Consider the following 71,189-nt stretch of genomic DNA (forward strand, 5'->3'; position numbering starts at 1 on the left):
GGATATCCTGTTCACACAACACAGTGCATGCAAAATATTGCATTCAAGGCATGCAACTTTGAATCTATATTGTGAAAACAGCACTGTGGGGGACAGCAGACAGGTAACCACATCTCAAAACTGTTGAGCGGAGTTCATAGTAATCACTGGGTCTGGCAACCAAGGAGCCAGAACAACTGCACATAGGAACAGTCTCTTTGCCTTTTGTATTGGAACCACTTACAAAGTGAAATACACAACGTGACATTGCAGCTGAGTAACTTCTTGATAAAGATAAAAGTGATAACACTATAAAAGCAGGGACCCCAAGCTCATGTCATTTTTTTGGCATTTCTCTGCATTTGTAAAGCTAAAAAAAACTGAACTTTCACAACTTTCAGCATTTTTACTTGGCAAACTATTCAACCCCCAGGTTTCCTAAATGAGCCTTTTTTTTTACCTTTTTTTAATACAACCAGCAGGACCTGCACCTCACAAACTGCTTTTACATCCTTAGCAGCAGCAAAACATTTTAAAACTATGAAATGCACCTAAGGAGCTACATCAGCATAACAGAAACTAGTCTTACCACCTGTTTCACAGGTGCGGAGGCAACAAGAAAAGCACAAGGTTTCCAGATCAATTAAACGGACAATTTAATTTTTAAAATTCTTCTTGGAGTAAAAACAAAATTGCACATATTGCACTGCAGCCAATTGGTGGCTGGTGTGACAGATCTGATTGGTTGCCTCATATGACATCTTTCCTCCTGCCTTCTGTCTAATTGGCTACAAGACTACAGCCTCCTTCTGATTGGATGTCCTGTAGATTCTGAGGCAGTCCAATGGGTTACTGCATCCTGTCTAAATTTGGACAGCACTACCCTTTCCCCTGCCGGCGCAGTTAAATTTTTTCCAATATGTCGCTTAGAATGATTATGGTATGATATGTTCTTGAAAATATTGACTCCTGTCTGCATCAGAGATTGTAGCAATTGACACCTCTGTTGCCTAGTAGGTTGCTGAAGTGAGAACAGAAAGGAGGAGAAAAAAACCAATTCTTCTACTAGGGTGGTAACAGTTGGTCATTTCATAGTTTCAAAACCATATAAATGTTTTCATTCTTTATGTAGTGGCTGATTTTTTTGTGTTATAAAGAATAACATCTGATGCGCACTCTTTCCTTCATGAGGTGTGCCATTGTCCAAGAACCTGTGACAATAATGGATTATCTGAGCATAAACAGTAACAGCAACATCAGAAAAGAATAAAGGAAACTATTGCTCAGACCAGGAGTTTTCAACCTTTCAAGCCTGAAAGGATCCATTGTCAAGACATCTGTCCCAGTAAGGATCCCCAAATTAAACATGAAACCCATCGTAGAAACATTTTCCATTTATATCCTCTTACAAATGCAGCTGTGCTGGGGATCAGCACCTCCACTGTGTGGGAGTGTCCATTTCTCACAGAGCTAAACTGGTTGAGAAAGGGATGTTTGATTTTGGGGACCCCATCGGGGGGTACCCAGCCCCCACTTTGAAAACCCATGGTCTAGACAAATGAAAAAGGGAAGCCCAATGTGTTCCAGAGAAACTTTGGGAGTAAAAGGCTGAAATCTCACTTCAGTGACCTCCACCTGGCGCACAGTTGGCTTTCCTCTCATTCCAGTTTTGATTCTGGAGCTCTCTTGTTTCAGTCTGGCCTGACAGACTCGAATGCTGTAAAAACAGGAATACTACACTTTTCCTAATGCTTGATTCTTTTACAAGGAGGTTTCTTGACCCCTGTTTTCTTTTCAAGAAACAGCACCTTTTGGTTTTTTATGAGCTTTGGTTGACCACAATCTCACGTTGACGGGAAAGCAGCAGGGAGAACACTGGTGGCTGGAGGCCTGAGGAATATCCTCCAAGCACTTAAAATCTCACCGAATATACCTAATAATAACACAGAGCACAAACAGGATTTACTGAAGGTGAGAGTTCAGCCTTCCCTTTCATTTCTTTCCTGCAAGAATATTTGGACAAATAAAGCTTCCTGACTGGTGGAGGACTTCTGTGTCTTTGGTAGCAAATTAAAAAAAAACATTTCTGAGGAAAGAAAGAAAAAGAGATAAAATGGAAGACTCATAGGGACAGGATTGAGCTGCATCCCCTCCAAAGGTCTTGCTTTTGCTTTTGGAAGTGTTTCAGCTTTGGGAAGACAAAAGCTGACACACACTTTGTCAGCCAGTTGGGTTCAGTTTTCTGCAGGTTTCCCAGCCAGGTGAATCCTGCTGTTTGTAGTGCTTTTTTTCATTGGTGTATAGAGCTAAAAACAGTTATTCTCTAAGTGGGTTATGGATGTGACATATTGCCGTTGAGAGACTTTCATTTTTTCAAATGAAAGTTTAATTTGGGCCTTCTTGCATATGGAATTTAGAGTGATCAAAACGTCTATTAACACTCATTCTGAAATCAAAGAAAGATGTTGTCTAGGACTTTGATCAAGTACATAAATAGCTTAGAAGACCTTTCGCAGTCCTACTGAAGGAGATACAGTATTAGCCCATGCCTGTCTTCTCTCTTGGAAAGTGATATACAGAGTCACCACATCATGTTAAAAAAAAGTCTAAAATAACCGGCGATTACCGCCGGTTAAATTCCGATTGAGAAATTCTCATTCTGCAGTCTTAGATGCATAGATTGTCAACAGGATTGCACAATCCCAGCAAGAGCTTTTTCTGAAACAAAAAAAAAAGGACGTTCTTTTTTTTTGTAGGCAAGAGTTCTGGACGGAAGAACGACAAAAATACAACTTCCCTGTATCCTACTATCGAGAACAAAAGATGAGATCCTGCATTCTGCGGAGGTTCTAGCGTTGCAATAACGAATCGCAGCACCCAACACTAAAACGGAAAAGAATGCGTTAACTGCTGATTGAGCGCCAGATTTTGTTTTGTCACGGCATCTTTTGTATAGTTTACCCGTGTGCTTGCCATTATTTAGTGTTACACTTTTTCCTGGTGAAAAAGCCCATGCATCAGAGCTCACCCAAGCTGCAGACTGCGTACTGGCTTGAGAGACAGAAATAAGATCAGCTATACTGGATTTGGAAATATATTAACTTTTCATTATTTCTTCTTTATTCTTAACATAACTTAGTTCAAAGAAGTCCGGACTCTGTATATCGCTTGCGTATGCAGGCCACAGAAGGAAGGATGATTTGCACTGTTTGTTTTATTCTGTGTGTGTGTGTTTTTTTTGTGGATTTGACGTCTCAGCCAGGGACTAGTCCAGTGGCCTTTGCGGTTCTTCGCGTCTCTGCCCGGTTTTAAATTGCACACTGGCTAAAACTTTGTTGGTGTTCTCCCCATAGCGCAACAATGCAACCTCATGGGCTGAAGTAGAATCCAATCATTCACTCATGATCTGGGAGGAAACCAGAGCACCCAGAGAAAACCCACATAAACACAGGGAGAACATGCAAACTCCACGCAGACAGCACCCCAGGTCTGGAATCAAACCCAGGGCCCCAGCACTGTGAGGCAGCAATGCTGACCACTGTGCTGCCTTCAAGTGGATAATATCTTCTGCTTTTTCCCCAATACCTAATGAAACAATACCTTCTTTAAAAGAAGCGCCTCATGCAAGGTTAAGCAGTGAGTTTTTAAGCCTGGATAGAAGTATTATTTTTTTCCAGTTACTGAAATAATTACGAACCATTTTCAGAGGTTGGTAAAGGAAGGAACTGTAGTTTGGACACATGGATTGTCTCCTAGCTGGAGCCAGATAGTGTGTTCTGGATCTGGTACATACACTGCAAATCACCCTGACCTGGAAAGTGGCCCTTCTGACGATACTTTTCCAACAACAGTCATCGCATAAAAACAAACTGTAACAATGCACACAAACAAAATAAAAAATATGCAGCTTGCATTGACTGCGTACAAACTCACAGACTCAAATCTAAACACAAAAATATCCTATGAATCTAAAAAAGTAAAAGCTATTATCCTAAAAATGTTTCTTTCCCTACAAAAGATCTAAACTATTTAAAAGAAACTTACCTAAAAAAAATCCTTTTTCAACAACAACAACAACAACACAATAGAACAAAATCTAAAAAAAAAATTCAAGTGAATTGAAAGCCAAGAAAGGAAAAAAAATCATTTCTTTCTAAAAAAAAAGGTCACTGAAAAAGGCGAATAAAAACACTCAAAAAGGAAAACAGCAGCATCGTGAAAGCAAGACCTAGAGAGACCCACTGCTACTCCCATTCTAAATCAAAGCACTGGAGGGCACGAAGCCCTTGAAGCAATTTAAAAAATCTGCTAATATTTTTTCATTATTCCTACTAGGAAACAACGCTCTTTTGTCTACCCCCCCCCCCTCCCCCCCAGCCGGTTTCCATCCACGCAAGTGAAAATTCACATTAGCGATCTTGAAGTCTAACTTGAACAAACTGCTTGAAATCACTTCTCAGGAATCTGGTCCCCCTGGACTATCGGTGAGGGTCGCCTCGTGCACGTACATGCACTCAGCTTGCTTTGATTTGACTGAAAATAAGAAGCGTAACCCTCGACTGAACTTTTTTCAGAAATCATTTGCCATTTTTAAGTTGGCACGGGATGCAGCTTCTCGTTGCAAAGCTGGTTTATTGTTTAGTAATGAAAGCCCAGCCTGGCCGTAGCGGCTGTGTCCTAAGCCTCTCCTCCAGCAGCCGGTGTGACCTGACTAGGAGAGAATGTGGGACTGCGGACTTGCGCTCCCCCGACACCCTCTGGCAGCTCCACTCTCTCTTGCACGCCACCGGACGGGAGAACTAGTACCGATTAGAGGAGCCCTGCGGCTTCGCTGATGTGACTGCCAGACTGCCACAAGATGTTTTTTTAAACCCAGAAAGCCCTGGCCAACAAATCCTGGGCCTGGGATTTCTAGTCCTGTTTGCCTAGCAATATCGGGGTTACAGAGTGCTCAGTATGCTCTCCAGGTGGGTGTCTACAGGCATCTGCGGGTTTAACTCAGTGCCTTTCAAAGTGCTGTTTTTGTACTGCGAGACCCTGTTCACAAAAGAACAGATTTCTTGCACTGAAGAATTAATTATGCCTATTAGCAGATGCGTATGCATTTTCTGTCTCGTACTTTTGTTTAAAGATCCGGGTTTGCTAGTTTCTATTTTGCAGTTGTCAAATGCTCCAAAGTCCTGTTTTGTGTTGGCTATTACAACACCTCTAATTGTAGAAACTAGTCAGGTCTAATAACTAGGCCTGACTTACTATTTTTCTAGACCGGGGCTCCCCAGTCCTGGTCCTGGGGACTCCCACAACTGCTGTTTTTTTGTGCAGCTTAAATCCTTAATTGAATCCACAAGCTGCTCAATGAAACCTTGTTTCATGTTTTTCTGTACTCCCAAGGCTGAGGATTTCATGTCACTTATGCAACCTCTGACGTGTTTAGGAACTGAAAACGAAAGAGTTCAGAGTAACCCCCCATTACCATCAGGAGCGTTAAGGGTTCAATTATTTAAACGGGTGTTCAGCTGAAGCTGAAACCAGCAGGTGGGGGTCCGTGCCACCGTGATTGGGCATCTCTGTAAAGGAACATATTGACATCTGCCTGGCTGGCGGCAGCACAGGGGCGAGCACTTGAATTCCTGAATTAAGTTCTGGAAGAAGTCACTTCTGTTGGAGAGTTGGAGAGCTGACGCACATCAGGCCTGTTGTTCCCGTATAAATACTTTGTTAAATAGACTAAACACTGTTAAATAATTTGTAATTCTTTGATGTTTGAATTTCTAATGTTAAACTATATAAAAAAAACTATCCCCAAAATATAAATACTTTAAATACATTTGATTGTCTTTTGCTTTTTAGAAAGGTGTGCCTTGACACCTTTGGGGGAATTTGGTTTTGTAACTGAAGGAAGTTACAAATGCATGACTGGTGTTTAGTCTTAGTTAAGAGACTTAAATTGTCATTTTAGATTAACAACCCTATTATACTCTAACACATCTGTATTAGCTTTCAGCAGATACTATATTTTCCGATTTCTCTGATGTATCATTAAATATTGGTTGCTGACTCCTTTGTTTTGCCATTGGGAACAGATTATTAAGAAGTAATTTTAAGCTGCTTACTTATTTTAGGTTCTTTTTTATGCACAATAAAAAAAATATTAAATCTACAACATCGTAAAATCTGACAAATGCATCGATCATGAGTTCAGAATCTGTACAAAACCATCTTAACTGCAGCTAGTGAAACGTAAAAAAAAAACAATTAAAAAAAATAAGATTGCATATTTTACAAAAGAAAACCCAACAGAAAAACTTTTGAAAAAGACACGTTGTGTTTTAACTTTGCTTCTCCTTGCTCGTTCTGGATCTCCAGAATGTTTTTTTAAAAATAAGAATTTGTTATATTACGTGCACAAAAATAATGCTTTACATCTGTTCTCTTTTTTCCTTATGGTTTTGATTTTTTCTATTTTTTTTTTCCTTTTAGCAAAATAGATATCTCCTTTGCAAGAAATCCTCTGCCTCCTTTGGTAGCTTGACTCTGAAGAAAAGTCTGTGACGAAATAAAATAGTTTTCTTTTTAAAAGAAACCTGTTCCTTTTTATCTTCTGTCTGGAATCTGGTGGTGAGTGTCCGTAGAATCCTTTTGTGGAGCTGGATCCCAGCCTTCCAGAGGAGCTGCACCTTGTCTGGTCTTAAATACGCCGACTTGTCGAATGAAGACCTGAGGGGAGAGAGAGAAAACAGGACACACCTGTAAGAAGCAACACAGGGGATCGTGTTTGTTGGCTCAAGCACCAAGTTTTCTCAAAACACAGATCATCCAGGTGTCCCAAGTCCAAGCCTGGGTCACAAATCTGAGGAGCAGGCCATGTGGCCCATCCAGCCTGTTAGGCATTTAGCGGGTCTTGAAAGAAACCAGGATATCGGTTTTAACAGCATGGCTGGGTAGCTTGTTCTACAATCCCACAGCCCTTTCTGTAAAGCCTTTTCTCCTTTCCTGATGGGAGGATCTCATCCAGCTGTTTCTTGAAAGAAGCCTGGGTATCGGCTTTGACAATATGGCCAAATAGCTTGTTCCACTCTCCCACCACTCTTTGCGTAGACAAGTGCCTATCTCCCTTGTTTCGTTTGCTAGCAACCTGTTGATCACTTGAGAGAAAGGTGATGTTTTAGTTCTAGTTCATATTAAATGCTGTTAAACTTTTTTTTTTTGCTTCAGTAGTACCCATCGTACAGGGCCTTGGCACTCCAGAAAGCTGGAATGGCTCAGACTGCTATGCAATGGGAGTGATGTTTGATATTGAAGGAATGCACACCTGAGCCAACAAAGGTACAGCATGAAGACTAATGACATTCCTGAGCTCTATGATGCATGGTGTGGAAGCCTGTCCATGTGGTTCATGAAAGAGGGGCCAAAATACATTTAATGTTGTTAAAATCCAGCAGTTTGGTTCTGTTCGGGAAGGACAGTGGCATGTTAGTGTTTCTACCTTGTAGTTCTTGGGTTGTGGGTTCAGTTTCAGAATGGGGTACCCTCTGTGTCCGTTTTGCATGTTCCTTCTGGGTTTTGTGGGTTTTCCCTGGGCGCTCTAGTGTCCCTCTGCTTTGCAAGCATATAGGACCAGGTAAAGGTGTTCCACAGCCGAAACGACATAGTGTTACCTTTCCTTACCTTTCAGCAGCTGTTCTTTTGAAGCCTGCGCATGCTGACGCAGCTCCCCGTTCGAACCTTTGCAAATATATGTTGGCTAGGTTTATCAGTGGCTCCAAACTGCCTCTGTGCTTGTGTGAATGTGCTCCGCGATTGATTAGTGTCCGATGTATGGCGCAATCCTGCTTCGTGCTCTACGCTTCTGGGTTCGGATTAATGATTTCAACACTGTTTGGGGGGATGGCCGTTTCCACAATGTAATCAGGATGTTCAGTGCAGTGGTGTAATATGCACAGTGTGGGGCTTTTATTGTGAGCTTACAGTAGTCGTGACAGGAACTCGGGCACAAAAGTTTTTATCTTTACAATCTTGGGATACTTCGGCACGGCTAACTGTTTTGTTTGCCTCCGGCTCTATAAAACGATATGGATGGATTAATGCGATCCGCAGGGAGGGCAACTCCCAGGATTTGTGGAGTCTTTGCTTTACTGAATCAGGCTGCTCCACCCCGCACCTGGCACAACACCTCGTTGGATCGGCCATGAAAACACATGCAGCGCTGGTGCCAGAGCTACGCACCTCTGCTTCACTTGCTGTGCTGGTAGGAGTAGGTTGTGTGTTCTGAGGGCGTTTCTATGGCAACCTGTTGCTGCTGACTGCTATTTTCCTGCAAAGACAGGGATTGAAAACAAATTATCCTGGCAGTGCAACCACATCTTGCACATGAGATGCAAAACACCATATCATCCTGGACTGTAAGGGTTCTGTGCTTCTATTAGGAATACTGTATTCTATTAAACCTGTGAGTGGTTTACAGGTTATGTACAGCAAACCATGTGGTGTCATGTGTGCTGTCAGTCAGCGTGTTACATTACCAGTCTTCAGTGTTAAAGGCATGAACCTTACTGGTTTACGAGTATCGCACTTACGTGCTAATTAACACTGAGAAACAATCGTACTGCACAGCATTTTGACTCCTGTCAGGTTAAGATATGCTTGACTTAAGCTATTCGGCTACGTTTAGACTTCCACAATCACGCTGCCAAGATTTGCACAGACAGGCACATGGAACAAAGCTAAAATTAAATGTTGGTTAACTTTATAATTTATAGAACAACCCCAGGAGTTTCTAAAGCCCCAGATGGGGCAAACAGTGTGCAGTGGGAATTTTGGTTAACTGTTGAAAGCACCTCTCTAGGTAAAAGGTAAAACTGCCTTTTTTGTTAGCGTTGTGGGTGGGAAGACTTGTTCGCTGAAAGCGAATGGACCAGTCCGCTGGATCTCACCTCTACAGAGACGCTGGAAGCAGGCACAGGGGTGTACTGTGGGATGTAGGTTCCTTGCATAGTTGCGTTAGCAGGCATGTACTGTGAGATAAAAGGAGATGGTGTTAGTGTGGATCCTGCTGCAGGCTTGTCTTTTCTCTCGCCTGGCCGCGGTCCCGATCAGAGCCGAGTCAGCGGAAGGATAATCGTCTTGTCGATGCGGGATTAGTATTTGTTATGATACTGTCCCCCCCCCCCAGCAGCAGTACTTGTTTACTGTAAAGGAGCAACACAGTGTTTGATATTCCACTCCCTCCATCCATTTTCTAACTGCTTTATCCAATTCAGGGTCACGGGGGACACACACACTCGCCGATATCCCTGTTATTTCCCTCAGAAGTCGTGAAAAATCTGTCATAGAAAGCTCAGGCTCTTAGCAGTTTGCTTTGTGTTCAGTTATCCAGAGAGCCAGCAATTACGGTCTGCTGAAATGCAGAGAGAGAGAAATGGGTAAAGGATCAGCAGGTTTGCTGATGGGGGCAGTATCTCTTGGAGCAGGAAGTGTAAATGACCTCTTTTCCCAAAGGTCACGTGAGCTGTGCGTTGCTGTCCAGGGACTCACCGTGCCAGCGTTGCCAAGGGAGAGGTGGCTGAGCTGCTGGGTGATGGGCCCCATCATGGATGTGGGCTGGATGGACATGGTGTGGTCCATGGTGGGGGTCAGGACCGTCCCCTGAGTAGACAAACGCAGAGCAAGCATGAAACAGCCCTGTGCACACAGGCTAACATTCCTGAAGCACTACGCAGAGCAAGCCTGCAGCAGGGTGCAGAGTTGCAGTCTTTTTCTCAGAATGGACAATGATAGTTGTTACACTCCATGCATTGTAGAACAGCCAACTATGAGTTTTTCTTTTCTTGGCTCACGGATACAAACCCACTTCTACACATGGAGGAGGTTGAGGAAGTGCAGGCAGAGTCCTCTGCCTCGCCCACCTTCCAGCCGCTCGTCTTCTAATTAATAATTAATTGCTTACACCTATTTAGTGCTGTTCTGGACACTCCACTCAAAGCGCTTTATAGGTAATGGAGACTCCCCTCCACTACCACAAATGTGCAGCATCCACCTCTTCTACATCCCCACCATGTCTTCTAACACATCACAGGCAGCACTGCCCCATATTGGAGGGTCAGTGCTGATTGGAGGAGAGGTGTGTCCCTCACAGGCATTCCCGAGGGTCAGTGCTGAATTGTGGAGATTCATGTCCCTCACAGGTGGTACCGCCTCTCAGCAGAGGATAAGCTATGATTGGGAGAGAGGCACATCTCTCTTAGGCAGTACTACCAAATTCCAGAGGGTCAATGCTGATTGGAGGAGAGGTGTGTCCTTCGCTGACAGCTCTACGTGACTGCAGTTGCACTGGGGGCTACAGGGGGCACTGTGAGCTTAGAGAGCCCTGGCTGGCTAACCCAAATTTTATGTGTGCTCCTCTGCTTGTGAAATTCCACCCATAGTCAGCTAGTAACATGTCCTCTGCTGGCAGGATGCATAAGCTGCACCTGTGTCTGTGTAGTGTTCTGATACTTACGGCAGGCTGCATGAGGTACGACTGGTGGTGCATCCAGGAGGGACTGTGTACCTGGAGAAGAGAGATATTAACCAATACGGTAGAGGACAGTACAGTGCAACATGCTGCAGTGCATTTCCACTACAACACCAGGGTATTGCAATACAGTACATTTAGTACCTGGCATTGATGTAGGACTTTTCCTCCTAGAGGAACACGTGGGAGGACTATTTCTGTACCACGTTATAAAGACGATACAATGAGGATTACTGCACATGGCGTGTGACCTCAGTGTCACTTATAAAGATCTCGAATGTTACCCTCCCCCCCTTTACAAGGGCATAGGAATAAGCGCAGCAGAGAGGAAGCTGGTGCTCGGTGGCATGCAGTGTGTCGGCCGGAGGCACTGACCTGGTAGGACGACACGGGGGAATGGATGTACGGCGAGATGGATGCCTGAGCGATCATGCGGTTCGGGGCGATGCTGTACGGGGACGAGTAGAACCTGCGGACAGGCGGGGAAGGAAGCCGAGTTGGCAATCGCTGTGGTTTCTCTGCCACTGCGGTCAGCGGCACCATCAGTCCACGTTAAATCCCATCCGGGAGTCTGGGCTGTCGCTCGCCAGTGTGCAGCAGTTATTACTGATTTTCTTTAAAACTCATTCCACATGAACAACCACTGTTTTTCTCCATCTTCCTACACATTGAATCACGGCGACTGTGACTGACAGACCTGACCTTTCCACCTATAGATTTGTTAAAAAAACGTTTGGTCCGGGTTAATAAGCCCAGCCTTTCTGTCGTTTCACCAAGACGTGCTCATGACATTCTGAGTCAGTACGAGGCCACAGTGGGAGGACCGTGGAAGCTGGAGTTCTCTGACTCACCCGTTCTGTAAGGCTGTTGTAGGGTCATACGTTAGCGTCATTCCTCCCTGCAGGTAGAAAAAGACACGCGTGAGCCCCTCCATGCAAGGGTGGACAGGACGGCCCCTGAGGCCTTTTCCCCTTCCCGAAGCAGCTAGCATGCCTCAGACTCTTCCTCGCATGGTAACAGATCGTTTCGACAAGAGATACATGGGCAAGGGGCACCGAGACCAGCTCTGCGCTGGCCTGCCCCCTGCCAGGGGTTAGATCACGGCCGCCCGCGAGGCGGAGATTGCCCCTCAGGCAGCGAGCGGCGAGCTCCGAGCGCTCGGCCCTGCGGGAACACGCGCTCGTTACGCCGTCTCACCGTTTCCCCATCCCTGGGCCACGGCCGTCCGTTCGGCAGGTACTTCCCCTGGTTCTGCCTCTTTTTCTGCCCCCCGTCCGCAAACTTGCACAGCAGGGGTTCGGTGGGCACTGTGAAGGAGCAGGCAGGGAGAGGCTCAGTGGGGAACGGGGCTCATGTGGCCATCGCTTAGCATAAATCGCAGTTTCCTCAAGAAGCTGTCTGAAGGTGGATCGTAAAGAGGCAAGTATATCTGGGTTCGGTGGGATTTGATTTTTTATTTCTTCTGGGTACAAAGGGCCCCAACAAAAAGCTCTCCCCTTTCAAAGGCTTTTGTATTCAAGTTGCCTTGACACCAATTGCTATCGCTCAGTCTGACCAGAGCGCTGGGAAGCTCCTCTGTGCCAAGCACTATCTGTTGATGAGCTCGCTGTTTAACTTGAGTGTGCACGCAGGTGTCTTTTTACTCTGGCAAAAAAAGGGAGGTTTTTGAATGCTCACATTTTCAGAAAATAATATAATATATGCATATTATATTTTGCTTTATAATGGCTGTCATACTAATTTCAACAGGTGAAAAACACCCTGAATTGTTGGACAATTTTAGTTAATAAGGATGGAGTTTTATTATGGTACTTTGTGCACAGCAAAATTATTATTGTTCTTATCTACAAAGCCTAAATATAGCTTTGGCATTGCCCAGGAAACTCTCCTGCCCTAGTCTTAGATCTGTGCACTAAAATTAATGAATACGGCCATATGCTTTGTAGGCATAAGTGGTGAATACTAATACTATGACAAAAAATGAAAGACTGCAAATTGGTAGGACAAGTTCTTAATTAGCTGATAGCCTTTAGAACTGAAGCAACTTGAACAAGTTTCACAAGCTGTTATAATTCGTTTAAAAGGTGGAATCAGAAAGTATTAAGGTGAAATCTGTCTTGCCTGGTACACCTGGAGGAGTTTTGATGTATTTTCCGTTGAAATGCTGAATGATGGCTTCACATTTCTCTGTTGACTCCATTCTGAAAAATAAGAATCGGATACGAATCCGTCAGGTTTGTGCAGCACGATAGTGTGCTACCAGCTTTTACCACAAGAGGGCGGAAGTTGCTTCCAATTCATAGTCTTCACCTGGAACTGCTCAGCAGTTGTTGGAATGATTTCCTAGTCATCAGTAGTTCAGTTTCTTTTTTACGTTTTTACAGAATAGAATACCTTGGTTATTTCTGATTTGTTTTCGAACGTTTTCCCATGGCTTTTAAACTATTTGGTTTTAAATTTGAATTCTCAAAAGTATGCATTGTAATCTACTGGAAACAAAATATGAAGGCAGAGGGAGGGGTTTTCAGTAAGCAAAACAGCAAGAGAAAACTACGTGCATTCCCTGAAACCAGATGCTTATCTTTTTTGTTGTGAAAAGGCACCCATGCAATTAAGTAAATCTGATAACTGTGGAGATCTCAGGGCTAAAGTACAACAAATGTGTACTGTGCCCAAATTGTGTAGAGAACTGAGGTCTGCATTTTGGATTGCGCCTCTTGTTTCCTCCCCTTGCTCCAGCAAACTGCAGCTCTTCCAGCAGAGCTGTTCCTGTGTCATGTGAGCGTGATGTACAGGGCTAGGCGTCAGGGAGCATGAGGAGAGAGGCAGCTGGATTTAGGGTATTAAAGCTACAGATGTCAAATTGGTCAATTTACACTGATTGGAGAGATCCCCTCACCCTGACACCACCTACAACAGATCTCCCCGGGTTCGTGAGGCATGCATCAATATCGGAGTCGGAGGTGTCTCTGTCTGATGAGCAAGCAGGAGGAGGAGAGGGCCGCGGGGGTGTACCTGGCGAAGCCCACACCGCGGCTGGTCCCGTTGGCGTCGCGGAGGATGCGCGTGGAGATCACCTGGCCGAAGGGCTTCAGCATGGCCTCCAGCTCCTGCTCATCCATGGACAGCGGCAGGTTGGAGATGTACAGGTTAGTGGGGTCCTGCTCCTGTTGCTGGGAGGGAAGAAGAATGCGATTCAGGAACGAAGCGCATTGCTGGTGGGGTGGGTGGGCAAATGTGCGAAGCTGCATTAACACGAGGACCTCCTGGCGAAAACAAATCAACCCTTGTCTGCTTGGTCTTGAGGGATCAGTTCTAGCTGACCCGATTCAAGAAGACCTCTGATTGACCTAGCTTTTTCCTTAATTAGACCCTTTCAACTACCAGGGGTTATTTTCTACCCGTTTTAAAGTTTTTTGTGACTTGAAATCTACCACATCTTTAATTAAGCAAATTAGGAGCTCAGCAAAGGGACCAGTGAAGTAAATAAGAGCGGAATGTGAACCCAGAAGACAGTGGGGTTGAGAGGATCTGGCCTAGGCAGCTGAGAGAGCCTGAGACACTGCTGAGAGGTTTGGGCAGCACTGGAGGGGAGCAGGGCAGCAGAGAGAGCCTGAGACACTGCTGAGAGGTGTGGGCAGTGCTGGAGGGGAGCAGGGTAGCTCGAAGAGCCTGAGACACTGCTGAGAGGTGTGGGCAGTGCTGGAGGGGAGCAGGGTAGCTCGAAGAGCCTGAGACACTGCTGAGAGGTGTGGGCAGCCCTGGAGGTGAGCAGGGCAGCTCGAGAGGCCTGAGACAGTGCTGAGAGGTGTGGGCAGCACTGGAGGGGAGCAGGGCAGCTCGAAGAGCCTGAGACACTACTGAGAGGTGTGGGCAGTGCTGGAGGTAAGCAGGGCAGCTCGAGAGGCCTGAGACACTGCTGAGAGGTGTGGGCAGCGCTGGAGGGGAGCAGGGCAGCTCGAAGAGCCTGAGACACTGCTGGGAGGTGTGAGCAGCGCTGGAGGTGAGCAGGGCAGCTCGAAGAGCCTGAAACACTACTGGGAGGTGTGAGCAGCGCTGGAGGTGAGCAGGGCAGCTCGAAGAGCCTGAGACACTACTGAGAGGTGTGGGCAGTGCTGGAGGTGAGCAGGGCAGCTCGAGAGGCCTGAGACACTACTGAGAGGTGTGGGCAGCGCTGGAGGGGAGCAGGGCAGGTCAAGAGGCCTGAGACACTGCTGAGAGGTGTGGGCAGCGCTGGAGGTGAGCAGGGCAGCTCGAGAGGCCTGAGACAGTGCTGAGAGGCGTGGGCAGCACTGGAGGGGAGCAGGGCAGCTCGAGAGGCCGGAGACACTGCTGAGAGGCATGGGCAGCCCTGGAGGTGAGCAGGGCAGCTAGAGAGGCCCGAGACACTGCTGAGAGGCGTGGGCAGCCCTGGAGCTAAGCAGGGCAGCTGAGAGCCTGAGACACTGCTGAGATGTGTAGGCAGCGCTGGAGGTGAGCAGGGCAGCTCAAAGAGCCTTCGCTTACATGGGGAGAGGCAGGAACGGATTTCAAACACCTTGCTCGAGTCTTTATAGATCTTGTAAGTCTTGTGAGCAGGAGAGCAAAATTCTGTCTCCGAAAGAGATGGTTCAGGTATCCAGACATTGAGGGGTTGTTTGGTTGTCTGGTACGTCTTTGTAACAGAGCAGAGACTTTTTTTAAAGACTTTTCTCCAATAAGGGTTTGGCAAGTATAAGGAGAAACTGACTCTGTGCTCAGAAAGATTCCATGAAGGTTGTTTTCTAAGAAATCAGAAAAAAATCCTTCTGGAGCAGCTGACCGAGAGAGGAGAAAGGCGCGTACATGCGCACACACTCACACACAGAGGAAAAAAAAGAACCTCTCATGCAAGCATGTGCCTATTCAGAACAGAAAAAATGGATCCTTGTGTAATTTCCTGGAAACAGACAGGAAACCAGGCGCTAAGCTGGATCGACAGTGGGAGAGAGAGGAGAGGAGAGAGAGCGAGAGCGGGAGGAAGTGAGTGCCGTGAGGAGCGGAGCAGAGCTGGAGAAGCACGGACTGGGGGAGTGGAAGGAGAGAGGGTGGGGGGGAGAGGCCAGGCACAAAGGGAGAGTGCAGCGCAGGAGGAGGAGGAGGTGGCTTTGGAGCTGGAGCGTCGGACGGGCCGAGAGAGAGGGAGAGAAGAGAGACTGCTGGAGGAGGGAGATGGGGGGGCGGGGGGGGGGGTGTCAGAGGAAATGAACAGAGGAGAGAGGGAGAAAGAGTTGGGGGGGGGGGGTGCAGGACGGAGCTGTCTGGCTGTACTTCAGTTGAACTCTTTCCCCAGGGGGGTCCCCTTCTTCCCTTTCCAGAACTTGGTTTCACAAGCACGCAGTGCGCAAGGAAGAAAAAGCCCATTGTACGCCTGGCAGAACATGGGTGTTGTGTGTCGCGGAGTCTGGGAAGAGACGCTTTCGGCTCCCAGATTCTCATTGTGTGTTGAGGAAGCACTGCGGGTATCTGACCCCTCAATTTTCGGCAGAAACCATGGAGCGCCTTGATTTGTCTTGTTTTTTTTTATGTCTAGAACGTAAGCATTGAATCCCCCCCTCCTTGTCGTAATCGAGTGCACTGTAGCCGGAGGGCACCCATGTGGAATGTGTAACTCGTTCTACCGAATACTCCTGTAATGACCGGAGACAGGTGCTTGATGTACTCCAGGTGTAACACATCTCCTTAAAATCTGGAGATTCCTTATGCTGCCAAGAAACACACTGAGTTCATCAAAACCTTGTGTTTGAAAAGCTAGAATTAAAAATTAACCAAAGTCACCCTTTCACTGCAGTGTTGACCCAACAGTGTCTGGGATTTCAGGAGGAACAAAAAATGCATTTCGAAATCGGTAACATTTTAATCTTTTACAAGTGAAGAACATGTTATTAACTGTCATACAAACAAGTCTAAAATAGAAAAAAAAGATTAGGGCTGGAACAAGCCGTCCTCTGTAAATATTCCAGGATTAAGGCTGTGGTCAGAATTAGGGATTTGTTCATAACAGGCGAATCTATTTATGTGCTTATCATCACATTTGTTGTACTATATTACTTTATCGATATATTCCATTTCTAAACCTTTTAAAAATATCATTTGCCATGTCTGGTTTTGGGTAACCTCAGCCCCTACGTCTAATGATCAGAAATAACTGCTAAAAGTGGACTCAATCCTTCAGATTCCTTCTAGGTCCTTTCAGGTGGATGTATTTTGGATCAAAGAAGAATGCTGATGTGGATTTTACTCCCTTGGAGGAAACAGTTCTGCAGTTACAAATGACAGTATCTAGAAATGCGTGGCGCTAGAGTGCGGCTGATTGGATAACCTGCAGTCCAACAGGCAGGGCGCTCTCCTGATGGAGGTTGGCACGCTTGCTGGTGGTTTCATCGGTAAGGGGAGCACAGGCCCCCGCTGTGATGGGGAGGGCATGAAGGGTTGTGATCTCTGTGTGTCCCACAACATGAGCAGCGCCCGCACCTCCAGCAGGGCAGACGCTCAGGGCACTGAGAGTGAGAAAGCAACACGTTTCCTTCACTGAAACACTCAGACTATCCCCTGAAGAGGGAGTCTGTGTGCTGTGCCATTGCAGCTACTGGGTTGTAGCCATATGTATTTTTTTATTTTCTCTTGTACTCACTGAAATGCAACACAGTTATGGACTCTTTTTCGGCAGTGTTTTCCTCGACATCATTTCATAGTATCTCTGCCTGTGGCTGTTTTTTTTTAATGCCTCAAAACCAGTTGGTGCTCTTAAACCTTGGCACCTTGTGTTTTAAAGAGAACAGTGCTGTTGTACCTCTGTGTGGCTCTTCCGTCACAGAACATGACCAGCTTTAGTCTGGACTCCGGGACAAGAAGGTGTTGACCCAGCAGGGGTTACGGAACGAGAGGGGTAAACGAGAGGTCAGGACAGAGAGAGAACGTCTTTGTCCAGCTACAGAAGGCAGAGTGGCTCCTTTTAGTCTATTTAGTAATTAACGCAGCAGTTTTTTTTAGTACTTTCTAATACTTTACATTTGCCAAATTCAAGCCTCTTCTACTTAATAAATGAAAGATTGGTTCATTAAGAATATAAGTCTAATACTTTTTTTCATACCTGGTGCCAGTTTGCAAAATCAGAACGTGCCTCACTCTCAGGAGTTTGAAACAGTGGCCCCTGGTGCTGTGGGCAAGTTCTGTGAGTTTAGTCTTGCCAGGAGGCAGACCTCAGCTGACCTTTGATCTGTGGGCAGTAGGAGGAAGAGGCGCAGCCGAACCCCTCGCTAACGGAGCGATGGGTGGGTGTAGGGGGACGGGTTCATTCTGCTGAGTCAGCCCCATGCTGCCTGAAAGTGCATGGTCACCGAGGAGCAGCGCGAGAGAGTTCCCTGGTCTCCTGTACAGCGGCCCAGTTTGGAGCGCCTGATTCCAAGCCAGGCAAAGGAGACCGCGGCCTCTCCTTAATTCTCTAATCCAGCCGTTTAATCGATCCGCCAGATGACAAAAGAAGCTGACTGAGGCGTGGCAAGGCTGTTAAAGAGGACGGGTCACATTTGGGGTTCGGCGTTAACGTGCTTCGGATTGACAGTCACTTTTGAATCCCGTGAATAACATAAAATTCGAAACTGGGGGAGGGGATCCCATCAGACCGAGGACTGCTTTCTCGCGGGCCGTGCCTCTCTGCACGTGTGCCCACGACAGAACCATTTCGGGGTATAAAAGGTTCGCCCTGCCCTTTGCCCGCAGCAGGAGGGCGTGCGGCCAGCTGGGCTCAGCCCTGCGTGCAGGAAGTGCCACACGGCACTCGTCAAGCCAGTCTGGCCAGGTGCTGTTTGTGCAGACGCCTGTGTGCTGAGGTGGGGCTCTAACCCGAGATGGGCTCCTTTCCGGAAGACATTGTTAAAGATTCTCTTCTCTTCTCCTGCAACTCCTGGAAAGCCAGGGGGAGGGGAAAAGTCTTGTCACTCTGAGCTTTGTTTTCAAATGTTTTTTATGATTGTTTCCAAATAGGTGAAAAACAAACCAGCACTGAAATGAGTCATTAAAATTAAAATAGGGTGGTGATGCATTAACTTTCTTAAGTCTTAATTCTTGATATGTGAACTGGCAGGGTTCCACCATGTTAAACAGGGGTTTTGATTTGTGACCCCACTTATCAAGCGACAATTCGTTGAATTTGAACGAGGAACAAACAAATTCAATGGTAATGTACTAAGCCGTTTATTTTTAAATGCATTGCATTTTGTGGATGTGCATTTAAGAAATTAAGAACATAAATGCTGTATTTGGGCCATAGATGTTGTGAGAGCTAATTCTGCTGTAGCTGCAACACAAGTAATCTGTAAAACTGAATAGAATGCTTTTAACATACCTTGGATGCTTAGATGTTCAGTGTAACATACCATGGCCCTTGAGTAATATCTCTGCAATAAGTGTAACTTTCTTTGCCTTTGTCCCAGCCCCAGTCCAGCCGTGAGGAGCTCGTTTTGGGTTGCCAACCCTGGTTGAATGTGTTTGGGAGGTGTTCTGGAGGCAGGAGATCTCATATTGGCTAAAAGTGGGGTTCTTTTACAAAACTTGGGAGGTAGTGAAATAATGTAGGAATGGGATGGAGGGAGGGGTTATTCCCACATGATGAAATGCTGCACTCCTGTCCTGGAGGTTGTGCTGTAATACTGAGAGACTCCCCAGTGGTCATGTTAACTTTAATCCATTACTGCACTGCTTATTCAAAAAGGTTATCTCCGTTATGCACCAGGGTAGACATGCACACTCTTAATGTGGGTACGCTTAAAGGAGTTCAAATGGAAAAGGCCCTTTGCCCATGGAAACGCATGCAGTGAAGCAGAAAAGTTTATTTTAACTCTAAACCCATGAACAGGGTGTAGGGTACATTACCATTATCACCCAGCAAGTGTTTCTAGTTTTTCTATTTGCATAAGAAATTAGTCACCCGATCCGTGTTAAAGAGTGTGACATGAAAATGCAAAAATGCTTTGCAATTTATCATTTTAAGCGCTTTGCATATCCCAGTGCACTGCTTTCCAGGTGTGACTGAAGCAGCCGAGCAAAGAATGAAATTCTTGAGCTCATGTTCTCAGGACGGTCTGAAGATGTGAAATGTCTTTCAGCTAACAACGCGGCAGCAACGCTTTTTGAAAACAACGTATAAAATGACACTCAACCCCAGCCTGCGTCATTTATTAATGACATTCCAAAACCTAAGGGTCTGTTTCAACTTGTTTACTTAAGGGGAGTTTTTTTTAAAGTGAAACAAATCGTTGCTGTTGGGTGAGAGTAGCCTGAGAACTAAACATCGTCACGTCTAGACATTTTAGGTGAAGAATGATAAGAACTGGGTTGTGCATGGGTTTGGAGGTAGGCAATTCCTCAGGTTTAGTGGAGCCAGTTTGGTCTGCTATCACTGATCTTTTATGAAGTCATCTATAAAAGCCTTGGGGTGCGTATGACTAATGTGCTCTGGCGCGACTGTGCCTCTGTTCCTTCTCAGTGACGACTCAAGTTACTGTTAATCTTCAGGCGTGACGTCCCATCTGCACCTTTACAGAAACTGTTCCTACAGAAGGAAATGCAGCTGAATGTTGCCAAGGCGCAACTTTGACAGCATGTTGACTGACTTCCCCAGTCTTGATTTGTGTTAGCAGCCCCTCTTTCCCTCATCCAAGCCGTCAGCTCCCACTCCTTGTGTATTTGCTTCTGTACGGGATGTGCTGTCCTGTCATTTTGTTTAGCAGCAGCGTGTGTTTGGGGATTGTGAGCCAGTGCCTGGCTCTTCCTGTTGCTCGCCTCTGTAGCAGGGGGGGAGAAGGGGTGGGGGGGGATGCAGCTGAATGCACGTCATGCAATTGTCGATGAATTAGCTTTCGGGGCCGAGCTCCGCCGGGCTCATTGTACGGGGCTCTTGTGCAGCAGGTGGTGGGGCACGTGCTCCCCTGACCTCTGAATGGTCGAGAGGGATCGGTTTAATGGGTCTACAGGAATCCCTTTTGTGCACAGACACCCGCTCAAAAGGCTGGTTGGAGACTCCGTGGCCAAGTTAATGGGAGGCACGCAGCGAGAGAGAGGATCTCTGCTGCAAACGCGTCTCTCTCTCCCTCTCGTCTCCGCCTTGTCACCGGCGTATTTTTCTTTTTTCACAAACAAGATGCCCTAATAGGCAAGTGTTCCTGCAGTCTGATACCTGGGCTGCCTTATACACATCTGCAGTGGGTAACTCTGGTCCTCCAGGGTCAGGGTCTTACAGATTTTTAAGGTACTTTTCCAATTAGCAGCAAAAAAACGGATGATTTAACCTCATATCGAAATAACTGGACTAATAAAGTAATGAAGCTCAAAGATGGAGAGTGCGGAACAGGGTTGAGATGTGTGTTAAATGCACATCAAACCTGAGACAGGCTTATCCATTCAGTAGTGTGGATTTTGATGCTGTGGAACGAGCACTGTAGTCTTTTTAACGATGAATGGCTAAGTTCAAAAAACATTTCAAAGGAGGCCCAAAAATGAATGGGATACAGCCGAGCAAAGACCCCCGAGACAAGAGTGCCTTTGTTCTCTTGAGCTGCAGGACACTTTTAAGACCTGCTCTTTGAAACCACCACAGTTTTACGACATGTCAACACATAGCTGACCCCTGACGAGGCTTGGAAAAGAGCTTCCCCCCCCCCCCCCCAACACATTTATGACCCCTGTCCCTGTCCCACCACCGCCCGGGTGGGCAAGCTGCCTAGCAATCCATCTGACCAATCGGAATCATAGAGGGAAGGAACTGAGCCCCCTTCCTGTGTCAGCCAACCCAACTCCAGAAGAACTGCAGCTGCAAGCGTGAGTATCCCCCGAGGTAAATGAGACCTTTGCCATATTGGGTACCTAAATCACAGATCTGCAGCTCTTGGGAGAGTGATCTGCTCTTTAAGGATGATTCTTCTTCAAGTGTTATTCCAGGCGCTGCCTATTTTCCTGCTGGGAAGTCAAGACTGCCGGGATGTGCAAACGAGCTTTAATTCACTTAACTCCATTTAATGTCGCATTAGCGAAGAAGAGCCCGGGAGCCGAGCGCGGCTTTACTCAGGCTTTCCCCCAAGGGAGGCTCTCGCCTCGTGGGCTCGTTTCAGAACTGCGGATAACGGCACAGGGGAGAGGAGGCGCTTACCTTGGCCATCTGAGCCTGCACTCCACTGGCCTTCAGCGCGGTCACCGCTTTCTGTGCTGCGGCCGGACTGTCGAAATCCACAAAGCCATACCCTGCAAGGCAAACCCGGGGCCGTCAGCTCCGTGCGGATTTCCTGCTCACCGGTCCACTCTGTACTTTTCTTCCTCGTGTACTGGATCCTTTAATGTAGGATGGCCAGTAATTTTTGTTCTGGAACAGTCAGGGTGTTTTTGAAGCCTCGGCTCGCAGGTCCGACCCCACACGGCTGCACGCTCTTGCGAACGAGGAAGTGCGGGCAAACCCTTCTGCCCCACCCACCCTCAAGCCGATCAGAGGAGAGGAGAGGAGAGGAGAGGTGCACCCCCCCACTGACAGCGCCGTGTGCCTGCAAGTGCGCGCGAGTGGCCACACGGGTCGCTGTGTGTAATCCCACCCTACACCCAGAGAGGGTCCAATTAACAAGTCCAGTTAACTTAGAACTCAGTCACGTCTTAGTCTTCAGCTTCTCAGCTCTTTTCTTCCCCTACAATGAATGTCCAAGATTTGTACGTTACCCCATCTGTCCTGCTCCACAGCAGCCAGTCAGGACAGAATCACGTGATACGGCAGCAGGCACACACCGCAGCAGTCGCTTACCTTTGCACTTGTTGGTGGTCTTGTCTAGGATGGCTTTAGTGGAGACGATCTTCCCATACCTGGAACACACAGACAGTCAGCTGAGGCGCATGGGACTTCGCAGTGTGATTTAGTCCCCACAGTGGGGAGCTGGGGCCTGTTTTGACCCGAGGCGCCACGGGTACATAACTTTAATAGAATATGGAATGAGGTTTTAGCTGGATGTATTTTGAGCGCTTTGTGCAACACCCTTAAACTGGAGTAACCCTTCAGGGAATAACTAAGAAATTCAACTTTAAGATATTTTATACAACTGGACAGCAAGCCATGTCCCTGTATCTGACTTAATTATTTGCTATAAGACTGTATCTGTTCCCCATTTCTTAGTTCTTCATGCTGTATCCTTCCACCGTGCTTTGCTTTTGCTGGGGTCCCGTGTTGACGAAGCTGATCAATGTAACACAGACAGTCCGCCTGTCCGGCAACCGTCCTCAGAGTGCAGGTGCGTTCCCTTGCCTGTGCTGTTGCCCTTCCTGAGGACAAACATGCACGTGCTGGATAAAGGCCCCAGCAATAAGGAACGCCTTCCTTCAGTACAACAGGCGTGCGCCTTTTATTTTCTACCATGTTGAAAGTCGAAACGATCCAGTTTTGTGGTGTGCAGTCCTTACTGGTGATGCTGCAGTGCAGGGAAAGCTGTGTTATACTGAGTTGCATTTACTCTACTTCCTGTGGATTCCTCTCATTTTGAGTGGGGCCTAGCCGTGCTTTGCCGCCCTGTGCTGCTCGGCAGGGTGTTGCCCGGGCGGGCAGTGGGACAGCGTGCTACACCTTTGTGTGCTACCTGGTGCAGTATTGTTCGTGCGCAGTGCGCCGGGGATCAGATGCTCTCCTGGCGTGCCGTGCAGTGTAACCCGATCTCTCTCCCAGTCCTGCGCTGGCAGGGCTCCAGGCGGCTGCCCTGTTCTCAGCCTCCGACAGGCAGGAGCAGGCAGAGCTGGGAGGGCCTCCAGCCGCCGGGTCCTACTGCACCCTGCCCTGCTGCCGCCACTAGCCCAGATCCGCCACACGAACAAAGGCAGCCCTGTGGCTCCGCTGGCAGCCCGCGCGGGCTTGTGTTTACCTGGAGAGGTGCTCGCCGGAGGAGCGGGGACACTTGGCCCTTCACGCGGGGCTCTGTACAGTTGTCTGATGCTATCAGCGGTTCCCAATCGCTTCCTACAAGGGGCCTCACTCGTGAAATGTACACCTCCACTCCATTTTTTTTCTCCAATTGTACTTTTCCCAAGAAGCCAAAAGCTTTTAATTGTAGGGATCGATGCAAATTTAGCTCACCCCCTCAGGCATCTGGATTTTTTTGGGGGGGTTTTGTGTTGAAACAAGGGGGTGATTTTTTTTTTTAGAGGTGTATGAATCTTGAAGTGGTGATAAATATGGTGTGGGTGCAGCCTGGACGCCTGTAGTCTGGTACTAAAAATATCTGTCCCGTCTCTAAGGTTTAAAAAAAAAAACTATAAATGTTTCAGTAATATTGAACAAATTGGAAAAGTATACTTCAGTACCGTGGGGTTTGGAAAATTGCACCATAGTAAAACTGCGGGAAGAAAGAGGATAAGAGGGACCTCTGGCCTGTTTAATGGATGCACTGGGACGTTAGAAAGCCCACAAATGAGAGGAGCCCATTCGGCTGTCATGCTCATTTATATCTATTTCTCTAGTTCTATAGTCAGTACTGCTTGTACTGGGAATGGACCTTTCTAAGTACTGAAATCCCCTTGAAACCCCCTCTGGAAAAGGACAGTATAGAGCAGACAATCAAATAATGTCCAGGCGACATGCGAGTTACGACGAACCTGGCAACCCCCCCACCCCCGAGGAACATGGGGGGGGGGGACACACGCAAACTCCACACAGACAGCAGGCCAAAGTATGTGGATGCTCCATTGAATTTAGACTGGTGCTGCTTTTGGGAATGGGGCAGGGGCCTTAAATATGGGATTTTGAAGTTGGCCCCTTACCCTCAAAAGAAAACATTAAAAAAGGCAAAATGCACCAATGAACCAAAAGAATGAAATTTCTGATGAGATGCCAAGTCAGGGCCCAATGCGAGAACCCTGATGTGAAACAGGGCTGCAGTCTGTACATGAACACACTGTACAGACTGTGTAAAGATCTTTATTACAGCCTGAGCTAATCTCGGCCACTGCAGGAATGTGTGCAGAGTGTGTTTATACAAGCAGAGTGCTGATACAGCCTGAACTTTCCTTTAGTTTTCTTCCTATTTTGCCTGCTGGGAAGTTGCTGAATGTGCTGTAATTAAAACTGGGAGGTGGTGCAGTGATCTGCATTTATTATTGACCACAGCCCACACCCCTGTTGGGTAGAGCGAAGCAGAAACAAAGGACAACACGGCCGTTCTGCTGAATCAGTTGAGGTCAGGAGGGGAAAAAATACACAATCTGTGAATCTCTAAAATACAGCTTCAGTTCAGGCTTTTGATAACACATCAGAAACTACAGTTTGAGAGCATATTTGAAGTTCTGTGTAGACAGCATTGTCGTCATTGCCATTTCATTAAAACAAAGAGGTTGATTCCTTAAATCGTGCAGTACTTTTCCATCTTATAGCAGCACATTAAGAAAAGTAAATCATACTTTTATACCTGCACTTTGTAAAAAAAACACTGATTTGTGCATCATGTTAAATTAAAATGAAAGATAAGGAGACTCAGGAATCAATATCTATACAAACCATTCTTTAAAATATGAAACCGGGCAGCTATGATTAAACCACAGCACAGAGCTCACTATGTTCTTTTACATTAGTGTTCAGTTAGAGTGAAGGACCAGCTTAAGAGGTGCAGAAGCCCCAGCTATCGACAAATCTGAGGGATCTAAATAAATTTAGTGGCAATTGGAATATGTGTTTCGGGGTTGAGTTCCTCATTTGTGTACCATGTGTTGAGCTTTAAAAAAATGTTTCTCTTGATTTAAGCAGCACAGCAGTAACAGTATGAGAGGCCAGATTTGGCAGCTGGAGAAACAGACCAAGGGCTCAGAGATCACAGTGAGAGAGGAAGTGGCGTGAATGAAGGTAGGAGGCTTCTGTGACCCGATCGGGAGTCGCACCTTGATCCCTAGGGGTGCTGTGTGTTGTGGGGGGGGGGGGGGGGGCACCTGGCTGCAGGCAGCGTGGTGGTGCACAGCAGGGGCAGTCTGGGAGAGCTGATATCATTCGCATTACAGCCAGCCAGCCAGGCAGGGAAACAATAGGCTGTTTGTTCACTGGGGTCCTGATCAAAGCCTGGCTGTCGCACTCTCTCTCACGCACACACCTACAGACATCAGTGGCCAGGAGCACTACTGCTCACCCCTTCAGTTAAAAGGCTGTTATCGCCATTTACTAACAAAGTGCAAATCTGAATTTTCAGTGCAAATTGTGTAGATCCGCCTGCCACTGGTGCGTTTGTAGACTTGCAGCACCCAAGAGGTAAATATGATATTTTAGAGGGGATTGTATTTGCTTGGCCTTTATTTAGCCTGGGCTAATTTTTGCACTTGTGCAAACAGCAGATATGCCCAGAGAGGCTTGTACTCCTCAGTGGTACCGAGGTGCAGGTTTGCATGACTACCTTGATGACCTAGAGATGAATTAATTGAAATACACTGCACACTCGATCACATTTGTGCAATTTGTACGTAGGTTTATGACACATCGGTCGAAACAAGTAAGCACACCCTAGTTCCTTTTCCTCTAATGGGATGACAGGCGTACTGACAAGTGTTTGAGTTGTTCGTGTGAGAGCACGTGTCCGAGGGCTGTGTGTGCATAACTGGGATCTATACAGAAATGTTGGCTCCCGCACCCCTCCCCAGCCGTCTCTGCATCAAAGTAATGAAGAGGAACATGCCTGTCCAGGTAGAACGTGTTCACGAAAGTACTCTTAAAGGTGACCTTTCTGTGTGACGAACCTCAGACCTCACCGGAAGGATGGAGGAGGGAAGGTTTAGTGGAGAGGCAGGCCTGCCGGCATGTCTGTGAATAGCCAGAGGACCTGGAATGCGGAAATGCCGTGACCTGTGACCCTGCTTGAAGTGACTTACAGTTCTAGTGGCTTTGGGAGCAAGGACGGGGGGGGGGGGGGGGGGGGAGTCTCGCCCATTTTACAAGCTTCCAGCTGAATTCCATCTCCATCTGCCGCTACCTATCTTCCCTTCCCTCTTCCCTCCCCTCCCCCTACGTTCTCAGACCTCTCTCCTGCCCCGATCTCCTAACCTGCTTCTTCACCTCTGTTTTCCTTCCCCGAGTCTGCCATTCTTTTTGAGATTCCACATCTTCTCTGTACCTTCCCTTTTCAGGTTCCCTTACCCTGTCCCTCGCTCCCTTCTCCCTCGTATTTCTCTCGCTCTCCGTTATCCATTGCAGCCATTCGTCTTGCGCAGTGGCAGCTGCACTTTCCTCCCCTGATTCTGCCTCTCCTCCTCATCTCCCCTCCCGCCTTTTCTCTTGCTCTTTTTACACTTTTCTTTTCTCCCTCTGGGGTTCCTTGTTTCCTGTGGGATAGGCAGTCTGTCATGTGAGCGCTCTCTTCCAGACAGCTGAAAAGAAAAGTGCAGACTCTCTCTGGTCAGCCACAGATATTTTCATTACAGCTCTTTGGGCCTCATGCCTTGAAAACCTTTTTGCTGGCTTATCTGGGATGAAATCTACTTTGATCGTCAAAGTTCAGGAACTTAAAATGATATTCCTTATTGTGTGTGTGTGTGATCTTGATGTACTCAATTGCTCAGATTCCTCCATAGCACTGTACTTTTCAGTTAACATGATTTAAAATCATTAAAAATGAAGACAGACTAAGACATTCAAAGACTAGATTTTTTTTCAGGGGTGCTGTTGAAAGTGACTAAGTACGACTGAGAAGTGGATGTTGCAGCAAGCGCCGTTTGTCATCACCGTAAGAATTACAACAGTGCTGCATAGAATACACTATAATAAACATTATTAACAAGGTCTGTACGAGGAGCACAAGGTGTGCGTTCTAGGAAGATGGCAAAACCACTATAAAATCACCTGCCTTTCAATGCTCTTGATACGCGTGCTGGTTTCTGTGCGCTACAGTGAAAGCTGTCCACTGGCTTTTCAGGACGAGGTAAAGGAACGTGACTGTGTTTTTAAGCTGATGCTCAAGAATATTGAGTTTTTGATTCTGCCAGACTTGTGCCAGTCAATAAGCCTGATGTTAAAAAATTAGTATATGAAAAAGCGATTATTTTTAATGGCTATGGCAACTGTGTGGTTCTGTTGCAGAGGTGCAATAGTGAACATGATCCTAGAGGAGCCCCGTCTGGGAGATTGTGTAACTAGCGAGCAAGGAATCTTGCTCAAACAGTGTCTGTGGAAACAGGCAAAGGGCAAATTTCCCTATTTTCCAGACAGGAGAGCGTAACCATCTCTGGCACCAGCAAGGAAAACACAGCGGGTGTCAGAGGCTCCTTTCCTAACTAGACGTCTGCGTGAAATTACCATTTCAAAGTGTCAAACCGTCACGGGAGCAAAACAGAAACTAACAGGAAAGCAGTCCGTGCGTACAGAGGGAAAGAAAGATGAGGAGAGTACAGTGACACAGGGAAAATGGGCTAAAAAGCAGGAGTGAAAAGAAAGATAAAAGGACAAGCCTGGGAATTGTTGTTTTAACTGTCTTTTTAACCGTGTAATAAAAAAGTACCAAGCAATTTTTGGAAAGTCTGGGCTGAATAGAGCTGAGCTGACCTGCCCTGCCCAGAGCTGAACTCCATCCCCTATTGATTTTTCCACACAGTTCTGCTCAGGGCAACTTAAAGGTACTGTGCGCCAGAGTTCGAGCCCCGGGGTGCTGGGGTGCTATAATGTAGCTGTGACGACCCCCCGAGCAACCTTCCTCAGCCACGGGTTACTGAGAACAAGAAGAGTGGACATGCTCATCCGGATCCAGCTAACTGATGGACCCGAGGATCACCCGTAGGAAACCTGGGTACCGGCTTCTGCAATGTGATTAGGCAGCTCATTTCAGTCTCCCGTCTCCTTTGGTGTGAAGAAGCACTTCCTGTTCTCACTTTTAAGTTTGCTTCCCTCTCAATCAGGCCCGCCGAGATGCTTTTTTTTATGTTAGTTTTTGAGAGGAAAAAAGCCCCCAGAAATATCCAGTGTTTGCAAGAAAGGTTGGCATAACCAAAAACTTTATCCATTGTCTTCATCAGTCTGATGTCTGAGCCTTGCACAGCTTTGGGCAGAACATAAATACCCTTTTAGGATCAGGAGTCACAACATGGAATTGTGTCCAAATACTCCCACTGGATTGAATATGTATGAACATGCATACAGCACTGCCTTCCCCTGTCTGGCTCTTGTCATCTTCTGCTTCATTTTAGCCATCTCTGTGATGCTAACTGACTTAGTTTATAGAACCTTTGGCGACTGTTAGCAAGTAAATTACAGGAGTGTTTTAGAAATTTAGAAAACTAAAGCAGGGGTCAGGGTTCTGCACTTGTAACTTGTGGATGGGCTGTGGGTTCGAGTCCCAGGTGAGACACTACTAGTGTACCATCTGTTGAGCAAAGTACTTAACTTTAATTGTTCCATTAGAATACGCAGCTGTGTAAACAGATGCAAATATAAGTCTTTTTGGATAAAAGTGTCAGCTAAATTAATGAGTAATTGGTAAAATAAAATGCTGAAGTTGTACTTCTACATTTCTCACAAATTCTGTTTGCACAAATCGCCTTTAGAGTAACCTGCCTCCTGCTGTAACTGTGAGCGTGTGTGGCGTTGAGCTCACTCATGTCTGTCGGCCACATTCAGTGCTCAGCTTTTTCCACTGTCAGAGATACTTGTGACTCAGCCCTTTTCCATTTAATCTTATTCAAGAGCACAGAATGTAGTCACAGTGGGCAGGACTTGTGGTCTAAGCAAGCTGTAATACCGAGCTGCATTTGAAATGTTTTTTTTGTTCAATGAGAAGTCCAGGTTTTCCTCTCCAGTTGTTTACTATTGAGTCGTGCACAGTGGCGTGAGGTACATTTTTCCCCCTTGTAAATGACATAAATTCCTATGGAAATAAATGCTATTTTCCTGTTGAGCACAAATTGTGCAACTGCATGTTTTAAGCCGGCAAAGACGAGCCTTATTTTATCAATTGTTACAATTACTAACAGCATCTTATGAAGAACAGCAGTGTCTAAGGACAGCACAAATCGTCCCCTATTTGAGATGACACTGTCCCATGCTCCCTGCTTTTATTTTTTTGTGGAGCAAAATAATAAAGATGCTATTTTTTAAATTCACGTCCACTGATCCATTTCGGAAAATAGGAGATCCTTTCACCATGGGAACTTGGACAAGACTAGGGGTTGCAGCAGAAAGGGCTGCACTTGAAAGGCCAGCCACGGTCAAAGATTTTCCAGCCCAGAAACCTCAATTCCTGTGCGAGGGGGGGGGGGGGAAAGAAAAAGGATGTGAGTGGAAAATAAGACGAGCCGCAGCCTTGAAAACGTGCCTGTTATGCGCTGTACCTGGAGCTGTCGCGCTTCTTTGGACGGTAGAAATTCGGAGGAAAATTCGCTCGGCCTGAAGGTTGGTTAAATGTTCAGCCTCTGATTAAAATCTCACAGAGAGGAGGTGGGGGTGGGGGGGAGCCAGAGGAACACAAACACAAGTGCTGAGTTCCCCCCCCCCCCCCTAAAAAGCAGCTGCATATTTCTCAGCCCTCGTCGGTGGGGTCGTGTCAGGACATGCGTAGAAGTAAACCTGTCCTGCTCTCAAACTAGAACCCCTCTTCCTCTTGTCTGCTTTCGCTGGCAGTTGCTTTTTTTCTCCCTCCCCCCCCGACCGCTCCTGAAGACAGACGAGTGGAGAAAACCCCCACCCACCCCCCCACCCCGTGTTCACCAGGGCGACATGAGTGTCGGTAAAGACAACGCAGGTGCGCCGGTCTTCCCACAGAAACCCATGGAAAGCAGTGGAAGGAGGTGAATCCTAATCCTGGCTCAGCGACGGCCAGCGAAGGCGGGGTGGTGTGCCCTACAGTGGGCATCCCCTCGTCAGAGGCACAGGCCCCGGGAGGGTAGCCGCTGCCGAGACGCACCCCGTGCCGGCCGAGCAGGAAGGGCGGAGCGCGGGGAGGGATACTCACGGCTGGCACAGCTTGACCAGGTCCTGGTCTGTGGTGCCCGGGTGCAGTCCCCGGATGTACAGGTTGGTTTTGCTCAGCTGCTCCCCTCCCCCGCTGCTGCTGTTACTGCTGCTGTTGGTGTTGGGGCTGGGAGGCGGCATCTGCTGGCTGGAGGACACATAGGCCTGCTGTGGAGAGGGACAGAGAGTCAGGGCAGGGGCAGGGACAGGACGGCAGTGGGTCTGTGTGGGCGTTCCGGTGCTTTTGTTCAGCAAACAACATAGCTAGTGTATTGATTTAACAAGACGCTGTTGTACACGGAGGGATATATATGTTTTTCCAGGAAGAAAGTCGGCTGGCTTGGTGCCAACCCAGGTAGGATAGATTACAGGAAGGACACCCTAGCTAATGGAACAGTCTCCCACCCCATATTCAGGATGCTGAGCCTAGCCTACTCACACCTTACATCATCGCCTGCTGCAACCTTGGCTTCTGGTGCTGCTGTACATGCCATTGCGTGTCTCTATGTTGGCCCACCAGGTAGAGACATCTGTTCTGACCAAACTATCCTATTCTCCTCCCCACATGTCCGGATGGTGCCCGGGCTGGGCACCATCTGAGTTGGATGCTACATCACTGCCATGGATCCAAGAGGGACATTGTGGATATACAGTAGCTATCGTTTAGGAGGATTTTGCTGGTCTACAGAGAGTACCGACATACAGAAGACAAGATGAATGGATTAATACCCTCATTCCATTTATTTCTTTTTTTAACTGTATAATGTTAGCATGCCCAAAGGGGTTGGGCAGCCAGTTGACCTTGGACCCCTAGAGGTTTTTTTTTCTCCTTACTAAGGAGTTTTTGGTTCTTCTCCTCCGTTGTCTTTTGGTCTTTTCTGCTCTGTATTCACAACATGTATGGTCACTTGCTTTGTTAAGCGCCTTGGGGCAACCTTGTTGTGAAAGGCGCTATATAAAAATAAATTGAATTGACATTGACATGGGCTGAATACTCCAAAACTGAATGCCCTCCACCTTTCTGTTCTCCAAACGCATTGCATTCAGTAAAGTTATGGTCTTTAGTCGGACCATGGTCAACCACGGTCAAACCTGGTTTGGATTTTGAATGTCGGTGCTAGAGACACGGGGTCACTCCCTGTTTTAGTCTGGCCCAGACTGGGGCATTGTCTTCCAGTAGGGAGGTTAAATTGACCTTTTGAATTCTGGATAGAAACCAGTTTAAGACTCCAGAAGACCTTAGATAATCCCCCTTTTAGTTTAACTTTCTCAGAAACTTCTTACTTCCCTTTGCTTGCCACCTGCAAATTTTGGATACCGAAAGATGAAAGGCACTAAATAAATTGCACAGAGCTAAAGGTTAATGCTTCATTCTCTCCTAGGTCCCTAAAAAAAACAGATGGTCCAGCCCAGTCCAGTCTAGTCCAGGCAGGCTGGAGTCAGTCCTGCCTCCCCTTCAGTACAGCTGAGGCTCGACAGGCTTTTCGGATGCATATTTGTACCAGATTTTAATATGGAAGCATATTATTGCAATGGTTGCAACAATCTCCAAATTCACAAAGAACCCCAGTACCCAAGGTGAGCAAAATGTATGCGGTCTATGCAGAAAGTGGATCTTTCAACACTTGATACAGCACCAAGAGTCATTACGACAAAACATGAAAAGCTAGGATTTTTATGAAACTAATCACACAGGAAACCCATATGAAGGAATGCGGATTTTCCCAAACCAGCACAATTAAAGCCTTTACCGTATTAAGCTGCCACAGTGAGTTATTGTTTTATGTGGTGTCTCTTAAGAAGGGTACTGGATGTGCATCTGCAGACATTTGTCTCCCATTTTTTTACAAGGAGAGTATAAAAGGATCTGGGTCATCAGTTCACAAAGCAGGATATAGTGAAGTGAATAAATTTATCACAGATGTATAATCTCGCCTGCCTCGTTTGTTGTGGCGTGATAATCCTTTCACACAAATAACACTTTTAATGAGCCCTGTCTTTAACCCTGAATAAAAGCGAATCGGATAACATTTAGGAAAAAAAGTGTCGATTAAATGTTGTTTTAACAGTGCTGATTGCGATGAGAATGCCACAGGTTCTACTCTGACATCCTAGAAATGAATCCCGAGTTTGAAGACAAAACTGTGGAAGGTGGTATTTTGTGGCTAATTAAGAAGAGAGACAGAGATCTGGAAACGTCTGGGGTAAAATAACCCAATGACTCCCCCCACCTTTTCTGGTCACAGCGGTTTGCTGTCACACCCTGGGCAGGAAGCGCGTCAGGTATGGTTTTCTTTTTCCATTCATTCGTAATCCGAGGTCCCCGGGACTACAAGGCTTCTAAATCACAGGAGCCTCAGGGATCATCCCCAGAGAGGGACAATTAGGAAATTCCTGCTGGGTCGCAAGCTCACAGCACAGAGCCCGTGTGTTTGGGAATATCTCCACGGGGAGGGGACGCCGAGACCGCAGAAGAGACAAAAAAACGAGCTTCCATCTCGCTAATTATCACCCCTTGTGATCAACATTCCTGACCGCTACCGTTTCACCCAGACCCCACCCCCGCCATCGCTTCTCCCCTCTCATCCTTTAACCTGCCCTGTTCCGCGTCAATTATTCCAGCACCCCTCCTAGCACCCTCCACCCCCTGCTCCTCGTTCCCGCAACAGGAGTCAAGTGCTGCACTGACTTCGCCACCTCTCTCCACACTCGTCAAGTGACGCACACAGCAATGTCTGCTTCTTCTCGGACAGAGCTGGAGCTTGGGTCCTTGCCCCAGAAGACTCGCTGTGCAGCTCGTGCTCCTCCGCCGAGAGATCCTGCACCTTTTCCTTTCCCAACACCTCTGATCTTTTCCATTTTCCAGCTGCCCACCACGCACGACGGGTGCTGCGACTCGGGAGGAATTGGTTTTCCTGCTTCCCCCCCCCCCCACAGAGCAGTCTGGCCAAATAATGCTGTCTAACTTGGCCATCCTGTGCCTTTTGGGGAAGTGATAAGTGGCCGCGGAGCAAGGAGGTGTGGCTTCATGTGGTTCCCGGTCCTCCCAGCCTCACTGGGGCCCGAGCTCATCAGTGGAAGAGGCTTAATCCTTCTCATGCGCCCATGAGTCAGAAGGCAGTGTCTCATTAGTGCAGCTCAGCTGTTTCTGGGAAATTAACCCCCGTCATCGCCACTGCTTCCTCCCCTCCTCTCTCACTATCCTCGGTGCTCAGCCTGGCGGAAACTCTGTCATTTTCACACTAGCTATCTTTCCAGCACCCCTCTGCCAACCCAGTACTCGCATCCAGTCAGGCGTGAAAGCACGCAAAGTTTTTTTTTCAAAGAATACGTCCAGTAGTAATACCGGTTTCATTTTAAGGGCATTTTTTGGTCATTCTTTTGTGCATGAGTGATCTGAGACATTGCTTCCCCTGCTTTGGAGTAAAACCTCTGGTTTTTAAGATTTGACATGCTTTTCAATGTTCTTTACAGCAGGAATGTTTCTCTTATTTTTTTGTTGCTTTGAAGTAATGTGAAGAAGGGTGGTATCCATGAATAGTTAAACGCAAGTTTAGAGTATGCCTTCTGTTTATCCAACTAAACATTTGTTTAGCCGTTTCCTGTTGAACTTAAAACAGCATTCAGAGGGGAACAAAACTTTTACAAAGGTCTAGATTTAAATGTGTAATGGCGGTTTAAGCAGATCTGAGCAAAGGATCAAATACAATTCTTAGCTTCAATAACTCAGCTAGTTAGTACTGTTCAGCAATGTCTAAATCAGGCTTAACGCTGTTTGATATAAAGCTAAAGTGTGAGATAAACATTTTTCTTATCAAGATTTTGTTAAGAGTCGCTTGTCTTTAATAGCAAAGAAAAGATTCCAGGATGTGGTTAAAATTTTTAAAAATTGATCAAAATAAGAAAATAAAAGCTTCGTAACTATTTATAGTGCTTTTCAGTCTAAACCCATTTTTAAACAAGGATATCCCGAGATAAATCATGGTATGATCTCAGTCTTCCTCCCATCCCCAGGTTTTGTTGTGTTGCACAGTTCAGTGACATCAAGTGTCTGGGATCGACTGTAGTGATCCACACCCTACCAATTCCCTGGTCCCGACATTCCCTGGCTCTCATTCCATTCCCCTCAGGACGCACACAGGTGGAGCTGTGCCTCATCTAGACAGCGCCAAACTCGGATCAGAGCAGGGCAAGGCTGCATGTTGAGCCTGAGTTACTCTAAGTGCTTACCAGGCACTTCTGCTCCCAGAGAGCTGGGACATCAGTACCACATGGTGGGTAACCAGCACAGGGCATTGCTGGACAGGGAGGGGAGGACTGGAGGAAAAGCCTGGGTCACTGCTGGCGTCGGTGTAGCCCTGAAACCCATACATCTCCAACATCTGTGCGCTCTTGTTACTACTGACACCGTGCAAATCAAATTACACAGCTGTGTAATTGTCTTGTTATTTCGGTATCTAAGTGGATATTTGGCAAGCTATGTTCCTGCTTATGGTATCTAAGAGGATATTTGGCTTGCTAAGGTACTGTTTGAGGAAAAAGAAAATTTGCACATTTGCACATTGCAGTGCAAACTCAAGGATCCTCCTGGTAATGTAGCATGCAGCAAGGGTGGTGCACCACTCAAATATGTCCCCACATCACTTTCTCAATGTTGCACGGCATCTTCAGAAGCCGTTGTCTGGAACAGGAGGCTCACCATAGCAAACCAAGATCTGGTGCAGAAGTTAAAGGGTGTCTCAATGTCAGTACACTGATATTAAGTCCTAGAAAATGCCGTGTGAAGAAAAGATTGGAAAGAGCAGGTAACAGAATAAATTGCCGCAAAAGGACTACTATTACAATTTGCAACCCTTCCGGCGCAAAACACCATCACTTATTTGCCACAGCTTTTGCGAAAAGAATGTGCTGCTTATGCAAGGTCCTGCTGCGGAGTGATTTCAACGACCGGGCGCTTGGTGCATTTGGAGCACTTCAATCAATTGATTCCAAAAAAAACGTTTTTGGCAAGAGAGAGAGAAAAGCGAACGAGAATGAGGGCCCCGAGTATAAATTTTGTTTGGCCTAGGAGCAAGCTAAAGGGAGACAAAAGCTTGCCAATTACCCAAGCAATGGCACCTGCAGATGGTGATCAAAGCTGGGGTTTAAAAAGTGTTGTGGTGCTATTTGTCCTGCGACAACCACAAACAGTAATTATCAGGCAGGAGAGAATGTGGAAGCTGGTACACTGAAAGCTAGTGTTTTTATTGGGGGGGGGGGGGGGGGTTCCCTGAAAACCCCCCTCCTGCCAGCCCTCCCCAGCCTGCCTCACAGTCACTGGCAAATGAACAGCAGGAGGCAAGAAGGGCAGAATTTAGGGCTCTCTCACCCTCCCCCCCCCCACCGTCCCCTTCCCCTTCCACCTTGAAGTGATTTCGGTCTGGGTGTTTTGCCAGCACTGGAAAATTAGCGCTCGCTCGTAATCGCTGTGTGTGGGAACGCCTAGGGTGTGCATTCACAGCTTTCACCCTCTTTTTTGCCTCCTTTTATTACACGCTGGGTAAACCCTGCCAAACTGCGATCCCCCCCAATCCCTTCTCCACCCCCTGACATCACACCATGGTCTCAATCCAAAAGTCGGAAAAGAAATTTCCCCCCTTGCTAAAGTAGTGTACGCTGTGTATCTGTCCTCTGAAGGACTAGGACGCCTGGTTGTGCCATTGATAGGATTGTAAGAGCTCACTGCACCTTTCTCACGCTCAGGTGAAGACAGGGTTTTACCATCAATATTATGATAAGGATGAAAAAAGCAGTCAATTTTTGTTGAAGACAAACGTTTGCAAGCAAGCCCTTAATGGTAGTTAACAAAGCCACTTCACATTGCTATACTTTGAAGCCCGAGTACAGTCAGAATCAGCTCCAGAATAAAGCATAAATTGGTCATCTGCTGGCAAAAATTACCCGACAGGGCGACTACCTAATAGTTGCTTATCTCATTTTTATATTCTTTTTCTTAGCCTTTTTCATTTTTTTCTTCTATGCTAATAGAGTTTCTTCTCTCCAGCTGCCTTGCGTGTCCAGGCATTCAGGATAGCAGCTACAACTGAGAGAGTGTTTTTAATATCAGAGGGCACATGTGCCTGTGTAAGGGCATTTCAGCACTTTCTTGGGTGGTATTAAACTAGATATATCGTATGCTGAGCAGCATATAAAGGTATTTGAGGAGGCAAGTTTATAAAACTCAGCCATACTGCTGATCAGGTAAAAGATGAAGTATGATTTGCTGATCAGCAGCATTGCTGGGTTACAGGACTTGCCTCCTCCAAGACCCAGGCAATCCTGGGTGACCCCTGGCCTTATTTCTTCATTTCTCTGTGATACAAGCACAATGAGCCGCCTCAGCCCGCAGTCCAGACGTGGAGCAGACAGGCCCCTGAAATGACCGCTTCACCCCAGCGCTGGCTTTCAGCACTGCAGTTATTACCGCCTTGGAGGCGCACACCTGCAGGAGCGAGCCCACGTGGGAGAATCTGTCGGAGCACCTGCAGTCTCGGACGGGCCCCCAGATCTGTCGCGCAAAACTTTTGAAACTCAAAGTACGTCTGGAAGCCGAAGAAATGGAAGAAATATGGCTCGTCATCAATTGAACGTGCCCCTCCCCGATTCCAGCTCTCGCAATCCTCACATGAAACCTGTTACACACCGAGAAGGAAATCTGGAGTCGTGTGCATTTCAGGAGGAAGATTTACATTTGTAAGAGCCACCAGAGATCACAACCACAGTGCCCATTTTCCTCTTTTCTTTCTACAATATGCCTATTTTACAATTGAGACAGAGGAGAGGAGACTGCGCTGTAGCCCGGTCCCTCTCAGTTTTCCCCTTATGACGGAGACTTGCACAGGAATAAAGCAAAGGAACAGCTCGTTACTGTTCATTGCCTGCTGCTGTTGGAGAACTCTGTGCCATTGACCCCACAAGTACATGCCTGAGATGTAATGCAAAAAATGGGATTAACTAGGGGGGGAGGTTTTTTTTTCCATTTGTTCCTTTGCTCCTTTGCTAGAACATTAGTGGTGTCTAACGGAAACGTCTTTGTTATTCTGTTATTAAGGGACAGAAATAACACCATGAAAAAGAGTTCTGTCAAAAGACTCTTCTCGTTTTTCACCACACAACAGACTAAGTGAATAGCTGTCTAGGGTAAATCTGCCTCCTAAAGGAGAGCAATCCTCCCTCCCCGTCTTTTACTGACCTGCCCAGGGTCTGTATAAAGGCCTGGCCTCATCACTGCAGCCACATTCCAGGAACCTGAGCGATGACATGCTCTCCCAACTGAGACATGTCCCTGCAGCCCCCTGCCTCCACACTGTGCCTTCCTGTTGCCTCCAGTCCCTCTGCAGAGTGCAGGAGAGACTGCACGCCCTCCCTCCCTTTCCTTCCTAGTCCCACTGCATCTGCACGCCCTCCTTCCCTCCCTTTCCTTCAATCCCTGCCTCAGGTGCGCCTGGCTTTTCGCCCTGCCGTACAATACAGCCCAGCAAGATCCACTTCTGGGCCATGATCTCATGCCTGAGGCTCACTACAGTGAAAGGAACAAGAATGAGATACCCCTGGATGCAACTGAAGTATGTAAAGTAAGGCTACATATGAGAGGAAGCCAGACACCCCATCTATCTTATTTTATATGGTAAAGGATTATCAATCCAGGGATCTCGTCCAGTTGTCTCTTGAAGGACCACCAGAGAACTTCCTTAAACAACAAGCCTTGGCCATTTGTACCAGACCCCCACAACTCTTTGATTTTGAGTTTGAGAACAGAATTGCTTCCCAATTTCAAATGTTCTCTCAGGTTTCCTTGTTTCACTGTTGGCCCTGAAGTGGTCCTCTGGTTCTGGTTGGAGTGTTGAGTCCCCAGGAAATCCCACTTGTACAGACGAAAGAGATGAAGTTTCTATAACCTGTATGCGCGTTAAACATTCAGTCATCTCCAGGAATGTGAAGTAGTGGTCAGGGCTCAAATCCAGGATGGGGTGCTACTGTTACCCTTGAGCAAGCTGCTTGAACCACATTGCTCCAGAAGAAGAACAGCTGTGCATGTGTGCACATGTAAGGCGCTTTCGATTTGACATAAAAGGAACGAATTCAGTTGTCCCTCTTTGAACTGACTTTGAAATGCTCATCGCAAAAAGATACTTTTTATCTTCAGATGTTATTGTCCCTCTTTCTAAGGCCCCTTATTGCACCACAACCACCCCGTCAGGATCTCCTGCAGGCATTCATACATCACAAAAACATTAAAACATACCTAAATGTAACTAACTGCATTTAACTGCCTTATAAACACTCACAAGGCTCATTCAAAAACACAAGTGCTTTGCTAGAGCTCCTTACAGTTGTTAAAACTGGGAGAAAGTTTGGCAACACATCCAGTTTGTAAGGGACTGCGAAATAAGTAAAGGCTCGTCTTTGACAGCCCCGTTTCACCTTTGGGGTCCGATAATGTCCGTTTTCCCATGATCGCAGACCACAGCTGTGATGAGCTGTAAAACAGGATTGCCGGTTCTCTGCGGGACGTCCCGTCGTGGCACAGACTGTGTAATGTGGAGGCCAGCCACAGAGTGCCTGGTGTGAGCGCAGGAGAGCCATGGGAAAGCTCCCACATCGCCCTGGCCCCAGACAGACCGGACAACACCTTGGCGTGAGGCAAAAATAGCTCTGCCAACACCCTTCCTTCCTTTACTTCACTTCAGAGTGCTAGCGGGCAGCTTTGTCGTCTGTCCTAGTAACAATGCTGAAAATGAGTTGCAGCATTTTTGTGAAAAGAAAAGGCTGTTCAACATTCCAAGGCAGCTCGCTTGCGGGTACAATACGTCTGAGCTATTTAGACTCTAAATCAAATATTGGAAAAATGTATCCAAGTCCCAAAAGAAAAAGAAAAAACTGCACAATGGACCTTATTCTCCACACAAGGTAACGTGGTGAAAAGCACTGAGGTGTTTTGCATCCAAGATGGGACAGTCCTGAATTGCACAAGTCTTTTGTTATCCCACCTGGAACATCTAGAGCTGTTCTCAGTGACTTTCCGCCATGGTAATCCTATCAGTCATATTTGTTCTCATGCTATAGCTTCAGCCATGAAAGCCAGCTTCTGTTTCTGGACTATGAGCTGGTTAGAGATGTCCAGCTAGCTGTTGCAGAACCCGGCCAAGCTGTATGGACAGGGCCCTGCATCTGTGTTCTGCCACCTTCTTCCATGCTCCTGCAGTGGAACTAAGGGGCTGCCACTCAGTGCAGCGACTGTAACCCTGGGAAGATAGCGGTACATCTACAGCGGAGAGGCAGGGGCCTGTGTATGTGTGTGTGTGTGCTGTGAGCAGGTGTAGGGCCTTCGGGGAGGTTGGACAGGTTAGGCCGGGACACCGTACAGGAGAGAACACCGAAGCGGCCTCCCAGGCGATGAGGCACACTGTCATCATCACTCCCACACGCGCACACACCAGCCTCAGAAAACGGACAACCCTGACAACAAACCCACAGCTATCCCCAATCAAGCAGCAGCTGCAGAACCTGAGTCTGGAGGCCATCAAACATGTTTCCAATTCACCTGATTTCAGGGGAGCATTTCAGTTCCTCCACTTACAGTAACCCCCAAGTCTGTCTGCAGCCAAGAACAAAAACAAGAGTGCAAAAGCAAAGACCCCAGCTGTTTAACAGTTTCTGTTATTTTCTCCTGTGCAGTACTGTGGTACTTCAGTTTGCAGACTTTGTAGAGTTTTATCAACCCTGTTGCAAAAGGACAACGCAACTTTGGGGAAAAATGAGACATGCATCACTTTGTGTCTGTGAGCTTACAGTGTTAGGATTCAAAGGTTGCAATCTGATATTTTTCTTGTATATGGGGTTTTAGAGTGGCTCAAGTAGTCAAGGTCCCCTGTTGGTGTACCCCAAATCTAATCTAGTGACTTCTGGACTCCAGGGCACAGTTAGCTGTGACTGGGATTTCCCAGGCGGGAGCACTCAGGTGGGTCTGAGGCTGCCCAGCTCTCCAGTAGCTCATCATGAAGCAGAGACCCCTCTGGTTTATCGAGCACCTGTGCTCTTGCAGTGTGAAGAGTAGAAGATGATGACAGCACAATTTTCAGCAAGTCTTATTTCCTTTCCTTTGGCCTGGACCCTAGAGGTGAGCCACATTCATTCACAACTGCTACTTCTGAAATTTAAGGAGGAACTTCAGAAGGAAAAATAATCCACATTTTAAACTTAAAATATGTGAATGCATCAAGGTGTTACAGCGTAGAGCCACATCACTGAAGTCAGTGAAAATAAAAGTATTGGCTATAGCTAATATTTTAGAGCCTGTCATCAAGATGAAAAAAGAAACAGTCAGGTTTTGAGAAAGATGTCTGCTTAGACACACTACATATAATAATTTCCTAGCATAAGACATAATTGACTGAGATGTGGCATATTATCACATGTGGTCGGTTCACGAGGACCAGAGATTAAACCTTGGACAACTTAAGAGCAGCCAATCAACTTTAACCTACATGTCTGTGGGAGCGCCTGATGAGAACCCAGCTGACTGCTCGCAGGCAAAATTAATTCTGCAAAAACCTGGAAACAAATCAAGCTGAGTGAAAAGAACAACATCCAGACCTAGCACAAAGCCCTGCGGCACCTGCAACCGGCTCTGCCTGCGCCGAGCACATGGTCCCAGGCAGGCAGCAGCCAACATCTGCACGGAAATATCCAGCAACACTCCAAAACGCCAGACCCGCAAAGGTCTTTTGCAGTGCTTACCGTGAAACCTGCTTTGTGATAACCTGAGCCCATTTTGTATTAGTGTATAGCCTCGATGCTTTGGGGAGAGGAGGGGGGGGGGGGTTCAGTTGTTTTTTTTAGAGAGAAGATTACACAGATGTTGTAAGCAAGGGAGCGAAGCCACAGAGAATCCCAGAGTAACCCGCGCTAGCCTACCTGCTTTGCAGAAGGTATTCGGAGAGGCACAGCCGAGAAGATCATCCTCTCCAGGTAGCCTGAACGAGCTTCTCCCAACAGACGGCCAACACTGACGCCACTGCCCCAGACGTACGCGAAGCAAGAAACTCAACTCAAGGAATTCCAACCAAACTCCGCCTTCGGATGCCAATTATTTATCCTTAAAATCCAGCTGCCAGCTCTGCGTTGCTCAGTGGCACGAGAGGTTTCAAACCCAGTGAGGAGGGCTCGTTTCCCCTTCTCTTCTCTCTTCGTCCTTAACAATCTCCCTTTCTCTCCTAGCCCTTGTACTCATTTCCCATTCCAGGATGTTACACAATCCCGAGTCGGGATTGCTTCTTGAGGATCAGGGGGGAGGGAGGGAGGGAGGCGGGAGACGAGGTGGTGGTGGGTAGAGGTGGGGGGGGTGCACAGAAAAAAAACTTTCGGTATGAGAAGCCGGGAAGAGAAAAGGTTCACCTTCTGTATAAAAAAAATTGCTTTTCCCGCCCACACGAGCAAAACCACTGACAGTCTAGAAAAAAAAAAGGTGTGGAAAAGGCAGGATGAGGGACGGGGAAGAGGAGGGCTAAAAATGCTAGTTATTTAAAAGAATAACTTCTTCCAGCTTCCTGTCAAATTACAGGTCAGAGGTCCTGGTTGAATTCTGTAGTTTACAGGTTCCCCTGTCTGACTTTTCTAAAAAGCCTCCCAGCCCTTTTGAGAAGGGCAACTTTTTCTTTTGGAGAAGGAGAGAGAGGCAGATTTGCAAAAGCCAACACCCCTCTTGTAATGAGCGCATTGTTTGAGCGCGGAATACTTGGAATTCCAAGACATTAATCTGTGCAATTTGACTCTCTGCCAGCAGCAGAGCATCGCCAGAAGAAAAGGGAAGGGGTGGGGGGGGGGGAAGAGGGCAGGAAGTTAGTCTCGCTTGTCCTGAAACAATGTTAAACAAAGTCAGTTACAACAGTGGGCCTGGAGTAGGAAGGCAGACTCAGAGACTGGCGTTTTTAATTGCTATAATTTTACAGACAGGGCCTGTCGGCTATGGGGTCACTGTGAAATAAGTTGGTATTAATTTTTTGGTTTGAGCAGGAGGGCCAAAGCAATGTGCCAGCTGTAGAGATACGAGCAGAGGTTCGCTCCACCATGAGAAGTTCCGGAAGGCAGCTCCGCGGCCCGAACATGTTTTGCGTTTGTACTTTTCAGTGCGGAGTTAACAGAGACTAGGGCACACACAGGGCGAAAGATTGCCTCGGACAGGATTCCAGTCCCTCGAAGGGCACACACACAGGGACAATCCGGAGATGCCAGTTAGCCTTGCCGTTAGACGCTAGGAGGAAACCGACGCACAGCCTGAAGCCCAATACAGAACATGCAAACTCCACCCAGAAGGAACCCCAGTCTGGAATTGTACCCAGAAACCTAGAGCTGTACAGCAGCAAGGCTAACGTCCATACCACCACAGAATGACAGTAAATTAAATGAATCTTTCCCATCCTTTCTCGCAGCAGAAATCCTATAAATAATGCGCGATTGACATTATATTATTTTCCTTTTTCTCTTTTTGCTGTGCTTAAATTTTCTTCATCCAGCTAACCCAAGATTCTTTCCTCGTTTCCCTGCCACCCTCCAAAATTAAAATCCCATCCCTGAGCAAAAGTTCAAAAGCACAAACATCCACCCCCTCCCTCTTTCAGCTGAGTCCCAGAGAAAATATATTGAAAAACTGCTCCATTGTGACCTGCTGTTCAAACCTGGTCCTTGCTTTGATGAGCCCAGGAGCACCTACAGAAACGCCAGCCTACAAGCTGTCTGCTCTACAAGTACGATATCTGCAGCCTTTATTGTTTTCTTTTCCAGCTTGCGGGTTTTGGACAGAACATTTCCTCTGCAGCTTCACGGCACTCTACCAGGGAGAGCACTCTGGGCTCTGGACGTGTACCTTGAAGGTTGTGGGTTGCACCCTTGATTAGCAAGGTATTTCACTTAGATTTCCACAGAGTAGAGCCTAGTCATATTAACAAGTCCAAGTGCAAGTCGCTTTTAATACCACCTAGTCAGCCAGATAAATTCATCACAGTATCCAGTCCTTTCTCCATCTGCCCACTTACAGATATGGCAGCGCCATTCAGGACCACTGTCACCATCTCACGCATAGGTGCTGACTCCAGAGAATCAAGTGTGCAGGGAGAAAACTAAGGGGGCAGAAATGTGCACCCATGACGTGAAGTGTAATGTTCAACAGAAAAGTTCCATTCTCTCCTCTACTCTACTGGTGGCCCTGCTAGAACAGTAGCTCAATTAGTCTCCTTATTCCCGTCAACTGGGATCATACATATCCTCCCAGAAGCACCCAGCATCCATGGAAAAAACGTAAAAAGTTGGCACCTTTGGCCTCTCCTACTTAACTATAATTAGACTTGTCTTGCGATCAATTAAGTAATTAAAACTGACTTGAAATGGATCCTGCACTGGAAGAGCCACAATTCTATGCCTCACCTTAAAATCCAGAAGATCAAGTCCTTTGTTGCTCTTAGTCACTATTACATAACCTACAGAGCCCTCTGTTAAAGAAGTTAGCGGCACAGGCTGGAGCGTTCAGGATTGTTCCCTTAACTTGGGTAAATCGAAAAAAATTAAGATGTGTGAAGTTAAATTCCATTTTCTGTAGTGTTCATTGGGCAATACTGGAATGCCTTTGCGGTTTCCTCTGAGGTTAGCTTTGGAAGCACTAACCTGCTCAGCCAGAAAGCCTGAATGTTAAAGATTAATATAATAATAAACTATTTTATATAGCACCTTTAAAGGTGGTTTCTCAAAGCGTTTTACAGAATGACAACAACAATAAATAAAAAGAATACATAAGATTAACTGTTCAGCTGAGCCTTCTTTTAACTCTGTCATACAGTCTTCTTTCAGTTATATGTATGTTGAAGTGCTGTGGCTGTATATGAAATGCCTTTTATATAAGCACATTTTTTTAAAGTTGTACCTATTCGCAAACGTCTAATCAACCAGAAAGCTGCTTCTCGTGATAAGGTAACCTCTACCTATTGAAGGAGCTGCAGAATGTTCTCTCAAGAGCACATGGCCATCATCAAATCTGGTTGACACACGAGCGGCAGCGGAGGAGTTAAAAAGCTGCTGTGTGGATACAGATTCTCTGCTTGTCTCAAAACTGCAAAACTACAGAGCAACTTTATTCCACAACCAGGATTGTTTTCCCCCTCTAGATTGCTAGTTCAGTTTTCCCAACTCCACTCCTGGGGGAGCACACTCATGATCTGGGATTTGTCGGTCCATTCAGCGCCCTCTCATTTATCTTAAAATCTTTCACTGCTTAAACACTGCATTTAAAACACGCTGACGGAGGGAATTACTGTGCACCGCTGGTCCCCAAAGAACTGTTTTTTTTCTCATACCATACAAAGTTTGTAATCGCCAGTAACTATTACTGCTGTGACCCTCGTACCAGTGCAGAGAGGGGAAATGAGGAATGCTGCGTACACAGACTCCTCCGTAGGCGTGCTCCGATCGGAGACTTATGCTGCATGTGTCCTGGAACGCACACAGGAGGCGGCAGCAGTGACTGGAGGTGTAACGCAGCTCTTGATGGCAGCACTGCAAGCCCATGGGCATGTGACAGGTCAAGGGTGAAAGGGAACACTGCTTTTCTGCAAACCTAGGATACCCTGACCGACTACAGCCCCCAGATCCTGGCAATGGTTGGCCAAAAAATTGAACATCTCTTTGTTCTCAAGGACCAGTCACCTTAACCCAAACTACTTCCACAGGTGATTAGTAAATTGCAGGTATTCCTTTTTAAATTCTTTAATTCTTTAAAAGTAGGTGTTTTTTATAGATCAGCCTATCGTACTGGACTGGGGCAGTCCAGGACCAGAGATCGAGATTCCCATGCCAGGCAGTGACCATTGGACAGGGGATTATGGATTTACTAAGCAAGTAATTTAGTTAATTAAGGTTCACGAGAACTGAAGAATTTTCTGTTTTGTGTTTCAAAAAACGTTTGATTAAAAAAATCATGGGCTTGACTGAATGCACATGAATTTTTCCATGTTTTCAGAAATCGATGATTTTTCGGTGCTTGGATTTGGGCTGCCCAACAAAAGGTTCCGAGACTCCCCAGCCTAAAGTTGGCAGATGACACAGCCCATACCCTACAGCAGTCTGCACTCAGAGCCAGCTCCTGGGCCACTCGCAGCAAGCGCCATTCCCCTCAAAAGCATCCTGTTTCCAACTTGGAATAAGATAAATGCCTGGAATGAGGGTGGGCCCCCCTAAGTCACGGATTGAGAAACACATCGGAACGAGACGTCGAAAACATGTTTTTATCGGGATCTATAGATTCTGTCCGTTAAGAGGAGCATAAGAAAAACCAAGGTGGCCATTGTTTTCTCCATGGGCTTTTTTTCCGGTTCCATCACTTTGGCACAGAAGAGGGGGGAATTAGGGAGAAGGGGGCAGGGTGGAAGAAGCTCCGTAATTGAAACCCTTTGCCATCTGGTTTTGCAATCACCTCCCGCACAAAGGGCCCTTTTTTCTCCCCCTTGCAGAGTTTTTGTTTTGTTCCATCTCCTCTCCTTTATTTATCCCTTAACCACAGGTATGGGAAAGAGATACTATACGTCAAGAATGCTCCGGCCCGCCACCTGAACTCCCGGTGAACTCCGGCACAAAGGGATGCGGGCGAGCCGCTCGGCACCGCGCGGGGGCACAGACGTCCACGGCGGCTCTTGCCCTTTGTCCTCCCGAGACCCGCTCCTTCCTCTTCCTCCTTTTGCTTCTGCCCAATATCCCAGCATGGAGTGTGGTCTTCCAGCCCCCCCCCGGGGTTCCCGAACCGCATGGCAGCGGCGGACATACCCCCGCGGCCCTCTCCTGCCGCACTTCATCAAGAACTGCCCTCCAGCACCCTGGGGGGGCCCCAGTCCTGGAATGATCCTTTGGTCTGAACAGTGCCCTCTCCTTGGAAGCGCAGTTTATGCCACTTGGCTGTATTAACACACAGGAAGGGGGGTCTCCCAGACAGGAGTATGACTATGTAACATTTTCGAATCCAGGAAAGGTGACGGAGTATTGGCAGATTCATTCTTTGTCCTGAGAACTGGATTTAATCAGCCCCCTTCTTTCTTTTGGTGCGGAAGCCCACACACTTTCCATGTATGTTTTCTTTTGTTATACTTGTGTGGTTGACCGGTATTTCCTTAATCTGGCCTCCTAAACTACCCCTCTTTATTCCATTCCTCATTCCTCCACCTGATTGGCGGTGCAGTGGGGCTGCTGCCATCACTGTGGTGGTGGAGCACATGGGTGACTTCAGACACATGTAAAGACACTTGCAGCTCTTTGGGATAAAAAGCACCATGCCAATCCAAGCAATTATTACCGTTTTGTAAATAAAAGTTATCATGGGATAATATTCTTTATTTTTTATAGTTGTTCTTTCATGAAACATCACTGTAAGGCACCTTCTATAGACAGTTTCTATATACAGGACTGCAGAAAAGGCTGTAGTGTTTCTTTCTGAGGAACGGGTCACCCTCATGCATTATACTGGACACTGCTGGAGGGACAGCAGGCGGTTTGACAGGCGAGATCACAGAAGCTGCATCTCTAATCCTCTCCTTAGCTCACCGATGAGAATCCGATGTCAAATTGGAGAGATACAGGCAATGGAAAAGCAGTAAGGAATAGCAGGCGCTGTATATACAAAGGGCAATATTAAAATTCTACGCAGGGAGGAATTTTTGTTTAACCGCGATTTTCACAAGTGACGGGAATTTTGTCTCATTTTTAGCTCACTTGGGTCTATGGCCACATATGCTTGCCCAACATGTGGTTTGAGTTGCTTGGAGTTTAATGATCATATTTTCCTTGGCAGGTCTTTGATTAATGAGGAATAGAAGCAGCACAGACTACCCAGGGTGCTAGTAAAGCAGTGGCGTCGTAGAGTGCAATTTCTCCCTAAAGCTGGAGCACATTTCATAGCTAAGAACGAATGCTGCAGTGCTTATCTGTTTCAGGGCTTAAAACTGGTACTATGGCGCACGCACACACAGTCCTCCCTAAAACGTCTAAAGTAATTTTTAAGAGGCCCATGAGTGGTTTTTATAAAGGCTGCTTGGGTGTGGATTGCTGCTGGTTATCTGGAAGATGAAGTGTAGAGCATGTAAAAGCTCTAAAACATCACTCTGCTGGCACTGACCAGGTCTGGGTTCTCCTGTTTGCTTTAAAAAGTTGGACAGTAGTACTTCTTTGCATTCGTTTTTCAGAAAAGTAAGTTTCCTAGAAGATTTTTAGTTTTATAGAAACTAAGCATGTATTTTTTAGTAAGGCTTCGGTGCAGTTGCTCAGTATAGCTTTACCTCTCTCATACGGGTTTAAATGATGTAAGAAGTGAAGGGTTCATTGCTGTGTTTGTTTGAATGTTATAGAGGTCACTGCAGTGCCTCTACCAAGATGTCACAGAAGGGGCTCTTCCTTCGGTTAGCTATCATAAGACATAGGGAGCATCTTGTATCTGCATCTTCATATTTTCTTTGTACAGCAGCTACACCTCAAGCCTAAGCCATCCACAAAATTCCCAGTGGTAGGCAGGTTTTCTGAGCATGGAAAAATCTATTTAGTGACAAAGTGCTTGAAGCAGATTCACCATTGGTTCATCCGGTCAAAAGCCTGAGCCTGAAGTGCAGGTAGTTGAGTCCTGCAATCGCAGAGTTTGCAAATTTCAATCCAGGCTGTACCACTGTGACTGGGAATGCTGTGTAGTACGACAAAACTGGGAAGGCAGGGGCAGATGGGTGGTCTTCGGACTGCTACACAGCAGTGGCCCTTAAGTGGTATACAGTGGGAGATGTGTCTGTGCTCCAGCTGACATGCATGCTCAACCATTCCTGTTGTTGAGCTAAAGGGAACCAACAGCATAGTGAAGCATTTTTCTATAGAGGTCTTATGTAAGTGAGTGCAGCACTGCCGTGGCAAGTTAACTTGAAGAGCAATTGAGATAAAAAAGGTGAAAATAATTTGCTATTCAGTTTTATGTCCCTGAATCCTCTGTGCCACGGGCTGAGGAGAGAAACATGCTGGGTTCCTTTCCGCGCTGCTTTTCTGAAGACGGGTAATGAAAGGTGCCCGACTGGGAGTTTTATTTAGCGTATCCACATGTGATGGGGGATGTTTCTCCATCTTGCACTTCCAGGAAAGCGGGCTAACTGACCTGTGGTGCCACTGTCCACTTCCGTTCAACCACACCACCTCCTCCATAAACACTCCTGCCAGCAGGCCCGACCTCCCGCAGAGCGAGAGCAGCACAGGACACGACCGCGCTGCCGCGGTCATGTGACTCCGAGCACTCCGCAGGGACAGGGCTAGTAACAGTGTGCCGGGGACTGATCAGACTGTTTTTCCTGGTATTGTCTCAACAAGGTTTCATCCCTCTCGTTGCTGTTACAAATTATTTTTAAAATACTATTACATGCATTTTGAAGATACACGTTGGGTAGATTGATAAATCCCATTCTGCAATTTTTATGTAATCAGGGAAAAAAAAATCTAAGAAGCCTAATACTGGTGATGGGTTGTACCAGGTTTTTCAGGTTCGTTCTGAAACTCAAGTGTGCAAACTGTTTGGACACAGCAGGTATGAATCTCTGAGAGCAACGCGGTTGTTTTCGTCTGGCGCAAGAATCTTTCAGAATCGTGGAGCTGCTGGCATTTTGCTGGTATGACTGCCCAGTCCCACCCAGAACAACACCCACAAATTCAAAACTAGTAATATGAAAAACATGGCACATTCAAGCCACACATCCGAAAAACACTGATCCCTGATGTCTGGAGTCACCAGAACTCGAGAGGGAAGCAATCGAGGACAGTGGTTTCTTAAGCAGGGAGACTCGGCTTGCTGGCAGCAATGTGCATCTCGCACTGAGGCATTTCTGTCCTGCTGACGTGAAGAGGATTTGGCATCTGGACTGACCGCGTCACAGCAAGGGTTTGAAAGCTAAAACATACACGACGCCTTCCACTGCGGCAGAAACCGACAGGAATTCTGAAGCTGGTGGAGAAATGGGGCAGCTTGAGTGCACATTTAGACAGGACCAGTCCCCTGTTTGGCCTAGGAGCCTCCTGGTAAGGTAAACTGTCAGTCCACTTCACCAGCAAAGCCTGGAGCCATCAGCGAAGTTCACGGGCTGAAACGTGGGCTGGTCATGATGAAATGTTCCAAAGGCAAATCTGCACCTTTTCACCATTTCCCTGTACGCAGTGAGTATTAAACAATGATCAACACACTGAAAATCCTGGATCGTCAGTACTGAAAAGGTCACTTGACCAAGTCGCAGCGGGAATCAGTTTTGTAGTAAAGAGCTCAAAGCAGGTCAGACAGGGTGGGAGAACTTGCTGACACATGTCGCCTGTCTTCTTTGGCCATTGCAGTGGTTTGCTCTTTTGTAGAGTCAAGAGAGGATTTACCTCTCTTGACTCTACATTTACCCCATGGTGTACCACACTAGAACCCTTTAGGAGGGATCAGCTGCCATTTTCAAAAACGTCATCCTGCCAGCTTTTGGGGTCTTCTGATAAACTGAGCGAGGTCTGTTCCCACGGGGCAGGGCTAGCAGGGTGCAAGCGAGGCTGTGGCCAGGGGCTACCCCCCCCCGGCCGGTGCCTTCTGCTGACCCGTCCATTGATCGTGCTCCATCTCCAGCTGTGCATTATCAGAAGGGGCTGCTCATCCCGGAGACAGCCTCAACACGCCAGAGCTGACCCTGGAAGCACAGGCTGCCGACACATCACAGAGCCACAGCATGTGGAACCTTTCGGAAAAGCCCGTCAAACCCAGCCAGCACGTGTTGGACAGATGGGAGGAAAGCGGAACCGGTAGGACGATTTCTGTCCCTTTCCTCCACGAGTGCAGGGTCGTGTTTTTGTGTGCTGGGAATCGAGGCACATGTCAATGTGACCTCCACAGTTCTGTCATTCCAGTAAGCAAGTGTAGCCCCACTGCTGGAGAAATGACTGTATCAGTAATAGTCAAGTCAAGGTTGATGGGATTTCAAGTCTTGGGCAAAGGGGCGACCGGCGGTGGTTGGAGTCTGGAACTAGCTACCCTGGCATGTCGAAGCAAACGCCCTGCTTCTTTCAAGACGTGGTTAATGAGATCCCCGAATCAGTTAGCTACGGTGAAACCTAACCTAAATTTACCTAACTTTCCTTATGTTAGAAGAACAACAATGGTTGTGGCTTTCCTGATGAATGTTGGAGGTGTTTGTGCTAAAGCGCAGTGGAATGTTTGGCTGTTGATGTTTAAAATGCAGTGCGATATGTGCAGCACAGAGGTAAAGGACACATGACCACACGTCCCTGCATGTGCGAAGCCTGGTGGGGAAATACCTGGCAAAACGACATGAGAGCATGTTAGGGAACGTGCAAACTCCACACAAATGATCACTTAAGGCTGGGATCTAACCCAGGACCCAAGAGCTGTGAGGCAGAAGCCTGCCCATAGACTTTTAAACCCAGGGTGGGCAGCGTCACTGTATGAGAACCACAGGGTCTCCTGGTTACCTGTCCTCCTGGAATCTTAATTGCATAATCAAGTTTATATGGATAGGAAGCCATATTGCCTTTTTTTTTACATCAATCGGCTAGGCATTGAAAAGCTCCTATACAACTTGCAGGACTCGAGAGTTGACAGCCCTGCTTTTGGCTCAGGCTTCTCTTATTCCCCGCAGCCCTCCCTGCCCTTGCACAAAGAGGAGATGAAGGTCTAAATAAGAGGATCTTGAGCGGTGAGGCTGGCAGTGAAGTCCGCAGTGGCTGGGGCGTGAAGGCACTGAGAGCCTCTCGTGGCTGAGCTCGGGCAGCAAGGAGTCCTCCTGTCCTGTGCTGTGCTGCCCGAGCCCCACGCCGGCTTCAGAGACGGAGCGTCCTGCCGACAGCCTGTTTACATTCCGCCCAGACACATCCCGCCAGAGGGCCCGACACCTCCTCCCTCTTTCCCTCGGATCCAGCCCGGCACCAGGGCCCGTCCCCGGGCCAGCGCTGCCCCGCTCTGCTCCCACCGGGAGCGCGAGACGGAGGAGGGAGGAAGGGTGGAACTGCGCAGTGCTCTCCTCTCGGTGAAACTGCACTGGGCCATAGGTAGCGCCCTTACACTCTCTCTGTCGTCTCAAAAAACACAGGCTGTTTTGTGCATCAGTTTCACTTAATCCAGCACCTGTGTCAGTATGTATAGCCAAACATCTTTCACTAATAATTCACCTGTTTTCTGTCTACATACAGTTCATACAGGTGACACCAATACTGCCAGACCTCTTCAAAGGGCCTGGTTCTTAAGAGGTTTATGCGCCTTACCTAACGTTTTACTGCACCTAACAGGACGATGTAGAAAAAGCCCTACACTATATCAAAAACATACGCGTTAGATCGGAGACGCACAGTACCCCATGCTGCAAGGCTTCATAGACCGTCGCGCATGACGCATCCGTAAGATTTATATTTAAAATACACGTTCTTTCCATTCCTTAACACTTTCCCTGGTGCAGGCTTTCCAGCACCGCTTTTGTGTAGCATTATGACACATTAACAATCAGAGTTTTTCAGAGCCTGCATATGACGGACATTGACAAGCCAACCACAAATACAGACTGCAGGCGTGTCTTGATACCTCTTGATATGCTTCCAAACATGCAATTAAAGCACAACTTGACCAGCAAATGTTGACTATTTTACGTTCGCCACGACCAGAATCGTTACCGTTCTCACGTTGCTGCGATTCATTTAACGTGTTTGGGTTTTTTTTTTGCACGCCCGGGTCAGGTGGGAAGGCGTGGGCAGCAGCCGTGCAGGTGAAGAGCCGGTGAAATCGCCGACAGGCAGCCGAGGCACAAGGCGAGCTCCGCTGCCTGACCGGGGTGAGCGCGAGGTGCGAAAGGCTTACGTGTGGAGGTGCACGCGCGGGGGGACAGCAGTCCGACCACACGAGCTCACCTGAGCCGTCACTGTCGGCTGTCGCCGGAGCAGGGCGGCGTTCATTTTAAAACCGCTCAGTACGCAGTAAGGGGAATAGCAAATTGCAAAACCCCTCTCTTTTTCTGCGGTTGTTTTTCCACGGCAGAAACTCAGTTGGATATTTAAGTTAATACTACACAGACATGCTCAGAATCAATCTGAGGCTCTGCGCCTACCCCCAACAGCCCAAGTATTTATTCTCAAGATGCACGCAGAAACACTCAGAAGTACCTTCCAGACCGATGGCAGTGAGGGAAACGGGGGGGGAGAGATGATCAGACACGGCTAGGGAAACCCCGAGGGCCAGGGTTCTGCACGGATACTAGCGGGAGCCATAAGGTAAACATTTCAGTTCATGATGCTTTAATCGGCGGCTTGGAAAAGACTGTTTAGGTGCAAAGATAACCACTGACCTTTCCCATTTATTCATGCGTTTTGCATAAGCTATTCTCTCCTGCTGCCACAGGCGATAACTTGAATCTGCAAGAAGAAACCTCCGTGTCTACAGAGACACCCGTTCAACCCCAGCCGGCCAGGTTCCCTTTATAAGATCACTTTATTGGCCATCTACAATCTTTCTTGTATTAGGAATTCGCTGTGAAGTTCGTGCTGAGACGACTTGCGAACAAGGCATTGTCTCCAGTTTTCGCTGTACGTCATAAAGTTAAACGACTTGTTTTCCCTCAAGTGCAACAAAGTCGCAATAAAATTGACCCCACAGCAACGCTGGACGAGTAGCGCATATACACACTGTTACGTAAGTATGAAATATCTTTCAAATGTTCTTTTCTTTAAAAAGGCCCGAGTCCTTCACCGGGGGAGGGGGTTGTCAAATTTCCTTGGCCCAAAACGCGAAGGGGGGGGGGGGGGTGACGATTTGATTGAATTTCTTAACGATTCGTCAATATGGCAAAGCAGAGCTCGAGTCTAGTCCTCGTAGTGGGATTCTTTCTGTCCCCCTTTTTAGGGGTGGGGCAACCTACCACTTGGTTTTAATAGAACAAAAAAAAAAACTTTTGCCAAACTTCTCCGCTCTCTTAAAAGACTGGGGGAGAAGGGAGATGTTTTTTTTTCCACCTTTACATCGTGAATCTGAGAGTGCAGCTCCATTCTCGGCGCAATAATCGATTACTTCACCACCCCACCCCCCTTGCCTGTCCCTCGTCACTAACACTATATCAACAACCACCCCCCCCCAAACACACCACCCACCCCCATTATAATCATATTAGTCCTCTACTCTCCGCGCAAGTTCGTTCGCTGTAGTTACATTTCTTTGCCATTAACCCAAAAGGCAAAAAGCCCACTGAGGTGAAAAGGAGGAAATCGCCGGCGCCGCCGTAGCTCTGTGTGACACTCGCACGGCAGCGGGGTACAGTACAGTAACAGCAGCCGTGTTCTGCGAATACTGAAGTTGCTGTTCCGTGCGTCTCGCTTTCAAGGACACTGCAGCTCTCGGCGGCTCGCCGAATACTGTCAGCCCGAACCCCCGAACCAGCCCCGCCGGCCGGCCCAGAGCGGGGGCGGACCGCGAAACGCGGGATCGGTTTACCTTTTTGGTGTTTCTGCTGTTGTAGCCGTTGTAAGGGTTGAGTCCTGTCCTTGGCGGCACGGAGAGCAGCATTTTTCACAGCGCTATGTCCGGAGCGGCGAGTACAGCCGAGCCTGCCAGCTGACGTCAGCCGAGGGAAGTTCACGCTGGAATCCGGGGGAGCGATTGGAGTCCCGGTGCCGCTGCCGCTTGCCGAGCAGCCCGTCTCCGCTCTCCCTGGGTCCTAGCGCCACGGCGAGGGGGCGGAGGACACAGCGCGCACCCAGGTCGCGCCGTACTCACAAAGCAACAGCACTTCGCCGACAGCATTCCTGGCGTGCCTTCCCCGTTTCACCGAAGCGACCTCATTCGCGCCCAGACGGTCTCTCTTGTCGCCTGCAAACCCATCACCTGACGACGAGCTGAAATGCTCTACTTTGTGTAGACCAAGGTGCAGAAACTTCGGTGTGACAACAACATCTGATCCGATGGGTGCTGCAGGATCCATATCGTCTCTTGTCTCTGCAGCTCGGAGCTTTTGGTTGTGTTGGATTAATATTTTATGGTGCTCCAGTCATTCACACTTTCCACAGCCTTGACTTTTTTATGTTGTTCACTCACAGTAGCTGCTCCCGGATCTCAACAAACACAGAAAGCCAACCAGTGGCAAGTTAGTTGCTCAGTTAACATGCTTAGCGTTTAAAAGTTCCTTCAGCTGAGTCAGGGCACAGACATTATTTTATAACATATGTAGTGCCAGAAGTGTGGGCTCTTCAAATTTCCAGTGTCCCTGAACCATTTCTGAAGTGCATTAAGACATACTTGCTTGCCAGTGATACCTCTTCAGAGCCTATTGAACACACAATCGCCCTTGCAAATGAATTAATTTAGCACAGGAGATGAGAGTGCAGCTTCGCAGACATCTCGGGAGCTCCTCTGTGCTTACATCCGAGGCTGTGCACACTCAGTTTGACCTCATTTACCTCAAGACGACAACCCATTCAGCTGATGAACCAAGAAACACCGAAACACAAAAACACCTGAATGGATGCAAAATGAGGATTTGTATGGTTAACCCTGATCAGTAATTCCTGCAGCGGTGCTCACTGATTTGCTGTGGGTTTCTGCACTTGGTCTTGATGAAATAAAGATTCTTGCATGTATATGTGTGTGGGATGACGGCGGGAGCCTACATGTGTGTGTGAGCTGCGAAGGAACAAGTAGAGGATTAATTCCAGGCTGAAAAGTAGAAAAGACTACATGCATTTAAGCTGTGGGGGGGCTTCTTGAAGAAGACAGACCTGACTCCACAGGTGAAATGCTTTTACTTCTTTTAACTTTTTAGCCTGGAATTATTCTCAGCTTTTCCTGTAGAACTGTAATACAAAGTACAAAGAAGGCAGCTTTTTTTATGAATGTTGAAATGCTATGCATTCCACAATCAGTGTGTTTTGCAGCATGTTATAAAGCAGGCATTACATATGACAAACACAATGTCAGTAAATTATGGGAATGCTTTACTTTGATAATGAGAAGAGCTTTAGGTTTAGCAACAAGTAGAATCACCCAGGGCCCCATTGCTGTGATGCAGCCAAAATGGCCACTGTGCCACCGGGTGCTGTTTGTGTGGAGTTTGCATGTTCCCTCCGTGCTCTTGGGTTTCCTATGGGTGCTCCAGTTTCCTCCCATGGTCCAAAGACATCCTGGCAGGTTAATTCGCTTCCAGGGAAATCGGCTCTGCTGTGAATGTGTGTGATGGACTGGCATCCTGTCCAGGGTGTATCACAGCTCCAGCACGACTGAGTTGTAACGGCTCCATCATAACTGTACTGGATAAAGTGTAGTAATAATGGATAGCAGAATCACTGTGCATTGCCCCCTACAGGAGAGCTTGGCTGTGACAGAGGAGATACACTGCAGGCATTCACAGCCCAATCTCTGACTCTTGTGAAGCAAGCACGTGTGACATAAATGTAATGTAATGAGGTGGCCTGTCTACTATCGGGCTTCTCTGAAAAGTATTGCAGAGGGTAGAGTTGAAGTCTGTATGAAAAACTGATAGTGAGTTTTTGGACCTTCTGCCGTTGGAAATCAGTTTTTAAACTTTCTGTCATCTGCAGTTCTGGCTGAAATCACCTCATTGGTAACTCACCTAAGTGGTTCGGAATGCTCAAAGCTACCAGCCGCAGTGACACTCAGTGGCTGCTGGACACAAGCCAGCTGTTCACCTCTCTTGTCTTCTGACTGTATCCGAATGGCATTGCTGCTGCAGACTGACACTCAGCCCAGGCTGCACTGCACAGCTTTTAGAAACATCCCCTGGGACGGATCACTGTGGATCTGTGTCTGCTGTCCCTGATCTCTTTTCTCATGCTGTAGGTGCATGTGCAAACTTTTACTTTTGTAGACATTCCTAAACCAGTTAGAATTAAAGGTGTTTTGGCATGCAGATATGTACTGTATGTGAGCATCCCTTGTAGTGTGTGTGTTTTCCTGCAGACGTCTCCTGCGTGGGACAGTAGTCGTATTGTTCTGCCATGCTAGATGGAACCCAGTCTGTCTGCTGGGGTTTGAGTGGGGTGGCAGTGGGGGGGGGGGGGGTGAGTCACTTGACAGAATCATTGTTTGGACATCAACAGGCCTGTCGCTAGGCAACCCATCCCAGCCATCACTCACACGTCCCGGCTTGTAAATCCACACCGATTAGCTCCCGGGTGTGTGTTGTTCTGTGCACATGTCATAGGTACACGCCGCTCGTCTCAATTCCCCGTCCTCTGATACTCTCCCAGACAGCGCCTGCTGATTGGGCACTGCAAGTGATGAGTTCAGGAGCCCAGCCTGTTCAGAGGAGGACCTGTGTGGCTGTTTTCATGGTGGTAGAGAGCGTGGCAGCACACAGCAATCTGTTCACAAATAAAACTAGAGTATGAAGATTGGTGGCAAACGAGAAAGCATCCTCTGCGGACATTTTGTCCATTTTTGATTTTTTTTTTACAGCCCATGCACTTATAACAAAGTGTTAACCGGTGCTAGGCAGTTCTCCCTCTCTGGCTAATTCCTCCTTTAGCTCCAAGGCACCCAACTCTTGCATTTGCCTTTGTTGACAGAAGCAGTGCTGCCATCCCTTCTGAAAGCACCCTCGCTCCTCACAGGAAGTCGTGACATAACCGCCCTGGGTCGGGGCTGGAGCTCGAGAGGAGGTGGTCCTGGAGGCTGGGGGGTTGCTAGTGAGCAGGCTGGGGTTGGGCGATAGACAGACAGAAGCTCCAAGCCACAAGACGTTCTCTGCAGGGCACTGACACCCACATCAAAGCCTGCTTGCAGTCTGCACGCTAATTCCCCCACAGTTTTCCAGGCTGGTAGGAATTTGTTTCGGATCAGGCAAGGGGGGCCAGGCTGTGTGGGCCACTTCGCATACTGCTTCTTTGGCACAAACAGGGGGCAGAGCAAGTTGGAGTGGCGCGATAGGGGGTATTGACTGCGCAACGGGCAAAAATGTTGACATGTCAGGCAAAGCTCGTGTCTGCACCATCGCACAGACAAAATCAGTTTGTGAGTGTGATTGGACATACTGTGGGAGGTAGCAGTATGAAAGGCCAGGCTGCTACTGACTGCGCCTGGCTGCTCTTGGCTTCAGGTATCCTGGTAACATTAGCTGTCTGGTTGTTAATGTCTGAAGAGCAGGAAGGGATACAAGTGTGACTGCTGGTGAGAGTGCATGTATAATTCTTATGCACTGCAGGCTTTTGTGAAAGTGCACCAAGTTACTCCCTGTAGCCCGAACGGATCAGGAATCTTCCAGGAACTGAACGTCAATGTGAGCGTGTGCTCTTGCCATCTCTGTCTGCGGATCCAGCGAAGGAAGAAGTCTCTAAAACTGAGTAACTATGGAGGAGCACAGAGCTCTAGTTAGGTCTCCTCCCAGGGCAGTGGGGTGAAGGGGTAAGGAGAATCTGGTGACCCTGCAGACACTTCTCATAAATCAGACCCTCGCAGTTGCTCGCAGGCAGACAGATAAAAAAGTGAAGAGCCACCAGCCTGACTGCCCTTGAATGGGCTGGCACCCCTGCTGAACCAGGTTTTGAAGTGTAGGAGAGGGAGGGGTGGTGGCTGGGAGGTGGGGTCAAAAATAAGAGACAGAGATTGATTCGGATTCAAAGAGCCTCATTGGCAATACCAATGAATTTCGGTGTTGCCAAAGCAGATACAATTAACACAACATTCAGGCTTACTGTTCCTCAGGCTGGCATAGGAGATCACATAGTACTGCAGCTGTGTTGAGTTTCCTCCCCCAGTCACAGGACTGGAAGCTGTTCAGATTCTGGCGGGAGTGGGAATTCTGGGATTAGATCCATTACTTTGGGGAAGAATTTGTGTCTAATCCCTGAGTATTGCTCACAGTGTGGCAGAAAATGCAGCTCTTGTTTTCTCCCTGTTGGCAGTGTGAGCACGTTAAAGAGGAGATGGATCTAAACTCACACAAGCTAGCAGAGAGGTCCGGCGATGAAGGACAGTCAGAGCCTCTCCACCCGTCTGTAATATCTTTCTTCACGCCTGCCACAGTTCAGCTGCCTCCAGGTTCCTCTGTATAAGCTGTCTTTTCTGCCTTTTGAGTAGAGCAATGCTGAACAATTTTTATCCCCTTGAAGAGTCCTGCCCCCATGTTTTCTGTATAATAGGATATTTTCCTTTTCATGTCTGGCTGCTTGCTTGTGTCAGATTTTTGTAGTCGACAACTAAACAGTTTCTGAATGCTGGGTTTTGGCTAAAGGGATGCCTTCCATCTCTTGATCTGCTTGGACTCTCTCCTCCTAGTTCGCCGGAATCTTGGTCCCAGCAGTGCAATTATAGTTTCTCTCCACGCAGAGCATGTGTTCTCAGAAATATGTGGAGCCCAAGCCAGCGAGCGACTGCTGAAGCAGTTGCTGTGTTGTGTCCTGCTCTGTGACAGGAAAGTAAAGACCTTTCTCGCCGAGAAGACGGGCAGAAAAAGTCAATGGGAGTTTTCGTTTGAACGTATCGCACTTACAAAAAAACAAGTTCTACTCTGTTGAAGCTGAGCAGGTATTGGCCATATGCCTACGGCTGCGAAATGAGGGAGGGTTTGGAGGACGGCTGCTGATTCACCGTACAGCAAAGCATGACTGTGTGGCAAGCGAGAGATCCGCTGTGCTAGCCCCCAGATCTGGCCCCGCACAATTTACACCATCAGCTACAGCACAACTTTTATATTGATCTGGGTAAGCAATACAGTGAAGTGCCTGAAAACTAAATGGAGGCAAAAATTGAGATACTCTGCTGCCCTGTTGCCATTAATGTGCAAAGGAATTTTGATGGATCAGGACCCTGCTGTGTCGTATCCCTCATCCGGCCACGATCTTACTGAAACGGGACTCAGACTCAAAACTTCCACTGCTGGCTATCCCAGCTGGGAGTCATCTCGGAAACCCATGAAACCCATGAGTCCGGAAACTCTGGGTGAGGGCGGGTCGTGGATATGTCTGTGTTATCTGGGGGGGGGGGGTATGCGACACTATCAACACAGTTTGATCTGCTTGGATCCACAACTGTCTCCACAAGCACAGCAGCTCCTGGTCTATCAGGTGATGTGCAGACATCCCAACAATGGAAGTAACTTTATTTATAAACCACATGGTATAAGATAAGATCACTTTATTGACCATATACAATTTCTTGTATTAGGAATTTGTCTTTTCATGTACTCCATCTTGCTCTCTATGAGACACACAGACAGGGAGAGAGAAGCCTGGGGTCAGAACGTAGGGTCAGCCATTTTTACAGCGCCCCTGGAGCAGTTGGGCTTAAGGGCCTTGCTCAGGGGCCTAACAGAGTAGGATTCCTCTGCCAGCCGCAGGATACGAACCGGTAACCTTCCAGCCACAGGCGCGGATCCTGAGCCACAGAGCCACCGCACCGCCCCTTTTAAATCTAAATGTGACAAAGACATTTGCTTCAAGTTTGTTTTCCCCCTGTGTGGAGTTGCAAGTCGGCGGAGTTTGGAATACTAAATAACAATAGAGTGAGAGTCAACAGGCTCCACAAACCTACGAATACAAATGTGTGTGTGTGTGAGAGGCCCCGCGTTTGCACATGCTTTGAATTCCTTAGGTGTTATCAGCAGAGTGAGCTCAGTAGCTGCCTGTCCATGAAAACGCACAGAAAGAATCCAACCAGACCTTCTGCATCCTGAAGTGCAGTCCACTCACTGTGCATTGCCAGGAAGTGTGATCCTCATACCGGCAATAAACCACAAGCCCCCTCTCCAGCGTGTTAAATCGCATTACATGGGCTTTTGCAAAGGAAGTTGGTACAGCCAGGGTTTAAATTCAGCTGAAGTTGTCTGGAGCAGGGCTCTGGTGAAGCTATTCAAATCTCAATGCCATCCTGAAGAAATAATAATAATAATAAACTTTATTTTATATAGCGCCTTTAAAGGTGGCTTCTCAAAGCGCTTACAGGATACAGCTTTACTATAAATAACTATGCCGCCATAGCATAATCGTTATGAGTATTGTGGCTATTTATTCTCATTTTACTTATGATAATATGACAGGGAAGCATATTTCTGCACCACCTGACACCTATGGAGGTGCGAGGCGTGTGAGGAAATGGGTGTGTACAGGCGCATCGGGTTTTTCTGCCAGGGACAGTTACACAGGAAGGCAGTGTCAGCTCTCCTGCGCGTACCTTAACGTGGTCGCGGTCTCTGACAGCACGGCCGTGCCAATGCCAGCGTTTGTTAGCCTGGCACATCTCGAGTGGGAGACTGCCGGGCCACATGTGGCATCCTGGACCGAGGAGCAGAGCCCTGCTGCTGAGGAGTTCTTCTGAGCTGTTTATTAGCGATTTATCAGTGACTTGTTATACTTGTGGCTACTTGTTGCAGCCAGCAGCCATATCACTCTGCAACTCACATCTGGCAGCCCACTGAAGCTCAGCAGGTGTGAGCCTGGTCAGTACCTGGATGGGAGACCTCCTGGGAAAAGCTAAGGTTGCTGCTGGAAGAGGTGTTAGTGGGGCCTGCAGGGGGTGCTCACCCTGTGGTCATTGTGGGTCCTAATGCCCCAGTATAGTGATGGGGATACTATACTGTAAACAGGTGCCGTCCTTTGGATGAGACGTAAAACCCAGGTCCTGACTATCTGTGGTCATTAAAAATCCTAGAAGAGTAGGGGTGTAACCCCGGCATCCTGGCCAAATGTCCCATTGGCCCTTACCAATCATGGCCTCCTAATAATCCCCATCTCTGAACTGGCTTCATTACTCTGCTCTCCTCCCCACCGAGAGCTGGTGTGTGGTGAGCGCTCTGGCGCACTATGGCTGCCGTCGCATCATCCAGGTGGGGCTGCACACTGGTGGTGGTGGAGGGGATCCCCATTACCTGTACAGAGCTTTGAGTGGACTGTCCAGAAAAGGGCTATATAAGTGTAAGCAATTATTATATCCATGGAATAAAAGACGTTGGAAGTAAAAGCGGAACTGCAATGCTATTTTTTATATTTCGGGGCTTATAAAGAATCGGTGTTGATGAGTGCATTTCAAAGCCAAAATGCAAGTAAAATGTACACAGTAACTTGTAAAATGTCCAATTTACGTCACAAAATAGATGACATTTCCAGAAATATTCTGCGATTCAGAATGAGAAAGCAAAACTTCCCGTGAGGTGAAGCGCCCCTATTACATTGTAAACAAGCAGGCTTATGAATACACCTCTTTTCATCCAATAGAAATATTGCTCTCAGCTTTAAGACAGGTTTGCTGATAAAGGGAATTTACTTGTTAACTCTGCATGCAGATCACATTGGAAACCGTGTGCAGCGAAATGTCTGCTGCACCACCCGTACTTAATTCACTCGTACATCACACTACATTAATCATTACAGTGACTAGCGAGCAGGAAGGGCCGCTTCATGTCACAGTTCATGGGAACTCTCGCTCTCGCCCTTGGCAAGACCAGGGTTTTGCAACTTGGTACTTTCACAGAGTTCACGATGCAGTGCTTAATTCGAGATTCGGAAAAGGTTTCCACACATCAGTGAATTTATTTTGTTACCGAGATTTAATAACTGGTCTGAGAAACCGAGACCGCAGTTCCCCTGTAACCCCTATGTGAAGGTGCTAAATGAGTGCAGTGTGTCAGCAGGAAACAGGATTCTTGGATTCTTGCCGTTGTAAGGATGTGCACATCGCTCTTTTCACTGGGTTGAGCCGGGATTAGCACACAGCGGGAAGATCTGACTAGTTGACTCTCTCCAGGGAGAAAGGTAGCCCCCCCCCCCCCCCATCACTCCTGCAGCCTGCCAAAAAGATTGCAAAATTCCTGTCTGTTAAAGTCTGCTCGTTGGCCCCATGTAAAGAGAAACGGATCCTCACATCCTTTCAGTTCTCACTTATTTTTAATAATTTAACATTTCCAGCCTCGATGTTGTGCTGAGTGCTTGCATTCTACATTAGAGAAAGAGCAGATGACGATGACTACTGAGTATTGATTAGTTTCCCAGGAGGACTAGTGTCAGCTCAAGCAATCTCTGCCTGGTTTGACCATTTTCATGTTCAGTATGGGTGCCCTTGCTGATGCAGATACAGTAATTGTATTTCCAGAGTGCCACAAACTGCACGATGGATAATTCCCCGGTGGTCCACACAGCCATTCAATTCACTCTTCCACTTGTATATACAAGCATGAAAGATTGCAATATAGACTGTTACAAGCTATTATGGTGTGTCGTGCAATTCCCTTCATCCTCTCTGGTAGACATGATGAATACCTCCAGGCACAACAGTAGGAAATGACATTAACTCCCTTGGCAGATGTTCCTGCAGTCTAGTCAGGGATGTCAGCAAGCAGGACAGAGGCAGGGAGCGGAGAGGCTTTTGCTGTTTCCTGACAGGGTGAATCCGAGGGGATGCGGGGCCATTAATCGAGGTGTGCACAGTGGTGGGCTGCAGGACAATGATTACAAACCAAGCCAGGATGTTTAGATTCTTTGAGAAGAAAAACGATCCAAGAAACAGCAAGCACAAGGATGAGCTGCGTACTCAGTGGTTTTTCTCCGCTGTATTGGGCGGGGCATGGGCACATATCAATTTTCCAGTGAGAAATAGGGAATGAATTCAGCACGGACAAGGGCAGGTGATTACTAAAGCAGTATCTATTGTAGAAATGAAACCTGTAAGGAATACAATATTCCTAATCCTGGAGGCACTACTGTTTTTGTCTGGGTACCCTGATCTCCCCTTGAGAAATACGCGTCACTACATCTTGGCGTATATAGTGGGAAGCAGAAAAATAACGTTTAGGCACGGTGATTTAAGCACGGTCTGTGTCTGTGTGTGCCATGCCCTGCAGTGGACTGGCATCCTGGTGTGTCCTGGATGGATGTACAGCAACAAGCATTTTTTACAATAGTGGTTTCAAGTGGGGAGCCCTGTGAGCTGCATGGGACCAAGCAGGGGTGAGTTCCAGGCTGGAGAGTAGAGAGAAATAAAAAAACACACCCAGCAATTTGCCCTTTTCACTTTTTGAAAACGGCCTCCACAAATAGACAAGAGCAGATTTCATCGGGCCAGTCCAGTACCAGGATCCCGGCATCGTATCCGATTCCGCCTCCCATCCGTTCGGATCAGGCTAACGGCCTGGGTTCTCGCTGCCCCTGGGCCTGGCAGCAGCGATGTCTCGTTAGCGCCCCTGCTTGCACTTTTGTCTGCTTTTGTCTCCGGCCAAAAAAACAGAAAAATCAGACAGCCCCAGAACGTTTTGAAGTCTGTCTTCTTCTTCGAGAGGCCGTTTCTTTTCCAGCTGCACACAATGGGAGCTTGTTTGGGTTTGGGCTGCGGCTGGCCAGGCAGGAATTCCTGTGCTGCTGCTGATAAGAGGCTGTGACAGTGTTATACAGATAAGCCAGACGCCATTCAGACAAGCCGGGTTCTTTTTCCTCTGCTGGCTCTGATTTTGCAAAGGGGGTGTGTGCGTGTGTGTGCGTGTGTGTGCATGTTTGCATTTGTGTGTGTTGGGGGGTGGTCGTGGCATGGATTAGAAAGACTAAAAGAAGCTTTGTCCAACTTACTTAACAACTGGAGAATGTATCCAAATGCATCATCGGTGGGAGTTCTTGGAGACGAAGGCCTCACACAATTTGATCATTTCCTTTCTTTTCAAAGCCGTTAAGACTTCATCCCCTCTTTCAGTGCCAGGGAGATCAGGACAAAGCTGGAGCTTATTTTTATTTTTATGTTTTTTGTTCTTTTGAGACATACTTTTTACCATTACCAAACCGGGAACATAAAGAGGTGGGAAGGGCTTGTTCCAGAGGCCCTCTTTTGAATAAAATGTGTTACTCTTTATTTTATTAAGTGTCATTCATTTACACATCATGTCAAGTCGCTTTACACAAAAAAAAGATAGATACGAAAGCACAGGAGTGATCTGTCTGTGAAAACGAGGAGTCAGTGTCTTTTTGTCTGTCTAGATAGCAAAATCAGAGGGAATCAGTTAAAAAAAACATGACAGTGCAGCTTGTTCCAGACACCCACTGCCCTTGGTGTAAAGAGGTGCTTCCTATTTTCAGTCCTCAATGCATAAACTATACATTTCCATTTGTAGCTTTGTCAGGCTTGTCTGTTTACTTATGTCTCCCTATTTATCTGTCTGCTCGCTTATCAACATGTGTGATAAGTTTAAATTTCTGTTTCTGTATCCAATATGTGTGTCTATAAGTCTTTCAGGTCTGTGGTGTGTTTGAAGAGTTAGTGTCAGGCTTGCTTTAGTATGTACTGCTTTAGTGAATGTGATGAGCAGTCTCAGTAAATACATTCATTATGTGAGTGGTTGGGAAGATTAAAGACATGGTTTTGTTTTTGGAGAAAATAGAAAGGAAAAAGTGGAAGGTCAAAGTGGGTCCCAAGTGGTTCAGTAGAGACACTCACTGAGAGCACGAGCAGAGCCCTGTGACCCAGACATCACCGGTTCAAGCCTGGGTCAGGCCTATCGATGAAGCTTCCCCTTGTGGGGGTGCACAATCAGCAGAGCACCACTGGTAGGGGGTCTAACTGGCCAGAGCTGCCTCTGCTTGCATAGAATCGACGCCCCCCCTGCATCAAAACTTATCAGTGCTCCAATAGGCATGTGGCAATGTCCAAGAGAGACATGCAGCTCCGCCAGGGGGTGCTGACTCTCCTGTCAGGGGTCGTGGAAGTTGCAGTGCATCACATGGCCCTGACGAGTGGGTGTGTCAGAGGAGCATGTCGGCAGGTCGTCCTTTTCCCCCGTCGCGCGGGAGGTTCTGTCCTAAACAAGTGCCGCTCCCAAAGGGGCAGGGCACGACGATAGTCAGCAACGGCAATTTGATTTTTCTAATAGCGATGCTTGAATGGGAGCCATTGTATTTTCTGTCGCTCTGAAAGTGAAGTGGATTTACTCATCTAGATGTTATTTTCATTTATTTAATCAGATAAATCCATTGATCACACTCTATTATTTTTTAACCACAACCTGCCCGACACTAGAGGGTTGCAACAATCAAACCCAGAAATCTGACAGATGTCAGCAGCAGAGAAAACCAGGCCAACAAGCAGCGATTTATTAAATAATCCTATTTCAGGGCTTGCGCATATATGTTTTAAATTATGCTGGTTACCTAAAACATATACGCACATGGTCGGCGACAATGACCACCATACCCAGCTGAAGACAGAACCCAGACTACCCACGTGTGTCCAGCATGCTCTCTGTCTCAACACATGCAAACAGCCATTAGGAAAAGGCACCAGTCCCCAGGAATTCTGTCGTACTGTGGGAAAGAGTTCAGAATTGCCTTGCCACAATAATTTAAAAGAATCCACCTTGATTGAATATTGCTGTAGCTGATTTATTTTGGGCATATGTAATGGTTCTTGGGGTTCCCGCCCTTGCCGATCCTGCCCTGTCAGTTCGTCCCTCACTGCCTGGGCGCGAATCCGGGTCTCTAGCGTCACGCGACAGGGATCTTGCCAGCTGAGCTAAAGGAGAACTCCCTCAGCCTGGCCGGCTGAGATCCCTGTTATACGCAGGGGCATATATTTGTTACACATGCATTTTGGGTCATTCTGTCACATTTCCTTAAATCAGAGATGTAGAATTCTCAGAGGAAAAAAAAGAAACGTTTCTTGTTTATTTTCTTGTAACACAGCAAGAGGACCAGAGCTCCTGCAGCTCGCCGTGGACTAGGGGCTGGGAGAGGGGGAGCGAGAAAACTTCTTCTGTTGGCTACAGCTGTATGCCCAGGAACAGGCAGGGGGCATTTTCCTGCAGACCCTCTCGTTGGGGCATCTGGCTATACAAACACAGCACAGCGTGAGCTGAGCCGGGGACCGACACCTTTTTAACCTCATTGCACACTAGTAAGAATGACTCGAGCAGGAAAGCTGGAAGTGATGTGCCACAGGATGAGTGACATTTTCCGCTGTGTGCATTTCAATGGAGAGTGAGCTCATGGAGAACAGGCTTGCCTCCTCTGTCACTCCGGGGGCGTGCTCCAAGTACCGGACAGGCGCTGCTGTAACTGTAGGACAGGACGTGCCCTCGCTGTGTTCAACCACGCCGTCATGTCTCTCTGGCAGTGTTATAAAAGAACCCAGATTCGGCCTTGGCCCTAGTTGCTCAGTAATCACCTCTTGTGCCTGTTTTGCAGTGCCTGGGCGGGCCAGGCCGGGGCCCGTCTGCAGAGGGACAGGTCCCATTGTCTGGGAAAACACGCCCCCCATTCAGATTTCCACAGCTGGGTTACTGCCGTGGGGATTGTGTGCAGATGTGCTTGGAGGGTGGCCAGCCAGCGGCTCTCCGGCCTGCCCTGAGACAACATGTGTTCTTGGGCAGTGGGTCTGGGACTGTTTACACTGGCACTTTCACAACCTGTCTCCCCCGTAGTGGGACGCCGACTCCCCCGCCCGCGCCGGGACAGAACACAGGCTCGGCTTTCTTCTGCAGCTTGTTTGTTTACTGTAGAAGATGGAATCGCACAGAGTCACAGAGAAGTGGGCCTGGTCCATCTCTCATCCCCTACACAGTCGTCTGTTCCATCAGTTTCCAGTTGCTCCAGTCGCTTTCTTATTATGATTCTTCCAACATTAAAAAAAGACAATGCCGCACACATACCGCATTCCACAGCAGTCCAAAACCAAGGACTTCCACAGCTCTCCCCCGAAAACGAAACAATCAATCCGCCTTGGGATTCCATGAAAGGAAAATACGCGTTTGGTTGGCCTAATTGTTCTCCGAAGTCCTCTGTTCGTAAAATAACGGGCTGAATTCTTTGTCTGGCAGCAAACAAAATAAAGGAAAAATAGCTGTCGAAGTGCTATTTTTAAACTTTCAGATCTGTATTAAAGGTGTAAAATGACCTTCCTGAATTAATCGATAATGGGTGGGGAGTGGGGACCTAGGAGGGGGCAGTTGTACCTTCACAGTTGCTTTGCTGGACAGAATCACTGGCAGAGCCCAGCTGCATCTCCTCCTGCCGTGCCTGTGCTGTATCCGAGCAGGGCAGTCTGCTCGCCATGGCAACAGCAGCAACAAACAGAGCAATAACTAGCGGAGATATTTACAAGACTGAAGAGGGCCCTAATCTTTCTGTGTGGAACGTTGGCGTGGACTCCTGCACAGAATACAGTACAGGAATTTCAGCGCACGACCAAAGGAAACGTTTCTTACCTGCCGAGGTCGGCTGTCTTCGAGAAAGCGGATGACGCTGTCATCCACGAAGTGCGGCGATCTCACCGCGATCTCACAGGGCCTCTCTGACACTGGGGGAGGCACAGCCGCTAAGTGCTGGAGGAAGGTGCAGCTTAATCAAATTAATTTTGATCTCGGCCGTAACCCGTGCTGGGATTGTGTGAACTGAAGAGACACTGCAGAAGTAGTGTGGAGCTCACCCCAGTGTAGAGACCAGCAGTGTGAAGTTCACCCCAGTGTAGAGACCAGCAGTGTGAAGTTCACCTCAGTGTAGAGACCAGCAGTCTGGTGTTCACCCCAGTGTAGAGACCAGCAGTGTGGAGCTCACCCCAGTGTAGAGACCAGCAGTGTGGAGCTCACCCCAGTGTAGAGACCAGCAGTGTGGAGTTCACCCCAGTGTAGAGACCAGCAGTGTGGCGCTCACCCCAGTGTAGAGACCAGCAGTGTGAAGTTCACCCCAGTGTAGAGACCAGCAGTGTGGAGCTCACCCCAGTGTAGAGACCAGCAGTGTGGAGCTCACCCCAGTGTAGAGACCAGCAGTGTGGAGTTCACCCCAGTGTAGAGACCAGCAGTGTGGCGCTCACCCCAGTGTAGAGACCAGCAGTGTGAAGTTCACCCCAGTGTAGAGACCAGCAGTGTGGAGTTCACCCCAGTGTAGAGACCAGCAGTGTGGAGCTCACCCCAGTGCAGAGACCAGCAGTGTGGAGCTCACCCCAGTGTAGAGACCAGCAGTCTGGTGTTCACCCCAGTGTAGAGACCAGCAGTGTGGAGCTCACCCCAGTGTAGAGACCAGCAGTGTGGAGCTCACCCCAGTGTAGAGACCAGCAGTGTGGAGTTCACCCCAGTGTAGAGACCAGCAGTGTGAAGTTCACCCCAGTGTAGAGACCAGCAGTGTGGAGTTCACCCCAGTGTAGAGACCAGCAGTGTGGCGCTCACCCCAGTGTAGAGACCAGCAGTGTGAAGTTCACCCCAGTGTAGAGACCAGCAGTGTGGAGTTCACCCCAGTGTAGAGACCAGCAGTGTGAAGTTCACCCCAGTGTAGAGACCAGCAGTGTGGAGTTCACCCCAGTGTAGAGACCAGCAGTGTGGAGCTCACCCCAGTGTAGAGACCAGCAATGTGAAGTTCACCCCAGTGTAGAGACCAGCAGTGTGGAGCTCACCCCAGTGTAGAGACCAGCAGTGTGGAGCTCACCCCAGTGTAGAGACCAGCAGTGTGGAGCTCACCCCAGTGCAGAGACCAGCAGTGTGGAGCTCACCCCAGTGCAGAGACCAGCAGTGTGGAGTTCACCCCAGTGTAGAGACCAGCAGTGTGGCGCTCACCCCAGTGTAGAGACCAGCAGTGTGGCGCTCACCCCAGTGTAGAGACCAGCAGTGTGGCGCTCACCCCAGTGTAGAGACCAGCAGTGTGAAGCTCACCCCAGTGTAGAGACCAGCAGTGTGGCGCTCACCCCAGTGCAGAGGCTAGATTTGATAATATTCTAACTGTCTAAATTAGTTATTACCCAGTATTTTCCTGCTGTATCATGCCACACTTGTTTTTCATTTCCATGTGATGGCATACACACTCAGGTGTTAAAAAGACCTTTGCTATTATTGCTGTTACAAATAAACCACTAATGTGCCCATCGGAAACATTCTTTCCCCTAAGGAGATGTTATTCTGAAGCTAGCTTTAAAGACACATGCCTGACAGCAGCCTTCTTGTGCTGGAATTGAGTCGTACAGACTTCTGAGGGAACCAGTGAGCGTGAGCAGACAGTCATGCGTCCCCCTTCCCCTTATCTGTGGATTAATTCCTAGGAATGCAAAAGCCAGTTTTCCTCCTTCTTCCTGTTCCCTCCTCCGGCCCTCCTGTGCGGGGAGCTGCAGGACGAAGGGGAAGTGTGTTTGCCACCCTGACCTGCGAGCTGTGCTGGGCGCACATGCCTGACATGCCTCGCATTCCTTCCCACAGAGCTCCTGCCCCTCCAGCACCAGCACACAGGCCATCTGCTCAGCATGAGGCAGAGGGCGGCAGCTGCCCCTGTGGGGTCCGTTTACCATCCTCCTCTCTCACCTCTACGAGTCCTGGCCTCCAACCTGCACCATGCTCTGGGACTCTCTGGTCTTCCACCATGTGGTGACTCTGAGAGCCTGCATGTAGTCATGGATGGAGTCTTGCCAATTCCTTTTGGGATCTGGGATCTTGTCCCTTTTCTCTTTTTTCTGGGTCCCAGATCATTGTCTCCTGTGCGTGAACGTTCCAGGACTGATTGGGCTGCGGAACGAGAGGATCTGGATATGTTTTGTCAGAGCCTTTCATTATCTGTCCCAATCAGATCTCAGAGTCAACCGATCAGCGATTGATGGATTCTAGTTGAACCTGCACAATTCTGATCCTCCTGAGACAGAGTTGGTCATCCCTGCTCCAGTAGAATGATGTTTAACATGAGCTTAATACTTGTTTGAGTCATGAGGGACAGGCACTGTGCAAATGCTGCTATGCTTGTATGGACATTCCCGAAACTGGACATAGTGATGTAACTACTAATGTGCAAATTAAGGAACTGATTTTTAAATTTACTTTACAAGGAACTGATTTTAAAGCTCTAAAAGATCTGCTACACTTTTTCCTGCACAAAGTGATTCAAAAGTAGGTCATCCGGAAGAGCTAAGGTGTTCAGTGAGGTATTTTTCTTCCTTTATTCTCCATACATCTCTGGGACACCACTGCCAGGGTTTAAAGCAGCAGAGTGAGCAGTGTTCTCTTCAGGGCTGAGCTCCAGGTGACTCTGGGATTGATCGCTTCAGCATTTCGTCTCCGGAAGTGTGTGCTTTACCATGGGAAGCCAGTTGGGCTCAAATAGATAGATAAGAATTTATTGATCCCGAAGGGAAATTGATGTGTTACAGTAGTCTGGCCCAAGACAAGCAAAAAAACAGACATCGGAATAGATGAAAAATTAGAATACATACAAAATAAATATAAAATAAAAAAATAAAAATAAATACATAGGTGTGTGCGAAATATGATCATAGTTACTGTAAAAACAATAAAATATGTGCAAAATGTGCATAGGTACATACAGATTGAGTGTCCAAAAAAAGTACAATGGAGCAATATGCTGTCCATAGACGAGCAAATGAAGGGCTAGCAGTCCTAGCCTTGGGCAGCCTAATACACCCTGACAGCCGCCGGGAGGAAAGACCTGCAGAAACGTTCCCTTGAACACCGTAGCTGGAGCAGTCTGTTGCTAAAAGTGCTCCGCTGCCCAATAACAGTCCCATGAAGCGGATGAGAGGTGTTGTTCATGATGGCTGTGAGCTTGAAATGTCTGCTGCTGGATAAAAAAGAACTTCAATCACTTGACAGTATGGAGCCATGCTGAGGCCCACTCAGGTCAGCATGACCTGAGTCTTGCCCATGGGTTTTAAGTTCTCTTTACTGCCCTGAAACGGAGAGACTTCTTCATTTTTGTGGGGTCAAGACTGTAGCTAATGTCTACATTCCCTACTCACCA

At 47.6% G+C, this 71,189-nt stretch overlaps 1 protein-coding gene across 2 annotated transcripts; it reads right to left on the bottom strand.

The window, feature by feature from the left end:
* Positions 1-6,405: 6,405 nt before the first annotated feature.
* rbms2b (RNA binding motif, single stranded interacting protein 2b) lies at positions 6,406-54,218 on the bottom strand. 2 transcript variants are annotated; one of them, XM_088914132.1, is made up of 14 exons: positions 53,983-54,218; positions 30,439-30,605; positions 22,293-22,351; positions 21,657-21,748; positions 13,508-13,665; positions 12,614-12,693; positions 11,690-11,799; positions 11,344-11,390; positions 10,868-10,961; positions 10,478-10,528; positions 9,514-9,624; positions 8,913-8,993; positions 8,206-8,293; positions 6,406-6,696 (listed from the first exon to the last, which is right to left on the bottom strand). In XM_088914132.1, the coding sequence occupies exons 1-13, from the start codon at positions 54,052-54,054 to the stop codon at positions 8,213-8,215; spliced, it is 1,203 nt and encodes a 400-aa protein (XP_088770258.1). In that variant the 5' UTR covers positions 54,055-54,218; the 3' UTR covers positions 6,406-6,696; positions 8,206-8,212. The 2 variants fall into 2 exon arrangements, with proteins under 2 accessions (XP_088770258.1, XP_088770260.1); XM_088914134.1 differs by lacking the exon at positions 53,983-54,218 and adding an exon at positions 41,394-41,742.
* Between the last annotated feature and the right edge of the window lie 16,971 nt (positions 54,219-71,189).

Source organism: Atractosteus spatula, chromosome 1 (assembly GCF_055471065.1).
Source record: "Atractosteus spatula isolate fAtrSpa1 chromosome 1, fAtrSpa1.hap1, whole genome shotgun sequence".
Classification (NCBI taxonomy): Eukaryota; Metazoa; Chordata; class Actinopteri; order Semionotiformes; family Lepisosteidae; genus Atractosteus; species Atractosteus spatula.

Coding starts and splice junctions, on each gene's coding strand:
- rbms2b (XM_088914132.1), bottom strand. CDS start 54,054: ATGCTGCTCTCCGTGCCGCCAAGGACAGGACTCAACCCTTACAACGGC. Junction 30,606..53,982: donor ACAGCAGAAACACCAAAAAG/GTAAACCGATCC, acceptor CCCTCTCCACAG/CAGGCCTATGTGTCCTCCAG. Junction 8,994..9,513: donor CCCTTGGCAACGCTGGCACG/GTGAGTCCCTGG, acceptor TTTATCTCACAG/TACATGCCTGCTAACGCAAC.